Source organism: Nicotiana tabacum, chromosome 5, assembly GCF_000715075.1.
Source record: "Nicotiana tabacum cultivar K326 chromosome 5, ASM71507v2, whole genome shotgun sequence".
In the NCBI taxonomy this organism is placed as follows: Eukaryota; Viridiplantae; Streptophyta; class Magnoliopsida; order Solanales; family Solanaceae; genus Nicotiana; species Nicotiana tabacum.
This window is the reverse complement of record NC_134084.1, coordinates 57989821-58061909: the sequence shown is the minus strand read 5'-3', so window position 1 is coordinate 58061909 and position 72089 is coordinate 57989821.

Here is a 72089-nt window from a genome sequence, read left to right as displayed (position 1 = left end):
GGTGCACTTATGCGATTCATCTTTCCTTTTTCCTTTTTTCTTTTATTTTTTAGTCAATCTGTAGGCCTTACTTTGTATATACAAGGCTTAATAGGATGCCTCTCTAGGCCTCTATAGTTATACTGAAGTCCATTGCTCGATACTTTGTAGAACTTGCAAATATGGCCATATCTTATTTCATTGATCTGGTTATCCATTCATATGACTTTACTGCATTTCCATGGGTTATACTATACCATAATTTTTTTTTACTTCAATCTATCTTTACTGAGGTATGCTTACTAAGCTCTTAGTTACTTTTGTTACCTATCCTTTAGGTATAAATCTCAATCCTTCAATGCTCTTTCATTACCGTTCATCTTAAGAATCATGGCCTAATCTCATGTCATACTTTGTAACTTGTATCTGACCATTGTTGATTCGCCTCAATGTTGATCTATAATCCTATACTTGAAAATTTGAAACTTCTTATGTAATACATTACCGCTAGGGCTTACGTTGTATTGGGGAATATTTGAAGTGATTTCCATAATTATATTTCATAGTGTCTCAATGTGATTCACCTTATGGGGGTATCCTAATTTCGTGCCACCAGCGAAATCTTTTCTCCTTCTCTTCTTCTTTTTTCTTTTTTTTCAATTCATTATTCAAACGAAGGCCCAAACGTTATCCTTTATCTGTCACAATTATAGCCTTATTTTATTACTAGGTCAGCATTTCATTCTTTCTAAATGCTATTAATCTTAGATTCCTTTGAGTTCATTTAGGCTATGCTGAACTTTCAATAACTTAGAGAAACCATTATCTCTCTTGTTTTCATGGGCTTAATCCTAAGGACTTATCCATTCTCGTCACCTTTTCACTTGCCTTTCCTCATCCGTATTCCTGTCTTCCTAAAACCTTGTCGCTTTACCATACTTTAGCTTGTGACCTATACAAATCTATTTATACTACTCGTAATCTTCCTTCAACTTGCTTGAATTTTCTTGTGTTATTTTAGAGCATCAAGCGAGACATCACATTGTCTCCAACTCTTCTCTACTCTCTTAACTAGATCTCTCAGTACTTAGAAACCATAGGTCGGATGACATGCCGCTGACAATGCCGCTATCATTCCCGGTTATTGGATCCCCGTGCTTATAGCCTTCTATCCGAAGTAAGGGCTATTCATGATCTTCTGCCTTTGAGTATCTCGTACGTTGTTCACTTTTACCTTACTTACTTAAAATCTAAAATCATATCTTTTATCTCCTTCATAACCTCCCTTCCACCTAGGTGTAATTAACGTCTATAACTTAAAGCTCTATTATAATACTCGCACCTCTGGTATATACATAATCCGGTAGGAGCTTCGTACTATCTTCTTATGAGGTTGATATTTCTTCTATTTGGCTTCCTTGTAGAGCCATTATAGATTATAGTTGTTGTGTTATTTCTCTTGAACATCTGATATTAAGAGTGATTCTGTAATGTTTTCAAGCACAACTTCTATCATTCTTCTAGGTCCAATAATCAGACTCTTGATTTACTTGGGTGATGTAATTTCTTCAGTTTCCTTTTCCTTCTGATCAACCTTTATGTAGGCTTAACCTATCCTCCGATCTATGGCTCATGGTATCAGTTATTACCTTAGCCTTTCTTGGGTGTTATGGGATATCCATGATACAATCTTCTAACAATTCAGTCCTTTGTTTATGCCTAGGGCTCAATTCTTTCTTTTAACTTATACTGGAGTCTTCTATGGCTGTATGATTGTCAACAAATATGATGCCTGGATAATGCTCCAAAATCTTGAGAGTATCCATAACGTACTAACTCTGGATCATTAATCAAATAATTCTTTTGTTCTATCTTAGCTTTCTTTCAACGTAAGCTATTACTTTTCCCGGTCTTTATGCCCCCTCGTTGCGTCCATACTTAGCTTATCTTAGTGCATACACTTGCCAGAGTTTCCATACAACTCATATGATCTCGAATATTGCTTTTAATTTTTACTTCCCGTTCATTAGCCATGGTAGGTGCCACTTTCCCTTGGAACACTTACAATGTTGTTGCGAGATTGTTGTTACACGGTCATTTCCTCTTTAGGTCATTGTGCTTAGGTTGAAGCCTTCTTTTTTTTATCTCCTTAGCTAGTATTTCATTGTAGTACTTAGGGAGAACCCTTGACTATCGTTTGAATATACCTCAAGTATTAGAATGATATTCTCCGAGGCTGAATTCTCCATGTTGGGTTCTACTATGTTTATCTTACATGATCTGATGACTTGTCTGTAACCTCCTGTTTAGCCATAAGTGAGATCTCCCTTACCAATTTCCCAACTACTCATTGGCCCATTCTCATATCAATATTCCTCGTAATCTTTCTTAGGCTATTTACTTTGTTTTAACTTACGTCTCGCACTGGCTCCTTATTTATTAATAACAACTCGGACAGGAACCTTTACTTCCTCTCCTTGACGTCGTGCTTGTACAATATTCTTGAATCGTAGCGTATCTGTAAGATTTGGATGAGTGCCATCTCATTCCTCTTTCATTTATCACATTCTTCCTTTACCATTCCATAGTCACTAGAACCACTTAATTCTGACTTAATTCCACATTACTCTATATTCCCCCTTTAGGGGTGTACTAAAAGCTGAAGCCACGAGGATTTACCTATAGATGTTTTACCTCTTCATCTCTGGCGTCGTTTCTCAACATCAATGATCCTTACTCACCTTGCGGCCATTCTTCTGTACCAAGGATGATAAATTCCTTTACTCCCGACGGTGACACCTAGCGTAACTGACACATACAGTCTCTTAAGCTTAACTTTGCTCACATTGCTTGTTCTAGGGAAGCATCTCCCTGAATGACTATTCTCTAAATTCATCGTGAATCTTCTTTTGTGGTCCATTCTATTACCGCCGGAAGGAAATATGAAATTCCTATGATGCCGAGTACTTTCCAATCATTCAGTCCCTAATTCATATTTAGTTTATCTTGTTTACTAGCCCATACTGATTTCTATTACTCTGGGGATTAACTCTCTCTTCTGGTAGTCGCGTTGGAGTCACGAACTTATTTCTCGAAATGAGGATATAACCTTATGGCCTATACTCTTTTGTTGTCTTAAGGCCCATCACCTTCCGTCTCTTTCTTCATTTGACTATATGTTTTGTAACACTGTACCGTTTTCATCCATATATCACACCTTATTCATAATGCTTCCTTATCTCTTTTCTCATTACACTGCTAATATTTCTGCATATCCCTTTTCTTGTGAAAACTTCAATACGACATTCTTTCGCTTCTAGCTTCCCTTTGCTCCATCCAATGGCTCTTTGGGTTTCTCAACATCCTCGCTCTACTATGGATGAGAGCCACACTTAAAGTAGTATTTATCCCATCAGGGCTTATAGTGCATGTCTTAGTAGTACTCATATCTGGCTGTACTATTTTAGAGTGCACCATCTAGGTGTCTCACAAAGAGATCGATTAGCACATTTGCAATATCCTTCGGAAATATCAACTGACGCAATCAATTCATCCATCATATCTTCTTATATTACTTTTTTAACCCCTATAGGGCATATTTGGAATGGGTGCGACCAATTGTATATACCTTTGTAACTATTGAATATAACTCAAAAAGCTTATATTCCTCTGCCTCAATTATAAACGATGTTAACCTTCATTAATTGGGTACCTCATACCCTTTTTCACCTTGATCCTTTTACTTGCTGAAACTTATACTTATCTTTTTAATCTCTCATTGTCTTTCACCATAAAGATGGATAGGCATTCTTGCCTTAAGGCTTCTTATCAGGAAGTTTATACCTTTCAGTACACCCATGATCTGCTAAAAGCATCATATTTACTTATCGTAGGCATCATACAAAAATGCAATTCCTCTAACTCAGCTCTTCCACAACTATCTTTCTGTCCAACTTTCTTTCCGGATGTAGGCATCGTCTTATTACAAATAAACCAGATTTTTGGAATTTGAATTCTTATAAGTGAACTCTACCACACGATCTAGAGTAAGAAGAAAGAGTGATAATCCTAAATTCCCTATAGCCTCCTGCTTATAAGTGTGGTGCATGACACACCCATAAACAAGACTCTACTAGACACGGCTTGTAGACTTCCTAGGACAAAACTGCTCTGATATCACTTTTGTCATGACCCAAACCGATGGGCCGCGACGGGCACCCGGTACCTTACTCGACCGAGTACCAATGTAACGTATCTTCCTTATTACATCATTACATACACGTGACATTCAAGCCTAATAGGCCAACATAATCCTTTATAAGGTCAAAACGTAGGCCGACAAGGCCGTACAATCTTTTACGTACACGACATATGTCTACAAGCCTCTAAGAATATATAAATTCAATAAAGGTCGGGACAGAGTCCTGCCATACCAAGAATACACATTTAAATCATACTAACCAAATGAGCAACTCCGAAGCAAATGGAGCGCACCAACATCTTCCGCTGAGCTGATAGCCTACTTGGAGGGCTCTCAACCTGTCTATTGGGACCTATGGGCATGAAACACAACATCCCCAGGCAAAAGGGACGTCAGTACGAATAATGTACCGAGCATATAAGGCACATAAATAAGTACATAAGAAACATGGAAGAAATATAGAGTACATGACTGAACTTGCAAGTCTGAATGACTTTGTAAATCATAAATTACTTTTAGCATCATGTATATGTGTATGAATGCCATGTCGTGCATAGGTTCATGTTTCATAACATTACAAGCTTCTCAGGGCATCCCATCATATCATATCGGCCACTATGGGCAAAATCATCATCGTATACTAGCTGATTAGGAGGTGGTGCATATATAATGCCATAACCTTTCCTATATCCCATACACATATATATACATACATATATACGCATATATAACACCGTTTGAGTACACACACACATATATATATATATATATATATATATATATATGTGTATGTTACGACGTTATATACGCACCACCACCTAATCAGCTAGTATAAGATGATGATTTTGCCCACAGTGGCCGATATGATATGATTGCATGCCCTCAGAGGTTGGTAATGTTATGAAACATGTAACTATGCACGACATGACATTCATATGCATATAAATGATGCTAAAAGTAATTTATGATTTACAAACTTATTTAGACTTGCAGGTTCAGTCATGTACTCTATATTTCTTCCATGTTTCTTATGTACTTATTTATGTGCCTTATATGCTTGGTACATTATTCGTACTGACGTCCCTTTTGCCTGGGGATGTTGTGTTTCATGCCCATAGGTCCCAATAGACAGGTCGAGAGCCCTCCAAGTAGGCTATCAGCTCAGTAGAAGATGTTGGTGCGCTCCATTTGCTTCGGAGTTGCTCATTTGGTTAGTATGATTTAAATGTGTATTGTTGGTTGGCAGGACTCTGTCCAGACCTTTATGGAATTTATGTATTCTTAGAGGCTTGTAGACATATGTCGTGTATGTAAAAGATTGTACGGCCTTGTCGGCCTATGTTTTGACTTTATAAAGGATTATGTTGGCCTATTAGGACTGAATGTCACGTGTAGGTGATGATGTAATAAGGAAGATACGTTACATTGGTACTCGGTCGAGTAAGGTACCAGGTGCCCATCGCGGCCCATCGGTTTCAGTTGTGACAATCATACCACCGCTCCCTGATACGATAAATAAGGAAGACCGAGAAACCACGCAAGCTAGAACCCGACTGGGCTCCGAAAGATCCAATCTCAAAAACTGGATGGCTAAGGGCTGAGCATCCATCGCCATAGGCCTTTCCGATGCTGGTAAATAAGCCAAACTCCCAAACTCTCTGCCCGATGACTCAAAGCATCGGCCATCACATTGGCCTTGCCCGGGTGATACAAAATAGTGATGTCATAGTACTTCAGCAACTCTAACCACCTCCTCTGGTGCAAATTTAGATCCTTTTGCTTGAACAGGTGCTGCAAGCTCCAATGGTCGGTATAAATCTCACAGGGAACCCCATGTAAATAATGGCGCCAAATCTTCGGGGCGTGAACAATGGTAGCTAACTCAAGGTCGTGAATATGGTAGTTCTTCTCATGTATCTTCAACCGTCTGGATTCGTAGACAATCACCCTACCATCATGCATCAACACTGCTTCGAGGCTAATCCTTGAGGTATCACAATAGACCGTATAAGACCCAGAACCTGTAGGCAATATCAAATCTGGGGTTGTAGTCAAAGCGTCTCGAGCTTCTGAAAGCTCGCCTCACACTCTTCCATCCACTGAAACGGAGCACCCATCTAGGTCAGTCTGGTCATAGGGGCTGCAATCAATTAAAACCCCTCAATAAAACGGCAGTAGTAACCCGCCAAGCCAAGAAAACTATAGATCTCTGTAGTTGAGGATGGTCTGGGCCAACTATGCACGGCCTCTATCTTCTTCGGATCCACCTTAATACCCTCACTCGATACAACGTGGCCTAAGAATGCCATTAAATCCAACCAAAACTCACATTTTGAGAACTTAGCATATAACTTCTTCTCTCTAAGAATCTGAAGCACATTGCACAGGTGTTGCTCATGATCTTCCCAACTCTGAGAATTTTCTAAAATATCATCCGTAAAGACAATGATGAACGAGTCAAGATACGGCTGAAACATACTGTGCATCAAATGAAATAAGGTTGCTGAGGCATTGGTCAGCCCAAATGAAATGACAAGGAACTCATAATGACCATACCGAGTCCTGAAAGCAGTCTTCGGGATATCTAGTTCCCGAATCTTCAACTGATGGTAACTTGAGCACAAGTCAATCTTAGAAAACACTCGTGCCCCCTAAAGCTGGTCAAACAGATCATCAATACGAGGAAAAGGATAACAGTTCTTAACTGTAACTTTGTTCAACTAGCGATAATCAATACACATACACATAGAACCATCCTTTTTCTTCACAAACAAGACAGGAGCACCCCCAAGGTGATACACTGGGACGAATAAAACCCTTATCAAGTAATTTCTATAATTGGTCCTTCAAATCCTTCAACTCAGGAGGAGCCATATGATATGGAGGAATAGAAATAGGCCGAGTGCCCGACAACAGATCAATGCAAAAATCAATATCTCTATTAGGAGGCATGCTTGGAAGATCAGCTGGAAACACATCGGGAAAATCCTGTTCTACTGGAACTGAATCAATCGAAGGGGTATCAATACTGACATCTCTCGCATAAGCTAAATATGTGTCACACCCCTTCTCAACCATACGCTGAGGTTTAAGAAAAGAGATAACTCTACTGGGAGTGTGATCTAAAGTAACCCTCCACTCAACACGTGGTACACCTGGCATAGCCAGCGTCACGGTTTTGGCGTGACAATCAAGAATATCATAATGGCGCGACAACCAGTCCATGCCCGAGATAATATCAAAATCTACCATGCTGAGCAACAATAAATCGGCTTTGCTCTCAAAACCACTAAGAGCAACCAAACACGACCGATAAATGCGATACACAACAAGAGAATCTCCCATAGGAGTAGAAACATAAATAGGGGAACTCAAAGAATCCCGAGATACACCCAAATGCGGAGTAAAATAAGAAGACACATAAGAGTAAGTGGATCCTGAATCGAATAAAACCGATGCATCTCTGTGACAGACCAATATAATACCTGTGATGACAGAATCGGAGGCAACAACCTCGGTACGGGCAGGAAGGGCATAGTATCTGGCCTGGCCTCCCCCTTTAGGGCGACCTCTACCTCCCCGACCTCCACCTCTAGCTGGTTGAGCAGGTGGGGTAGCAACTGGAGATGTAACCATAGCCTGAGAAATCTACGGGGCACGTTGTAGCTGAGAAGTCTGTGGAATTGCACTCCTCCCAAGTCTAGGGTAATCCCTCACCACATGGAGTGTGTCACCACACTCAAAACAGCTCTGGACAGACGTGATGGTTGTGACTGGCTCGGGACAGGTCTGCTAGATTGACCTCTGAAAGCACCCCGCACAGGAGGCACGCTAGATACCGAAGGTGCATAATAAGGCTCCTGAGGTCTAGGAGGAGCTGGAATACCACTGGCTGCTGGAAGAGCTGAATGAACATGGCGACTTATATAACCACTACCATAACAACCTGCTGCTGGGTCATGGGCACTAGAGAAATGGCCCGACTCTCGAGACCTCTTGGCCTCCTTCTTCTCTCTATCCCTAGCATGCATACCCTCAATCCTCCTAGCAATGCTCACCACCTGCTGACAAGAAATATCCATCTCTAACTCACGAGCCATGCTAGACCTAACGCTGGGAATAAGGCCCTCATTAAATCGGCGAACTCTCTCGCGAACAGTAGAAAACAAGGTGGTGCATGCCTAGCCAAACCAGTGTAACGGATAACATACTCTGAGACAATCATAGCACCCTGGCACAAATGCTCAAACTCTGCACGCCATGCATCCCAAAGGCTTTGGGGAACATACTCTCTCAGGAACAGAGCTGAAAGCTGAGTCCAAGTCAGTGAAGCAGCCTCGTCCAGACTGTCTAACTCATAGGTGCACCACCACTTATAGGCGGCTCCTCGAAGCTGAAAGATAGTGAAGGAAACCCCGCTCGATCCTGATATACCCATAGTACGGAGAATGCGGTAACTCTCATCTAAAAATCCTAGAGCATCCTTCGATGCTAGACCACTGAATATAGGAGGCTTGTACCGCTTGAACCTCTCAAGCCTCAGCTGCTCCTCCTCGGAAGCCGCTACCCTGCCCTCGGGCTGAACTGGCACTGTAGGTGGTACAAGAATAATCTCAAAGACCTTCTCAATTTGAACTCGCTACTCAAGAGTGCGGGCGGTGGGACTCTGTGCTCCTCCCCCAGCTTGAGATGTAGCTGAAGCAAGGGGAAGCAACCCTGCCTTAGCCAGAGTGGTGTACATGATCATGAACAGTGCTAGAGTCTTCTGAAGAGCTGGAGTAGTAGTAGCAGTAGGCATGTCAGGTGCCTGGACTCCGGTTGGAACTACTGGTGGTACCTCGGCGGCACGTCGCGCATGTGATCTGGCTGCACCATGTGCGCTTCCTCGCCCTCTACCCCGGCCTCGGCCTCTAACGGCTGTAGTAGGGGTGCGGGTGCCTAATCATCTCGGGTAGCACGTATCCTCACCAACTATGAGAGAATAGAAGACAGAAGTTTAGAATTGTGATGTCAAAATATCGCACGACCAAGAAATCAAATAAAGTGGAATTTTCCTAACAATTACATAGCTTCTTGTAGATAAGTACAATGTCTCCGTACCGATCAGCGAGACTCTAATAAACCGGCTTGTGATCCATGACTCCTATGAACCTAGAGCTCTAATACCAACTTTTCACGACCCCAGTTAGCCCTCCGTGAACTGTCGTGACGGCACCTAGTCTCTACGACTAGGTAGGCCTAACAAATGCAGAACATAAACGAAACTTGCGGAATAAATAATCAAAAGCCAAAATAACCGAATGAAAACAATAGTTAAAATGTCGCTCGACATATACAACACAACATTCTCAGAATCAAGTACACTATCCCAAAACCCGTAAACTTACGGAACCACAAGCCTTTGGATATCTACAATGTCTAACTCAAGAATATCTAATAAGGGAAAGAAATACATAAGGGAAAATGTTTAAAATCTAGAATAGGAAGGGAATCCATGGTCTACGGACACGACATATGTACCTCAATGTCTCAAGAGCAGTTGCCTCGCCTCACAGGTGGTATGACTGAGTCACAGTACTGGATCTGCACATGAAAAACATGCGCGGAAGGGGCATGAGTATACCACAACGGTGCTCAGTAAGTGTCGGTCGGGTAGTGACGAGGAAGTTCAGGGCCCTACTGAGATAAAAAAAAGAATATAAGATATGACAGTATAAGATAAGCAGTACAGTCGAAAACTTACGATAAGAATTTAATGCGGGAAAACAAGGAATTCAATAACTGAAAATGGAGGCAAAAACAATCACAAGGAAATAACCGGGGATCTCTCAGTATCCCGAGGATATCTTAGTACCCTCAATATATATGCCAAGGATCTATTGGTATCCCGAGAATCTCTCGGTATCCTCAATATATGCTAGGGATCTCTTGGTATCCCGAAGATCTCTCGGTATCCTCAATATATGCTAGGTATCTCTTGGTATCTCGAGGATCTCTCGGTATCCTCAATATGTGCTAGGGACCTCTTGGTATCCCGGGGATATCTTGGTATCCTCAATATACGTGTCAGGGATCTTTCGGTATCCCGCACATTAGTTCAAATCATAAACACGTACAAGGGATCTCCCGGAAATGTTGTCTCGTAGTCCCTAAGTAAAACACACAGCAACAACACAAGAATACTCAATTAAGCTCAATTTCGTATCAAGTAAACAGGTAATTCTAGTCTAACATGCTTCACATAATTCAGTTAAGGCAGTTTAAGTAAATAAACAGTTAAGTCAATTAGACATGTTTTTTCTAAGCTAACAGCAGGTTTAAAATGGCAAGTGAAATGAAACGGAAAGGAACACAATTGAAATAACTTAAAGAAAACCGGATTTTCAATAATTAGCTCAAGTACGCACTCACCTCACGTACAAGACATTTCAAATATCAAATATATTGAATCCTAAGGGGAAGGTTCCCCACACAAGGTTAGATAAGCCACTTACCTCGAACCGGCTCAAAATCAACCCTAAACCATGCTCTTGCCACGATTACTCGACTCCAAATAGCCCAAATCTATTCAATTCAATTTCATAATGTAAATAACACTTCAAGTAATTGACTCTACAAAGAAATTCTAAGCTAATACGTGAAATTAGGTAAAATGACAAAAATTCCCATCGGGCCCACGTCTCAGAATCGGGTAAAATTTATATTTTCAGAATCATCATACTCTCACGAGTCTAACCATACCAAAATTATCCAAATCCGATGTCAAATCCCCAATCAAAACTCAAATTTTTGGTCTAAGAACTTTCCCCAGTTTTCCATACAAATTCCGAAATTTAATGTAGAATTCATGTTTGGATTAATGGGTTACAAGATAAAAGGAGTTAAGAATCGTTACCCAATTGAAGGTTTTGAAAATCCCACAAAATCTTGCTCAAATCCGAGTTCCTAAGCTTAAGTTTTGATAAAAATGGCTAAGCCCTCGATTTTGAAATTTTATATTCTGCCCAGGTATTTCCTTCTTCGCGAATGCAGAAGGACCCTCGTGATCGTGAAGCCCAACTCTGCTTGGTCCAAATTTCTTCATCGCGAACGCGATACTCTAGTTGTGAACGCGGTGCACAATCTCCTCCTCCTACGCGAACGCGGGAACACCATCGCGAACGCGTAGGTATAAGACCTCTTAGCTTCGCGAATGGGGGAGGAACTTCGCGAATGCAAAGAATTAAACCTCCCCTAGCCCCAGCTCCTCTTCGGAACGTGAGACCCCACTCGCGAACGCGAAGAAGGAAACCAGAACTTGGCTGCTGCAATTTATTTCTGCAATTTCTTTAAGTTCCAAAATGACCCATTGAGCATCTGAAACACATCCAATGCCCCAGGGACCTCAACCAACCTTGCCAAACAATCCTAAAACATCATTCAAACTTGTTACAACCTTCATAATGCTCCAAAAAACATCAAAACACCTATTTTTCATCGATTCAAGCCTAAGAATTCACAAAACTTTAAAAATACGCTTTCGATCAAAAACTCTGCCAAACCTCGTCTGAATGACTTGAAATTTTGCACACACGTCACATTCAACACTACAGAGCTACTACAACTTCTGTAATTCCATTCCGACCCTCGGATCAAAATCTCACTATCGAACCGGAAACTTCAAAAATTTAACTTTCGGCATTTCAAGCCTAAATTAGCTACGGACCTCTAAAACACAATTCGAACACGCTCCTAAACCCGAAATCACCCAATGGAGCTAATGGAACCATCTAAATTCCATTCCAAAGCCGTCTTCACACTGTTCTGATTATGGTCAAATTTCAAAACTAAGGCTCTCCTTTAGGGACTAAGTGTCCCAAAACTCTCCGAAACTTAAAATCGAACAACCTGGCAAATCCAAATAGTAGAAATAAACTTGGAGAAAGCAGTTAATAGTTGATCGGGGCATTAATTCTTAAGACGATCGGCCGGGTCGTCACACATTCGTGACAACTTCATCTAAGACTACACAAAGTCAAGAGATACGAAAGTTATGGCAAATTCTCACCAAAATTTCATGACAAATTGCCATGTCAATTTCTCATCAAGGCCGTATGATATATTGATATTATCTTTCAAATTCTCACTAAGGTCTTGTAGAAATTTTCCTATAAATAGGCATATATTTGTAGAAGAAAGACCATCCCACTTTGTATCAAATTTCCTATTTAGTTTTTTCTAAGTTTCTAAAGAGAAAGAGAAGAGTAATTTTAGTCTCTTCCTCTAGTCTTTCTCTTTGTAGTAAAAATAGTTTTAGTTTTTTGAAAGTATTTTTTAGCTTTTCTTACTTCATAATGGAATAATTTCTTTTTCTTGAGATAGTTGATGAAGCTTGATATAATTATAATACTATCTCAGTTTCAATACATTCTTGGCCTAAAACTCTATTTACATTTCATACTATGCTGGAATGATGAATTTTTAATCATTATTATCACATCTACATATTTTATATCTAAGTTATTCTTATATTAATTTTGTAATTCTCACGGAGCAAAATTAATATATAATAATTGATGAATAGAATATTAGAGTGAAACTAATTTTGTAAGATTATTATTTCCAGTCTGTAATCTTTCTTTCCTCAGTTTTAATTCTCACGGAAGAATTGTTGAAGGCAAGATTATTGGCTTTCTAGTAAAAATACTCTCGCGAAGTTTTAACTACACTTGAGCACAGAATATTAGAGTGAAAGTAATTTTCAGTAAGATTATTATTTCGAGTCTGTAATCTTGCTTTCCTCAGTTTTAATTCTCACGGAGGAATTTGTTGAAAGCAAGATTATGATTTTCTAGTAAAAATATTCTCACAAAGTTTTTACTACGCTTGAGTACATTCAGACAAGATATTTCAGTTTAATCGTCACTAGTTTTAAATCAATTAATTGACATAACCTCACGGAGTGTTAATTATTTATTTATTTCTTAGTGTAAAAATATAATTATATTAGCAATAAGCAATTATTCTTTAGAGAAGTACGTATGAAACATAGATTTTAGTGTAATGATATATCAAGTGAATTCAACGATTCCCATCTCTTTTTAAATATAAACTTTGCGGAAGAAATTTGTCTTAATTTATAATTCCAAACACACTTTTCATCAATTTGGTTCGATCAAATAGTAGTCAAAATATTACAAGTCTGTAGCGTAGATTGTCCAATCTCTGTGGGACGATATCATAAACTATACTAGAATTTGACAGAGTACGAGCAAAAAATCCTATACACACAAGCTTCATCAAATTTTTGGCGCTGTTGCCAGAGATTCGCACACATCTACTTCAAATTAAATATTTTATTGCTAATTTGAGAATTTATTATTATTGTTAATTTTTCCTTCAAAATGTTATCTCCTACATACTACTATCATAATTGTACTATTATTAGGAGCAATTTTGTAAAAAAATATATTAAAAAAAAGAAATCCCTCATAGTTAGTACTTCAACCTACTTTATTTTATATTTTATTATTATATTATTATTGTTAGTACTAACATCTATATAATAGTATAATATATTAGTTTTGTGATTCACAATCTCATTTTTTTATTTGTCATTTTTTTAAAGTATATTTTATTATTTTTATTATTATTATAATTGTAAGTACTTGTTATTATTATTATTATTATTATTATTATTATTATTATTATGGTTGTAAGTACTTGTTTTTACTATTCTAGTGCTAAAAGTATCCTTTGTACTATTCTATATTACTATTCTTATAACTATTACTTTTACTGTATTTTTATAAAATAATATTTTTTTCAACTCTTTAAATTGATAGTACTTCAATTCTTCAGCATACTTGATTTATTATTGAATTTTTTTCATATAATATAATTAGTACACCCTCTATTTTAGTTTATGTGAACCTATTTCCTTTTTGATCCGTTCCAAAAAGAATGACCCCTTTCTAAATTTAGTAACAATTTAGCTTAAACTTACAATTATACCCTTAATGAGAAGTTTTTATAACCACACAAATACTTTGGGCCCCTTTTTGATATGTTACAACTTACTGTTTTAGTTAACTATAATATTACCGTACTATTTTTATTCATTTTTAAAATTATCCATTACTATTTTAGAAACTGTCTTTATTTTACTTTAATTTCAAATAGTTTATGACCCGCTCTTCTACAAAAGAGTTGGCCAATTATGATCCTGAAATTGAAAAAACTTTGCGATTGTGCAGGAAAGGAAAAATATCGTCTCAAAACATAACTTGTAACAGAATGCAGCACAAATTAGAAGATGATAACAATTCACTACAAATTCCACCACCAGCTCATGTAGAGGAGCTGTAACGACCCAACCGGTCGTTTTAAGATCTAGCGCGTCGTTCCGCAGTTTGAGGCCATGATTAGCTTCACTTCAGGTATTATGACTTATGCACACAATCGGAATTAAATTCCGGGAAGTTCGGAGTTGATTTGGAAAGAGAATTCTCATTTCGGAAGCTTTAAGTTGAAAGAATTGACTAAGGTTGGATTTTTGAGTAAACCACCTTGGATTCAGGATTCGAAGGTTCCAGCAGGTTCGTATGATGATTTCGGACTTGGCCTATGTCTGGGTCGGGTTTTGTAAAACCTGGGAGCGTTTCGGCACCTATTGCAGAAGTTAGCCTTTTTTGAAGAATTCCATAAGTTTGGGTTGAAGTGCATTTCAGTGTTATCGATATCCGTTTTAGATTCTGAGTCTGGGAATAGCTCCATATGGTGATTCTAGTATTGGGAGTGTGATTGGAAGTGAATTAGGAGGTCCGTAGGTCATTTTGGAGTCATTTGGCTAAAGTTAGAAATTTGAAGGTTTTTGAGAAGTTTGACTGGAAGTGGACTTTTTGATATCGGGGTCGGAATCTAATTTCGGAAGCTGGAGTAGGTCCGTAATGTCAAATATGACTTGTGTGCAAAATTTGATGTCAATCGGATGTTATTTGATAAGTTTCGTCATCGAATGTAGAAGTTTGAAATTCTAAAGTTCCTTACGCTTGGATTGGGGGTCGATTCATGATTTTAGCGTTGTTTGATAAGATTTGAGGCCTCGAGCAAGTTCGTAATGTGTTTTGGGACTGGTTGGTATGATTGGTTGGGGTTCCGGGTGCCTCGGGTGGATTCCGGATGGTTAACGGATCAATTTTGGAAATTGGAATAGGAAGTGCAGTAGTTGTCTTCTGCTGTAACCGCACCTGCGAGGCTTGGGCCGCACATGCATAGCCGCAAAAGCGGCTAGGAGAGCCGCAGATGCGATTTAGGGATGGAAGTGTAAGGACCGCATATGCGGTCATCTCGCCACAGAAGCGGGACCGCACCTGCGGGAATTGAGGCGCAAAAGAGGAAAGGGGAGCCCGGAGAGAAACTGCATGAGCGGTAGAGGGGCTGCACCTGCGGAACCACTAAAGCGGTTGTGTGACTATAGGTGCGGAATTGCTAAAGGCAATAAGGTTCTTTTAAATCGGGGGTTGGGTTCATTTCAACCCCATTTCTTCCATTGGAGGCGATTTTGGAGCAACTTTGAGGTGCCATTTTTACCACCAAGCATGAGGTAAGTGGTTTGTGCTAGTTTTGAATTAAATACATGATTGTATATGGCTTTGAGCATGAAAAATTGTGGAAAACTTGGGGTTTGAGGGAAAACCTAAAAAATTGGCATTCTTGGATTTTGACCACGATTTTGGGCATGAAATTAAGAGTAAATTACATATTTGAGTTCGTGAGATTATGGGTAAACTTTATCTTCGAAAAATTTCGGAATCTGGGCACGTGGCCCGATGGCAATTTTGTTAACTTTTCGATCGGCATTAGAAATTTTTATAAATCGGATTGTAATGAGTAATTGAACATATACTAATGGATTTGCATAATTATTGGCTAGTTTTGGAGCATTTAACATCGATTCGAGTCTCCGGAAGGGCGTGGAATACTGGTTGTGGATCTTCGGAGCGAAGTGAGTCTCCTTTATAACCTTGTAATAGGGAATTATCCCCATAGGTGAAATAATTAGTTATATGCTTCTATTTGTAGGGACTACGTAAGCACGAGGTGACAAGAGTCTGTGCGTAGTTGCTATTATATGTAAGTCCGGGTAGTCTAGGACCCAAAAGCAGGCTATACTTGGAATATCTGTAATCTTGTTGGCAGTTGAATTGCTTAAATCTTATCGAATTGGTAAATGAATTTCTTAAAGGATTAAACTTCATTTTCCTAAATCGCAAAAAGAGAATAGGCTTTTATTTGGATAAACGATCCCCGATAAATTCTTAATTTGCTATTTTAGCATGTATTTCTATGTGTACTTGCGTCGCATGTATTATTCGCGAGCAGAGTTTTGTTTATTCATGTTGACCGCGTCGCATGTATGATTCGCGAGCGGGGTAATAGATGCATCTATGGTTCGGGCGTTCGACCCACGGCAGTTCACATTTTACATTTATGTTATATCGGGCCGTACGACCTCGGCATGATATGCGCATGCTTGGATTGCTGCTTGAGATTTATAATTGCCCTTCCTGGCCAGTGATAAATTGATAAATATAATGAAAAGTAAATCCTTGAAAATCCTTTATTAGAAGTTGTTTACCTACTATCCGGCTTTATGAGTTTATAATTGCTTTATAAAATCCATGATCACCTCCCATTTTTACAAATATTATTATTGGACCACTACTAAGTGTCGAAGTCGACCGCTCATCTCTACTTCTTCGAGATTCGACGGGATACTCATTGGGTACACGTTGTTTTCGTACTCATACTACACTTACTATGCATTTTTTGTTGCACAGGCACCTATATCTCTAGTGGCCTAGTGGGCGTAGCAGCATTGTTGATACGGAGACTTAGGTGAGTTTCACTTCTCGAGACGACTCACAACCAGCAGAATCACTTTCAGATTATTGTAATTACTTTCTGTCCAGTATTGTATTCCGAACGGTTGTTGTATTACATTATTTCCTAGAAATTGCTCATGTAGTTGTGACGCCGGGTTCTGGGATGATTACGGGGTATTCTATATGTACTTCCAACATTCTTTTATTATTTTTTTTTTGCAAAGATTACCTTTTACTTGCTGAATTGAAGGAAAATTTCAGTTTTCAAAATTATTAAGATAAGTTAAATTAAGCATTTATGGTTGTTTTGCCTGACAGCGGTGTTCAGCGCCATCACGACCCGGATGTTGTAATTTGGGTTGTGACAACATGGTATCAGAGCACTAGGATCTCTTAGGTCTCACGAGTCATGAGCGAGTCTAGTAGAGTCTTGCGGATCGGTACGGCGACATCTGTACTTATTTTCAAGAGGTTACAGGACTGTTAGGAGCATTTCCCTTCTTTATTCCTCATCGTGCGATTTGATTCTTTGAGGCTTATGCCCTTGTTTCCTTCCTACTCAATCTTATGCGACGCAAACCACTTGTTATAAATCGAGAATTGAAGAATTGTAATGATACTACAGATGTGGTGCGGGATGTTTCTCCCGGTAAAGTTGGTTGGGCTATTGTCGTTACCTTGCAGAAGGATATCTTGTCATTTTAGCTCGGTAACGGTATTCCTGAGAGCTTTAAGGCTATGCACAGATTTCTATGATGCTCACGATTGGTTATCGCACAGTATTGACTTGATGGTTGGATACTTACCTATGTGTTGGGGCAGTGAATGATTTGAAAGGAAGTCTACTCAGTGAATGATTCAGACATCTTATAATTCATTTCTGACGGAGGAAAAACAATTGGCATAGGGATGTCCAGATTTGGAGTGATGAAGTAACAAGGCTTGGTGATTTCAAGTGTGATGAGATTTTCATCTGCGACGTGGTGTCGCCGTCCGTGAGTGTCGTCGTCCGTGCGTGTCACCGTCCGTGAGTGAATATGTTAAGTTCGCCGGTGTTATGGTTTTCTTCAACCCGCCTTTGGGGCAGGGTATTATGGAATAATATTGGAGAAATGACTGTCAGAGATCGCGGGGTGCGGTGGTTCAGGATTGAATAGGTGTTTCTAATGTTGACGGCTCGAGAAAGATGATCTTCAGAAAGGTTTAAAGTTAGTAGAGATTTGTGGGTTCAATTGCTACGAAGATAGATTTTATTTAAGGAAACAGTTGAGCAGCAAATGATGAGGAAGGATATGTGGGGAGTGTCAGGTGGTGGTTAAAATTTCTAGAAGGCTAGGTATAAGAAGCGAAGGCTGAGTAGTTGATTAAAGGGGTGAGTTCCGCCAAAGTGGGAGAGTGGCAGAGTTGCATGTGGGTTTTGTGGTAGGATGACTACGCATCTTAAAGAGAGTTTGGAATGATTTGGGAATTTTAGTGATTGGTGATCGGGGTCAACGGATTTAAATTGAAGTATGGGCTATTATGCGGTAGGAGATTTGGTATAACGGAAAGGAGCTGCTCGAAATGAAGAAGGATACAACATAACTTTGAATTGGATGGATGTTTCCGCATATTTAATTGATGACCACGAGGGGTGGATGGACTTGTGCAGCTAGAGAGTGAGCTCAGACTCAGGATGGGTTATTGATGTCGTAGTGATTGTATCTCGTGCAGCAGCGTTGGAATATGTCGGCACGTAAATTCCAAAGTTGGGTTATCTCTAGTGAGCAGATTGGTGGTCGCATGGTTGGCGAAGCTTCTGCGAAGAATTCTATGGGTTATACAACAAAGAGATCAGCCTTGCGAATGTGGTTGATGATTCAAAGTGTAAAAAGGTGTTTTACGGAAAGATTCTGAGAATTTTGGCGGTTGATTGCGCAAGGTTATGTCAATAAGAGATAGAGAATCCTAGTGAATCCCAGAGGTACGTAATAGTGGCTTCAAGCTAAGTGGGAGAGTCCTACCGCCTATGATTGGGTTGCATGGTTAACTACTTACGAGGTTTCTGGTTAGTAGCATATTGATGGGTTATTTCAGCTATGGCAAAGGAACATAAGTGGTAATTTGAGCAAAGGGATTGTTAAAGGTGTGCTATGGTAGGCCTTGTTGGCTCATGTTCAGACTTGGGAAAGGAACCAGGATTTATGCCTTGTATAGATGCGGGTTTCAAGGAAAGTGATTCGGTCGGGTTCTTCATCGAGAGGGTATTCATGTGCTAGAAGATTCATGGAGTTGATTATATTCGGGGCCAAGTTAGAGTGGGTGGCTCTCAACAACGGTCCTAGTAGATTCAAAGGGGTAAAGTATGGTGCCTAATGATTGCGAGCCTATAGGTACTGTTAAGAAGCAATCTTTTGTTGCAGCTTATGAGAAAAGGCCTAGAATATTCTATGATATTTTGACTTGTAGTGCAGCGTTTGGGAGGAAAATAAGAAAAGACTTCGGGTTCGTAGAGATCCAGAATAGGCATGTCAGTTGAAGATGCGAATGTGCGCACAAGGGAGGTATGAAATGGTTCGTGGGATTGGGGGAAGCATGGTCTCGTGTTTCAAGGTCACTTGGGATGAGTATGGATAGAGTGTATTATGTGTCGAATGGAGTTATTATTAGTATTTCTAAGGCAATCAATGATAAATTGGGAGGAGATAGATTGGTTAGCCATAGTTGAATTGGCATATTGTTGTAGTGGTCAGTTCCTGCAGCGTGATCAAGTTATGCAAGTGATTTGTGACGGTACGTGTGAGGCTTGTCAGCCGCCGTAGTTGATGTTATTTAGAAGTATTCTACTGTTATGGCCTGTTATGTGTAGGCGGTTCCTAGAAGGGCTATGGTGGCTTAGACCACTACTTAGAGATTTGCATATTCTACGGTTGTAAGGATTCACCTGTGTGTTGCTATGGTTCTCTTGAATTGAGTTAAGTGAAAAAAATTATATGATTAAGTGTTAATCTGTTAGTGGTTTCGAAGTTATGATGAAAATTGTGTTCTATCGAATATTGGCATGTTGGGTACAGTGGGTGGTATGGAATTTGAAGTGAGTATCAAGGTTGCAGTTCGATGTTGACAAGGATGTCACGAGCTCGGATGAGCAGGAAAGGAGTTTTGATGTCTAAAGTAAGTTGGTATTGTCTTCAGCGTCACCTGAGACCAGTGCTTTGTGAAAAAGGCTTTGCATCTTAGTTAAGGATTCTTGATCGCTTTTCAGCGTTAGTACGGCCGACGGTTTGGATGTACATACCTGTTATCTGTTACGGAAGGTTAGGGGAGCGTGCCTTGCTGGAAGGTTGTATAAGTGTGGCATGTAGTCACGTAATTGATTGAAGAGTTAAACTAAGTGTGAAGATTGTAGTGATGTCGTTAAATTGAGAATTGATGTTAGGAGGGCACTCGGTTTATTGGGTTGTGGAATGTGGAGGATTACTCCGGTTCTGATGGTTGTTCTTGTGTGTTATGAGAAAAAGGGGAGTTATTATGGACCTTCGAAAGGTTATTAGCCTAGCTCAGTGCGATTAGAATCAGCTGGAGGTTTGTGGATGGATTTAAATGAGAATATGGGCTCTATATCAGGCCAGATGTGTTCATTTCAGCAATGCGCTCCTTATGGAAGAGTAGTCGGGGTGTTATTTCGTCGTCAGCTATTTCATGTAATGATATATTGCACCGTGTGAGTTGTGAGACGGCTTGGTGAACTTCTTATGTGTTGAGGTTCCGCGTAGAGATGCTGTTATGTTAGCAGAATGGCTATTGAGATTCATATCGTATATCGAACCTCAGTTGTGCTTGAGTTTGTAGCTTATAACACTATATATCTCCCCATGGATGGTATTATGCACTTAGCATGCTTGTGAGAGACATTAAGTATTTTGTTGTAATGAGCAATCTGGCTCGGTGTGTATATCCTTATATGAATTTTATGGGTGGATCGGGTGGCACGCCGCCACTGGTATGTTGTTTGGATCGGGTTGCGCGCCACAACAGTGTGATGTTGGGTACAGTTCCTTATAGCTGTTTTTATGCGTTTTGTTTCCTAGTTTTCTGAGGAACACTCATAATAGTTGTGTGCCCGCGTCACATGTATGATTCGCTAGCGGGGTGTCTGTTCAATTATGTTGACCGCGTCGCACGTATGATTTTCCAGCAGGGTAATTAGATTTCTTTTCAGAGTTCGTTTCCTTTATGTATCATGTTCGAATTGGTAGCCTATTGGCACATTGTGGCATCATATGAGACTTTTGATCATGTCCGGGGTGGCTTATTACCTGAGCAGATCGCACTGGATGAGACGAGATCATTGGATTTAGGTTCATTGCAATCTGATTATATGAAGTATATTAAGGAGCAAACACCATTATTTGGTTTAGAATGAGGTGATAGTTCCTAACAGGAGTATAGACCCAATGAATTGTTGATTATGCAGTTGGTTATGAATTTCTACACATCTCTTCCATCGTGGTGGTATTGTAAGAGTTAGAGCAAGACTTATATATATCATGAGGTGCATTGGGAGCATCAGATTCATGGAATTTAGACTAATTTGATCATAGAATGATATTGTGGTCCTGTGAGTAAAGTGGTACAACGTCCGAATTCGACTAAGGTGTGCAGTCATGTTTTGGTGTTGAGTGTAGTTATTGATACGATGAGCATATGTTGGAAAAAAGCCTGACATAGAATTCCGGATATTGGAATTGGCTGTAAGGCTTATTTGCTTGAATAAAAGGGAATATCTTCAGAAGTGATCGAGCTAATGTGCTCAACTGAGTTGTGGTAGCAGGGGTAGGTGCACGAGGTGTTAAACAGTGACTTCAGACTACTTCAGTGTAGTTCTTAGCATGTTCGATGATGAATGTATGTTTATTTGGGAGATGATGTAATGACCCGACCGGTCGTTTTGAGCTCTAGCACGTCATTCCGTAGTTTGAGGCCATGAGTAGCTTCACTCAGGTATTATGACTTGTGCGCATGGTCGGAATTGAATTCCGGGAAGTTTGGAGTTTGATTTGGAAAGAGAATTCTCATTTCGGAAGCTTTAAGTTGAAAGAATTGACTAAGGTTGGATTTTTGAGTAAACGACCTTGGATTTGGGATTCGAAGGTTCCAGCACGTTCGTATGATGATTACGGACTTGGGCATACGTCCGGGTCGGGTTTTGGAAGACCCGGGAGCGTTTCGGCACCTATTCAAGAAGTTAGCATATTTGGAAGAATTCCATAAGTTTGGGTTGAAGTGCATTTCAGTGTTATCGATATCCGTTTGAGATTCCGACTCATGAAATAGCTCCGTATGGTGATTCTGGTATTGGGAGCACGATCGAAAGTGAATTCGGATGTCCGTAGGTCATTTTGGAATCATTTAGCTAAAGATAGAAATTTGAAGGTTTTTGAGAAGTTTGACCGGAAGTAGACTTTTCGATATCGGGGTTGGAATCCAATTCTAGAAGTTGGAGTAGGTTTGTAATGTCAAATATGATTTGTATACAAAATTTGAGGTCAAACGGATGTGATTTGATAGGTTTCGTCATCGAATGTAGAAGTTTGAAATTCTAAAGTTCCTTAAGCTTGGATTGAGGGTCGATTCATGATTTTAGCGTTGTTTGATATTATTTGAGGCCTCGAGCAAGTCCGTAATATGTTTTGGGACTGGTTGGTATGATTGGTTGGGGTTCTGCGGGCCTCGGGCAGATTACGGATGGTTAACGGATCAATTTTGGAAATTGGAAGAGGAAGTGCAGCAGTTGTCCTCTAGTGTAACCGCACCTGGGAGGCTTGGGCCGCAGGTGCGGAGCCGCAGAAGCGGCCAGGAAAGCCGCAAATGCAATTTTGGGGTGGAAGTGTAAGGACCGCAGATGCAGTCATCTCGCCGCAGAAGCGGGACCACACCTGTGGGAATTGAGGCACATGAGTGAAAAGGGGAGCACGGAGGGAAACCGCACGAGCGGTAGAGGGGCCTCACCTGCAGAACCATAGAAGCGGTTGTTGACCGCAGGTGCGGAATTGCTGGAGGCAGTAAGGTTCTTTTAAATCGGGGGTTGGGTTCATTTCAACCCCATTTCTTCCATTGGAGCCGATTTTGGAGCAACTTTGAGGTTCCATTATCACCACCAAGCATGAGGTAAGTGGTTTATGCTAGTTTTGAATTAAATACATGATTATATATAGATTTAAGCATGAAATTTGTGAAAAACTTGGGGTTTGAGGGAAAACTTAGAAAATTGGTATTCTTGGATTTTTGCCACGATTTTGGGCATGAAATTAAGAGTAAATTACATATTTGAGTTCGTGAGGTTATGGGTAAACTTTATTTTCGAAAAATTTCGGAATCGAGGCACGTGGGCACGATGGCGATTTTGTCAACTTTTCGATCGGGATTAGGAATTTTTATAAATCGGATTGTAATGAGAAATTGAACATATACTAATGGATTTGCATGATTATTGGCTAGTTTGTGAGCATTTAGCATCGATTCGAGTCTCCGGAAGGGCGTGGAATGCCGGTTGTGGATCTTCGGAGCGAGGAGAGTCTCCTTTCTAACCTTGTAAGAGGGAATTGTCCCCATAGGTGAAATAATTGGTTATGTGCTTCTATTTGTGGGGGCTATGTACGCACGAGGTGATGAAAGTCCATGTGTAGCTACTATTATATGTAAGTCCATGTAGTCTAGGACCCAAAAGCATGCTATACTTGGAATATCTATAATCTTGTTGGCATTTGAATTGCTTAAATCTTATCGAATTGATAAATGAATTTCTAAAAGGATTAAACTTCATTTTCTAAATCCCCAAAAGAGAATAGGCTTTTATTTGGATAAATGTTCCCCGATAAATTCTTAATTTGTTGTTTGAGCTTGTATTTCTATCTGTACCTGCGTAGCATGTATGATTCGCGAGCAGGGTATTTGTTTATTTATGTTGACCGCATCGCATGTATGATTCGCGAGCGGGGTAATAGATGCATCTATGGTTCGGGCGTTCGACCCTCGCCAGTGCACATTTTACATTTATGTTGGATAGGGCCGTATAACCGCAACATGATATGCGCATGCTTGGATTGCTGCTTGAGATTTATAAATGTTGATAATTGCCCTTCCTGGCCAGTGATAAATTGATAAAGATAATGAAAAGTAAATCCTTCGAAATTCTTTATTATTTGAGAAGTTGTTTACCTGCTATCTGGCTTTATGAGTTTATAATTGCTTTATAAAATCCATGATCACCTCCCATTTTTACAAATATTATTATTGGACCACTAGTAAGTGTCGAAGTCGACCGCTCGTCTCTACTTCTTCGAGATTAGACAGGATACTCATTGGGTACATGTTGTTTTCGTACTCATACTACACTTGCTATGAATTTTTGTTACACAGGCGCCTGCATCTCTAGTGGCCTAGTGGGCATAGAAGCATGGTTGATACGGAGACTTAGGTGAGTTTCACTTCTCGAGACGACCCGCAGCCAGCGGAATCTCTTTCAGATTATTGTATTACTTTCTGTCCAGTATCCGAACGGTTGTTGTATTACATTATTTCTTAGCAATTGATCATGCACTTGTGATACCGGGTTCTAGGATGTTTACGGGGTACTCTGTATTTACTTCCATCATTCTTTTATTTATTTTTCTGCAAAGATTATCTTTTACTAGCTGAATTGAAGGAAAATTTTAGTTTTCAAAATTATTAAGATAAAAATTAAATTAAGCATTTATGGTTGTCTTGTCGGAAAGCGGTGTCCGGCGCCATCACGACCCAGATGTTGGAATTTGGGTCGTGACAAGAGTAGTTTGATAAAGTGGCGCCAAGACCAGCAAACAGAATCCGAAGGGAATATGCTAGACTTGATTGCTTTAACTGTGAATCTAGTGTCAGTGAAACCTCCAGTAGAAGCCAATTACTTTGAAATCAGGACATGCCTCATTCAAACAATTCAACAATCTTGCATTTTCACTGGTGATCTAAGTGAATATCCACATAGTTATTTAATTGACTTTTTAGAATTGGTTGAAACTGCAAAGTATAATGGAGTACCTCATGAAGCAATTAAGTTAGGGCTATTTCCTTTTTCATTGAAAGGAGAGGCCAAAACTTTGTTACGAAGTTTGCCGCAAGGGTCTATTACCACATGGGACCAAATGGCTCAAAAAAAATTAAATAAATATTTTTCCCCTGCTAAAACAACAAAGTTAAGATAGGATATATCTAACTTCTTGCAGGGTGACACTGAGTCAGTTTATCAAGCTTGGGAAAGATTGAAAACAATGTTAAGGAAATGTCCACACCATGACATTCCTGAACGTATGCAGTTGTACATTTTTTATCATGGGTTAAAACCTTCTTCTAGAAATGTAATAGATGCAGCTGTAGGAAGTTCCATAATGGGAAAAACTACAGAAGAAGCATTGCAATTGCTTAATGAAATTTCTGAAAATGCCATACAGTGGCCATCTGAGCGTGTAATCATTAAGAAAGTTGCTACAGTAAATCAGGTGGATGCTTTAAATACACTAACACAACAGATTGTTTCTTTGGCACAAATATTTTAATCTATTCAGGTAAATACACAACAACCAACCAGTTTGAGGCTCGTGACTTGTGTGTAGGAAACCATCTAAACCACGAATGTCAAGCAACCAATAAATATGATGAACATGTCAATGTCATCGGATACAATCCGTATCCTTTTAGAAGTCCATTAGCACAAAAACATCCAGGATTTCAATGGAGCAATGCAAATGGTGCTGAAAACTCTCAAAACTACCAAAGGCAACAAGTATATAGTCCACCTGGATATCAAAATCAAAATCGTGGGCAACAAAATTTCAAGCCTATCAGGAAGCATCTCCATATCAGCAAAGGCCTCAACAAGGCCATCCAAGTCTTGATGACCTTTTGTACAAGTACATTAAGGTTACTGATAAAAAAATGGAAAGTTAAAATTCCGCTCTAAAAAATCATGAAATTCAGTTAAGCCAATTGGAAACTCTTGTGTCTAAAAAGATTCAAGGTCCTTTACCAAGCAATACAGAGAAAAATCCAAAAGAAAACCTTAAGGCCATTGCCTTACGGCCAGGTACGACTCTTGATGAACCCTATACAAACAAACAAGAAAAGAATCAATCAGAAGAACAGGTGGACAAGGGTGAAATGGTTTAGACACCCTCTCAACCATCAGAAGAGAAAGAAGCCAAGAAAAAAGAAGAAAAAAATACTAAAAATTTGACTTCGTTCCCAGTTACAATTCCTAATTTTCCACAAAAGATGAAAAGGGAAAAGTTGGATAATCAATTTGCAAAGTTTTTGGTGATTTCAAAACAAACTCACATTAACATTCCTTTTACTGATGCTTTAATGCAAATGCCTTCATATGCCAAATTTTTGAAAGAAATTTTATCAATCAAAAGGAAATTGGAAGAAGTTTCTATGGTAATGCTTACTAAAAAATGTAGTGATATACTTCAAAATAAGCTACCACAAGAACTCGGTGACCCAGGTAGTTTCACCATTCCATGTACTTTGGGAGGAGTATACATTGAAAAGGCACTTTGTGATTCTGGAGCTACAATAATTTTGATGCCATTTTCTTTTTTTTAAAAATTAGATCATGGTGAAATGAAAGACATAGGTGTTTCACTTCAATTTGCTGATCAAAGTACTAAGAGACCAAAGGGAATAATTGAAAATGTGCTTGTAAGAGTAGATAAATTTGTTTTGCTATAGATTTCATAGTAGTTGAAATGAAAGAGTGTCCTGATGAACCAATTATTTTTGGTAGACCATTTCTTGCAACAGGCAGGGAAATCATAGATGTCCATCAAGGACAACTAATTTTAAGAGTTGATGAAGAAAGAGTTATTTTTGATATGCCAAAGATACTAAGATTCCCAAAAGATGATACATCATCTTCATACTTTTCAATTGACATGATTAATAATCTTATAGATGAATTCAAAGATGATCAATTAATTTCTAACTCAATGGAAAGATGTTTGGCCAAATCTGGCACCACACAGGATGAAGATACGACTATCAGAAATGATGCAAAATTATTGGAAAAAGATTACGAGGAAGGAGGCATGCAATAGAAGAAGTTCAACAAAAAATTGAACTCAAAACTCTCCCTTCTCATTTGAAATATGTCTATCTTAACCATGAGTTATTCCCTATAATTATTTATCTTTTCTAACTATAGAACATGAAGAAACATTGATTGAAGTATTGAAAGCACACAAAGGAGCCTTGGGATGGACTTGTCACGACCCGGATTTTCCACCCTTGGGAGTCGTGATGGAGCTTACTCGTGGAAGCTAGGCAAGCCGCGTATTATAGATTCACTAACTTTTTTATTTAGCCCTTTTTAACAATTTATATCAACATGCGATCAATAGTGAAATACCAACTATAAATAAATACATGCGGAAGACTTAATCTGATAATTTATCCAAAAACAAGTACGACAATACCAACATACACCTCTACCCGGAACGGGTGTTACGATATCACAGACTATCTACGAATACTACATACAAATATGTGCAAAGAAAGGTACAATCTATCTCTGAAGTAAATAAAAATAGAATAAATATAAAGATAGAAGAGAACGTCGGGCCTGCAGACTCCTGCACGACTACCTCGGGATCTCTAACTAGACTGAAGGTAGCCACCCAAAGCTATAATCCAAAAGTTGCCGCTCCGAGATCTGCACACAGTGCAGAGTGTAGTATCAGCACAACCGACCCTATGTGCTAGTAAGTGCCTGGCCTAACCCCGGCGAAGTAGTGACGATGCTAGGACCAGACTACCAAACAAACCTGTGCAATTATATAATATACAGCGGGAAAATAAAACAGAAAAAACAAGAAAAGCTGGGAGGGGAACATGCTGCGGGGGAATATCATTACCAACAGTAATTTAAGGGAAAGGCATGAGGACAACTTAGAATTCATAGCAAAAAAATAAGGAACTCGTCACCAATATATAAGCACTTCGTATTATCTATTGTTGCGGCGCACAACCCGATCCAAAACATAATAACACTATTGTGGAATGCAACATAATCCATCTCATTTATCACTGTTGCGGCGTGCAACCAGATCCAATTACATCATTGTTGTGGCGTGCAACCCAATCCAAACATAATATTATTGCGGCGTCCAACCCGATCCACATATAATATTGTTGCAGTGTGCAACCCAATCTAAATATAATATTGTTGCGGCGCACAACCCGATTATCGCGTCCCTTTTTTCTCGCGAAATCGAGTTTATGACATTTGGTATGGGACAACTCGTTCCTTTTGGGAATTGGGTTTGCATTTGAAGAGTCGCCACCTAATGATTTAAGGTGCATTAGGACACCTATAGGGTTCAATTCTAAGTTATTTGAACAACCAGAGATAGGGTAAGGGCTTGAAATTATCTTAAGGGGAAGGTATTAGGCACCCCTCAGGATCCACTAGTGTGGTTCCCGGCCAGACAGTTAATTGTGAATTTGTGCAATTTAACAAATAGAAAAGTATGGGCTCAAATATTAGTGGATTTAAATTTAAACGCATAAGAGAAAGAACAATTAAAAGCAGAGTTTTTTAAAAGAAGTTTGCAAATAAAAGGAAAGGGGGTCCTAGGTTTATTTTTAATATGGATCGCATCAATGCGATACCTGGTATGACACTCCTCAAAAGAGGGGATACACGTAGTATTAGCGCACAGGTCATTATATCCATATCTACCCTTCCCACCCCGTTAAGGTATTAAAGCGCGGATTGGTCTCGATCACTATTGTATGTTATTACCCGTCCAATTACTATCAGTCCCGGATGAGTTTAGGACTACTATTCCTAAAAAGGAGGGATATTAGGCTGCTTTTGGTTTCAAAAGGTATAAATCTAAGGCGACATACAAAACATATAATACTGCATGTTGGGGGAAGCATGTAAACAGATAAAGGCTCATGCACACCTCCTCAAACAAAACACATAAATAGCATGACCTACACATACTTTTAAGGTCTGATTAAAATACTAAAGACGAGGAGAGTTAATTATTGAAGTAGATTAGTTTATTACATAACTCAGATAAGAATTCTGAATCAGGTCTGCCTACTGGTTGTAGCAATTAACAAAAGCGGATTTAATTTTTATTGTTATCATCACCTAAGGCTTGCCTAAGCGTTTGGGTGAAATGATATCTATTACTTATTCAGAAAATGGAAAAATAGTAACAGTTTTAAAACGATTGATTGAGATCCTATAGACATGCTTTCTAAACCTCGTTAGAAAAGAAGGAAGGTTGTTTAAAACTGGTTCAGAATAGACTAAATTTTAAATTGATTACAGATCCTATAGGCAGGATGTCTAATATTGCTCATTTTATTTCTATAGACATGATTTCTAAAAGCGGTATTGATTCATAACCTTATGAACACGATATCTAATTTTAACCATTTAGATCTTAGGGACATGGTATCTAAATATGACCATAATATGCAGAATTTAAGCAAGTCCTATAGGCATACTCTCTAGATGCAGAACATGCAGAAATTTAATAAAAGCAGGTCTTATAGACATGGTATCTAACGTGCAGAATTACAAATGCATAATTTAAACAAACGGATATTATAGGCTTGACTAAAATGCAAACCTAAAAACATGTAGAATTTAAATAGCAGATCCTATAGGCATGATTTCTACCGTCAAGCATGCATAATTACCTAACCCTTTTACTTGCCAACCCCAATGTTTAATACAAATTATTACATATTGGATAATGAATTAGATCGGAAAAGTACAAATGAAAGTTACAACCAGAGGAAGCCTGATTCTTGACTTCCTCTCTGAGTTATGGAATAAACCACCTCAAATGTCATTGATTCAAAGCCTTTCTCAGACCTAGATGTGCCAGAGTTCCCTAAGGGTCTCAAAAGACCCCGGGCAGTGCTTACACCTAGGTTCATGGAATCAGATTGGAACGAGTGTTGTGTGGAAGTGTCAGCCCTTATGCGTCCATATTCAGAGGGAGCTCATGTGTCCCAAGGCAAGGCTCACACAAGAGGGGAAGAACCTAAGTCTAAGAAGATAGGGAAAGTGCAGGAAAAGAGTCTTAAAACTGAGGGGATAAAGGAGAGAGGTAAAGGATGATAGGGAGACAGTAATTAGTAATATACAGAGTTAATAACTTCATACAAATGGGGTCAGGTGTTTGGAAATCCATTGCAAGGAGCCCATGTACTTAGGCATAGATCAGCTTGGGTCATGCACACCAATAGAAGGTGCTGACATGCCTATAAACCAATCAAAACACACACCATCTAGAGGAGACATGGAGGTTATGATCCCAGGGGGATCAGGTTTGGGTCATGCACAGCAATATCTAATATTGTCATGCCCCAAACCAACCACATATACTAAACACCTTGGGGATGGGGATTTAGGATTCACAAGTCATAATAAGTAATAGGCAGAAGCATTAACTCTGAAAAGGAAGGGGCAGATTACAGCATGTTTAATAATGGAACTTGGTTTAATACAAACATGAGACAAATAAGGATGGAAGAGACAGTAAAGAAACATGTTATTGTTAGTGCAGAAGCTTAATTAGAACATACCAGTAAGATGCAAATGCAGAGAAAAATAAGCAAGCTTCCCACAACCTAGCCTTGGATTTTAGCCGGCTAGGTAAGGCAGCAATACAAGTAGCAACAGAGAAAAGAGAGAGATTTTAGTGGAGTGTGTGTTTGAACTCAAGTGTTTTATGCCTTATGTTCGTGTGTTTGAAAGAAGAGAAGGTGGGTATTTATAGTTTTGAAAGCATGTAAGAAATAAGCCAATAAATGAACATATGGAAGTAATCAACAATCAAAATCAATAAACCAAGTGATTCCCCTTTAATTGAGGAATCACTTTTTAACGGGGCTAACAGGTTTAAAAGAAAAAAAGAAAATCAATTTGTAGGCCAACTGGTTATTACCATAAAAGGAAGTAGTAAAACATTGAGTACACAATAGAGTCCAAGTACAGAGATACACTTGTTATGGGGAAAAGATTCAGCAAGGCAATAAATAAGGAAAGGGATCAATCACTTTAACAGGCAAGTAAAACTAGAGTTCACAAAACGAGAAGTTTTGAAATCAATACCAAAATTGAGAATCAATCAAAGAAGGGGCCTCTGCATATAAATAGAATGCACAAATGATGGACATGCGAGGTCAAACTATTGGCAAATGAAACAGCATGCAATAGTAGCACAAAGTTAGTAGACAACAAACATTCGAAGCATGATAGTCATGTAGGTGAAGTTTCATTGAATCAGTAGTATAGAGAAAAGAAAAAAAAGGATAGAGTATCAGAAGCATGCAAAGGGTCAAGTGCGAAAACCCTTCTGAAAAGCATAGTCGAGTTTCAAAGCTAGTAAGAACCCAGAATCAAAGGAATCACATAAAGAAAAGAGATGTTGAAACAAAGGAACATCAAATCAAGTCAGGTATTCCAACGAGCAATTTCAAACCCAAAGACATAGGTTTTAACTTAATAACATTCAAGCTTAGAAGATGATAAACAAATAAATCGCACAAGCAGTTTCAGAAACTCGAATAGACCCCAAAAGAAATTAGGGTTTTCAACATCGATAGAGTTTAAAGATGATGAACAAATAAATCAGACAATATTTAGCAAATAGTCTCTGAAACTCGAACGAACCTAAAGAAATTAGGATTTTTATCACCCATCGAGTCTAGAGATGATAAACAAGTAAACAAACAAACACTTAACAAATAGTATAAGAAACTCCAAAAGAAATTAAGGTTTTTATCATTCTATACTCGGAAAAGATTTTGAAAAGAAGAACATGAAGGAAAACCCTAATCGGAAAAAGATGAAGAGTCTTTTTTTCTGAAAGCAAAATTAAAGAAGCTCCGAGAACGCATTTAAAAACTCATAGAAATCATAGATAAAAAGTGAACTTGAAAGAAGTTGAGAAGCTCTTAGAGATTAGGGTTTCAGAAGAACCCCAAGTGACGAGAAAGGCCTTGAAAACCATCGATCTAAACAAGAGAATCAAGGGTCTGACTCAAATGGCCATGGCTGGAAGGGGAAAGGTCAGAGGCGACCGGAGAATAGTCATCGATAAAAGATTGGACCAAGCCCCTTCAGAATCTTGTCATGAGACCACAAAAACGAACACGTAGAAGCCGTGGGAGGCTGATACAGGTCTTGGATGAACTTGGAGAGCCATGGATTAGGGTAGATTAAGGGGTCGTTTGGGTTAAAAAAGGAAGGGAGTAATGGGAGCCGTTGATCTACACGATCAACGGTTGGGATTAGGTGGGAGTCTAGGTGGGTCATTTAAATGGGTAAAGGGTCGGATTGGAAGGGAATTGGGTTGGGGAAAAATTGGGTTCCAATTGAGGTTCAAATTAGGCTATAATTGAAAGGTAATTGGGCTAGTTTCTAAATAGCCAATTTTTGCTATCTATTTTATAAAAATAGAAAATTAAATTCTGAAAATAAATTAAAAGTACTAAAATGATTTATAACATATAATTATTAAATTAAAAATACTGGACTTAATTTTTATAGATATGAACGTAATTAAATCTAAAAGAGGCTAATATTGTAATTATATGCAATTTAGCTTTAAAAATACTATATAAATTTGTAAAAATGTACAAAAATTATTTTAGCTATATTTTGCCATAAATATGAGAATCCAATAAATGAATTACCAAAATGATGATTTTGGAAATATTATTGGGATTTTCTGAATAAAATAGGGCAATAAATTAGTTTAAAAATTAAGAAAAAGAATAAAAATAATAAAACAATTGGACATACTTATATACGCATACATATGCTATTTTGAAAGTATTTTGCATATTAAAAAATATACAGGGAAAAATTGGGTATCAACAGTTGCCCCTCTTTACCCGGGAAGGATGAAAGAGTTGTCAGGTAAAGATGTGATGGCCAATTTTGACCAAGCGGAACGGTTCGAAGAGGTTTTGGTCGCGCCCTGGCTTCTGAGCTGTCTAAATATCCCTGGTCTTACAAGAATCAGGCCATATGTAGTTTGGGATCCGGCAACGGAGTATGCCGATGGAGACTTTTCAAGAATAGACGCAATGTGTGGTAGTTCTTAGCACGTTCGATGATGAACGTATGTTTATGTGGGAGACAATGTAATGACCCGACCGGTCGTTTTGAGCTCTAGCACGTCGTTCCGCAGTTTGAGGCCATGAGTAGCTTCACTCAGGTATTATGACTTGTGCGCATGGTCGGAATTGAATTACGGGAAGTTTGGAGTTTGATTTGGAAAGAGAATTCTCATTTCGAAGGTTCCAGCACGTTCGTATGATGATTACGGACTTGGGCATACGTCCGGGTCAGGTTTTGGAAGACCCGGGAGCGTTTCGGCACCTATTCAAGAAGTTAGCATTTTTGTAAGAATTCCATAAGTTTGGGTTGAAGTGAATTTCAGTGTTATCGATATCCGTTTGAGATTCTGAGTCATGAAATAGCTCCGTATGGTGATTCTGGTATTGGGAGCGCGATCGGAAGTGAATTCGGATGTCCGTAGGTCATTTTGGAGTCATTTAGCTAAATATAGAAATTTGAAGGTTTTTGAGAAGTTTGACCGGAAGTAGACTTTTTGATATTGGGGTTGGAATCCAATTCTAGAAGTTGGAGTAGGTCTGTAGTGTCAAATATGTTTTGTATACAATATTTGAGGTCAATCGGATGTGATTTGATAGGTTTCGTCATCGAATGTAGAAGTTTGAAATTCTAAAGTTCCTTAAGCTTGGATTGAGGGTCGATTCATGATTTTAGCGTTGTTTGATATTATTTGAGGCCTCGAGCAAGTCCGTAATATGTTTTGGGACTGGTTAGTATGATTGGTTGGGGTTCTTGGGGCCTAGGGTGGATTCCGGATGGTTAACGGATCAATTTTGGAAATTGGAAGAGGAAGTGCAGCAGTTGTCCTCTAGTGTAACCGCACCTGGGAGGCTTGGACCGTAGGTGTGGAGCCGCAAAAGCGGCCAGGAAAGCCGCAAATGCAATTTTGAGGTGGAAGTGTAAGGACCGCAGATGTAGTCATCTCGCCGCAGAAGCGGGACCACACCTGCGGGAATTGAGGCACATGAGCGGAAAGGGGAGCACGGAGAGAAACCGCACGAGCGGTAGAGGGGCCTCACCTACAGAACCATAGAAGCGGTTGTTGACCGCAGGTGCAGAATTGCTGGAGGCAGTAAGGTTCTTTTAAATCGGGGGTTGGGTTCATTTCAACCCCATTACTTCCATTGGAGCCGATTTTGGAGCAACTTTGAGGTTCCATTATTACCACCAAGCATGAGGTAAGTGGTTTATGCTAGTTTTGAATTAAATACATGATTGTATATGGATTTAAGCATGAAATTTGTGAAAAACTTAGGGTTTGAGGGAAAACATAGAAAATTGGTATTCTTGGATTTTTGCCACGATTTTGGGCATGAAATTAAGAGTAAATTACATATTTGAGTTCGTGAGGTTATGGGTAAACTTTATTTTCGAAAAATTTAGGAATCGGGGCACGTGGGAATGATGGAGATTTTGTCAACTTTTCGATCGGGATTAGGAATTTTTATAATTCGGATTGTAATGAGAAATTGAACATATACTAATGGATTTGCATGATTATTGGCTAGTTTGTGAGCATTTAGCATCGATTCGAGTCTCCGGAAGGGCGTGGAATCTCGGTTGTGGATCTTCGGAGCGAGGAGAGTCTCCTTTCTAACCTTGTAAGAGGGAATTGTCCCCATAGGTGAAATAATTGGTTATGTGCTTCTATTTGTGGGGGCTATGTACGCACTAGGTGACGAAAGTACATGTGTAGCTACTATTATATGTAAGTTCAGGTAGTCTAGGACCCAAAAGCATGCTATACTTGGAATATCTATAATCTTGTTGGCATTTGAATTGCTTAAATCTTATCGAATTGGTAAATGAATTTCTAAAAGGATTAAACTTCATTTTCTAAATCTCCAAAAGAGAATAGGCTTTTATTTGGATAAATGTTCCCCGATAAATTCTTAATTTGCTGTTTGAGCATGTATTTCTATCTGTACCTACGTAGCATGTATGATTCGCGAGCAGGGTATTTGTTTATTTATGTTGACCGCATCGCATGTATGATTCGCGAGAGGGGTAATAGATGCATCTATGGTTCAGGCGTTCGACCCTCGCCAGTGGACATTTTACATTTATGTTGGATCGGACCGTATGACCGCGACATTATATGCGCATGCTTGGATTGCTGCTTGAGATTTATAAATGTTCATAATTGCCCTTCCTGGCCAGTGATAAATTGATAAAGATAATGAAAAGTAAATCCTTCGAAATTCTTTATTATTTGAGAAGTTGTTTACCTGCTATCTGGCTTTATGAGTTTATAATTGCTTTATAAAATCCATGATCACCTCCCATTTTTACAAATATTATTATTGGACCACTAGTAAGTGTCGAAGTCGACCGCTCGTCTCTACTTCTTCGAGATTAGACGGGATACTCATTGGGTACATGTTGTTTTCGTACTCATACTACACTTGCTATGAATTTTTGTTACACAGGCACCTGCATCTCTAGTGGCTTAGTGGGCGTTGCAGCATGGTTGATACGGAGACTTAGGTGAATTGCACTTCTCTAGACGACCCGCAGCCAGCAGAGTCTCTTTCAGATTATTGTAATTACTTTCTGTCCAGTATTGTATTCCGAACGGTTGTTGTATTACATTATTTCTTAGCAATTGATCATGCACTTGTGATACCGGGTTCTAGGATGTTTACGGGGTATTCTGTATTTATTTCCATCATTCTTTTATTTATTTTTCTGCAAAGATTATCTTTTACTAGCTGAATTGAAGGAAAATTTTAGTTTTCAAAATTTTTAAGATAAGAATTAAATTAAGCATTTATGGTTGGCTTGTCGGAAAGCGGTGTCCGGCGCCATCACGACCCAGATGTTGGAATTTGGGTCGTGACAAGAGTAGTTTGATGATGTGGCGCCAAGACCAGCAAACAGAATCCGAAGGGATTATGCTAGACTTAATCGCTTTAACTGTGAATCTAGTGTCAATGAAACCTCCAGTAGAAGCCTATTACTTTGAAATCAGGACATGCCTCATTAAAACAATTCAACAATCTTGCATTTTCACTGGTGATCTAAGTGAATATCCACATAGTTATTTAATTGACTTTTTAGAATTGGTTGAAACTGCTAAGTATAATGGAGTACCTCATGAAGCAATTAAGTTAAGGCTATTACCTTTTTCTTTGAAAGGAGAGGCCAAAACTTTGTTACGAAGTTTGCCGCAAGGGTCTATTACCACATGGGACCAAATGGCTCAAAAAATTTTAAATAAATATTTTTCCCCTGCTAACACAACAAAGTTAAGATGGGATATATCTAACTTCTTGCCGGGTGACACTGAGTCAGTTTATAAAGCTTGGAAAAGATTGAAAACAATGTTAAGGAAATGTCCACACCATGACATTCCTGAACGTATGCAGTTGTACATTTTTTATCATGGGTTAAAACCTTCTTCTAGGAATGTAATAGATGCAGCTGTAGGAAGTTCCATAATGGGAAAAACTACAGAAGAAGCATTGCAATTGCTTAATGAAATTTCTGAAAATGCCATATAGTGGCCATCTGAGCGTGTAATCATTAAGAAAGTTGCTACAGTAAATCAGGTGGATGCTTTAAATACACTAACACAACAAATTATTTCTTTGGCACAAATATTTTAATCTATTCAGGTAAATACACAACAACCAACCAGTTTGAGGCTCGTGACTTGTGTGTAGGAAACCATCTAAACCACGAATGTCAAGCAACCAATCAATATGATGAACATGTCAATGTCATCGGATACAAGCCGTATCCTTTTAGAAGTCCATTAGCACAAAAACATCCAGGATTTCAATGGAGCAATGCAAATGGTGCTGAAAACTCTCAAAACTACCAAAGGCAACAAGTATATAGTCCACCTGGATATCAAAATCAAAATCGTGGGCAACAAAATTTCAAGCCTATCAGCAAGCATCTCCATATCAGCAAAGGCCTCAACAAGGCCATCCAAGTCTTGATGACCTTTTGTACAAGTACATTAAGGTTACTGATAAAAAAATGGAAAGTCAAAATTCCGCTCTAAAAAATCATGAAATTCAGTTAAGCCAATTGGAAACTCTTGTGTCTAAAAAGATTCAAGGTCCTTTACCAAGCAATACAGAGAAAAATCCAAAAGAAAACCTTAAGGCCATTGCCTTACGGCCAGGTACGACTCTTGATGAACCCTATACAAACAAACAAGAAAAGAATCAATCAGAAGAACAGGTGGACAAGGGTGAAATGGTTTAGACACCCTCTCAACCATCAGAAGAGAAAGAAGCCAAGAAAAAGAAGAAAAAAATACTAAAAATTTGACTTCGTTCCCTGTTATAATTCCTAATTTTCCACAAAAGATGAAAAGAGAAAAGCTGGATAATCAATTTGCAAAGTTTTTGGAGATTTCAAAACAAACTCACATTAACATTCCTTTTACTGATGCTTTATTGCAAATGCCTTCATATGCCAAATTTTTGAAAGAAATTTTTTCAAGCAAAAGGAAATTGGAAGAAGTTTCTATGGTAATGCTTACTAAAAAATGTAGTGATATACTTCAAAATAAGCTACCACAAGAACTCGGTGACCCAGGTAGTTTCACCATTCCATGTACTTTGGGAGGAGTATACATTGAAAAGGCACTTTGTGATTCTGGAGCTTCAATAAATTTGATGCCATTTTCTTTTTTTAAAAAATTAGATCATGGTGAAATGAAATACATAGGTGTTTCACTTCAATTTGCTGATCAAAGTACTAAGAGACCAAAGGGAATAATTGAAAATGTGCTTGTAAGAGTAGATAAATTTGTTTTTCTATAGATTTCATAGTAGTTGAAATGAAAGAGTGTCCTGATAAACCAATTATTTTTGGTAAACCATTTCTTGCAACAGGCAGGGAAATCATAGATGTCCATCAAGGACAACTAATTTTAAGAGTTGATGAAGAAAGAGTTATTTTTGATATGCCAAAGATACTAAGATTCCCAGAAGATGATACATCATCTTCATGCTTTTCAATTGACATGATTAATAATCTTATAGATGAATTCAAAAATGATCAATTAATTTCTAACTCAATGGAAAGATGTTTGGCCAAATCTGGCACCACACAGGATGAAGATCCGACTATCAGAAATGATGCAAAATTATTGGAAAAAGATTACGAGGAAGGAGGCATGCAATAGAAGAAGTTCAACAAAAAATTGAACTCAAAACAATTCCTTCTCATTTGAAATATGTCTATCTTAACCATGAGTTATTCCCTATAATTATTTATCTTTTCTAACTATAGAACATGAAGAAAAATTGATTGAAGTATTGAAAACACACAAAGGAGCCTTGGGATGGACTTGTCACGACCCGGATTTTCCACCCTCGGGAGTCGTGATGGAGCTTACTCGTGGAAGCTAGGCAAGCCGCGTATTATAGATTCACTAACTCTTTTATTTAGCCCTTTTTAACAATTTATATCAACATGCGATCAATAGTGAAATACCAACGATAAATAAATACATGCAGAAGACTTAATCTGATAATTTATCCAAAAACAAGTACGACAATACCAACATACACCTCTACCCGGAACGGGTGTTACGATATCACAGACTATCTACGAATACTACATACAAATATATGGAAAGAAAGGTACAATCTGTCTCTGAAGTAAATAAAAATAGAATACATATAAAGATAGAAGAGAACGTTGGGCCTGCAGACTCCTGCACGACTACCTCGGGATCTCTAACTAGACTGAAGGTAGCCACCCAAAGCTATGGTCCAAAAGCTGCCACTCCGAGATCTGCACACAGTGCAGAGTGTAGTATCAGCACAACCGACCCTATATGCTAGTAAGTGTCTGGCCTAACCCCGGCGAAGTAGTGACGATGCTAGGACCAGACTACCACACAAACCTGTGCAATTATATAATATACAGCAGGAAAATAAAACAGAAAAAACAAGTAAAGCTGGGAGGGGAACATGCTGCGGGGGAATATCATTACCAACAGTAATTTAAGTGAAAGACATGAGGACAACTTAGAATTCATAGCAAAAAAATAAGGAACTCGTCACCAATATATAAGCACTTAGTATTATCTATTGTTGCGGCGCACAACCCGATCCAAAACATAATAACACTATTGTGGAATGCAACATAATCCATCTCATTTATCACTGTTGCGGCGTGCAACCAGATCCAATTACATCATTGTTGTGGCGTGCAACCCAATCCAAACATAATATTATTGCGGCGTCCAACCCGATCCACATATAATATTGTTGCAGTGTGCAACCCAATCTAAATATAATATTGTTGCGGCGCACAACCCGATTGTCGCGTCCCCTTTTTCTCGCGAAATCGAGTTTATGACATTTGGTATGGGAAAACTCGTTCCTTTTGGGAACTGGGTTTGCATTTGAAGAGTCGCCACCTAATGATTTAAGGTGCATTAGGAGACCTATAGGGTTCAATTCTAAGTTATTTGAACAACCAGAGATAGGGTAAGGGCTTGAAATTATCTTAAGGGGAAGGTATTAGGCACCCCTCAGGATCCACTAGTGTGGTTCCCAGCCAGACAGTTGATTGTGAATTTGTGCAATTTAACAAATAGAAAAGTATGGGCTCAAATATTAGTGGATTTAAATTTAAACGCATAAGAGAAAGAACAATTAAAAGCAGAGTTTTTGAAAAGAAGTTTGCAAATAAAAGGAAAGGGGGTCCTAGGTTTATTTTTAATATGGATCGCATCAATGCGATACCTGGTATGACACTCCTCAAAAGAGGGGATACACGTAGTATTAGCGCACCGGTCATTATATCCATATCTACCCTTCCCACCCCGTTAAGGTATTAAAGCGCGGATTGGTATCGATCACTATTGTATGTTATTACCCGTCCCATTACTATCAGTCCAGGAGGAGTTTAGGACTACTATTCCTAAAGAGGAGGGATATTAGGCTGCTTTTGGTTTCAAAAGGTATAAATCTAAGGCGACATACAAAACATATAATACTGCATGTTGGGGGAAGCATGTAAATAGATAAAGGCTCATGCATACCTCCTCAAACAAAACACATAAATAGCATGACCTGCACATACTTCTAAGGTCTGATTAAAATACTAAAGACGAGGAGAGTTAATTATTGAAGTAGATTAGTTTATTACATAACTCAGATAAGAATTATGAATCAGGCCTGCCTACTGGTTGTAGCAATTAACAAAAGCGGATTTAATTTTTATTGTTATCATCACCTAAGGCTTGCCTAAGCGTTTGGGTGAAATGATATCTATTACTTATTCAGAAAATGGAAAAATAGTAACAGTTTTAAAACGAACGATTGAGATCCTATAGACATGCTTTCTAAACCTCGTTAGATAAAGAAAGAATGTTGTTTAAAACTGGTTCAGAATAGATTGAATTTTAAATTGATTACAGATCCTATTGGCAGAATGTCTAATATTGCTCATTTTATTTCTATAGACATGATTTCTAAAAGGGGTACTGATTCATAACCTTGTGAACACGATATGTAATTTTAACCATTTAGATCCTAGGAACATAGTATCTGAATGTGACCATAATATGCAGAATTTAAGCAAGTCCTATAGGCATACTCTCTAGATGCAGAATATGCAGAAATTTAATGAAAGCAAGTCTTATAGATATGGTATCTAACGTGCAGAATTACAAATGCATAATTTAAACAAACAGATCATATAGGCATGATTTCTAAAATGCAGAACTCAAAACATGTAGAATTTAAACAGCAGATCCTATAGGCATGATTTCTACCGTCAAGCATGCATAATTACCCAACCCTTTTACTAGCCAACCCCAATGTTTAATACAAATTATTACAGATTGGATAATGAATTAGATCGGAAAAGTACAAAAGAAAGTTACAACCAGAGGAAGCCTGATTCTTGACTTCCTCTCTGAGTTATGGTATAAACCACCTCAAATGTCATTGATTCAAAGACTTTCTCAGACCTAGATGTGCCAGAGTTCCCTAAGGGTCTCAAAAGACCCCAGGCAGTGCAAACACCTATGTTCATGGAATCGGATTGGGATGAGTGCTGTGTGGAAGTGTCAGCCCTTATGCGTCCATATTCAGAGGGAGCTCATGTGTCCCAAGGCAAGGCTCGCACAAGAGGGGCAGAACCTAAGTCTAAGAAGATAGTGAAAGTGCAGGAAAAGTGTCTTAAAACTGAGGGGATAAAGGAGAGAGGTAAAGGGTGATAGGGAGACAGTAATTAGCAACATACAGAGTTAATAACTTCATACAAATGGGGTCAGGGGTTTGGAAATCCATTGCAAGGAGCCAATGTACTTAGGCATTGATCAGCTTGGGTCATGCACACCAATAGAAGGTGCTGACATGCCTATAAACCTATCAAAACACACAACATCTAGAGGAGACATGGAGGTTATGATCCCAGGGGGATCAGGTTTGGGTCATGCACAGCAATGTCCAATACTGTCATGCCCCAAACCAACCACATATACTAAACACCTTGGGGATGGGGATTTAGGATTCAAAAGTCATAATAAGTAATAGACAGAAGCATTAACTCTGAAAAGGAAGGGGCAGATTACAGCATGTTTAATAATGGAACTTGGTTAAATACAAACATGAGACAAATAAGTATGGAAGAGATAGTAAAAAAACATGTTATTGTTAGTGCAGAAGCTTAATTAGAACATACCAGTAAGATGCAAATGCAGAGAAAAATAAGCAAGCTTCCCACAGCCTAGCCTTGGATTTCAGCCGGCTAGGTAAGGCAGCAATACAAGTAGCAACAGAGAAAAGAGAGAGATTTTAGTGGAGTGTGTGTTTGAACTCAAGTGTTTTATGCCTTATGTTCGTGTGTTTGAAAGATGAGAAGGTGGGTATTTATAGTTTTGATAGCATGTAAGAAATAAGCCAATAAATGAACATATGGAAGTAATTAACAATCAAAATCAATCAACCAAGTGATTCCCCTTTAATTGAGGAATCACTTTTTAACGGGGCTAACAGGTTTAAAAGAAGGAAAGAAAATCAATTTGTAGGCAAACTGGTTATTACCATAAAAGGAAGTAGTAAAACATTGAGTACACAATAGAGTCCAAGTACAGAAATACACTTGTTATGGGGAAAAGATTTAGCAAGGCAATAAGTAAGGAAAGGGATCAATCACTTTAACAGGCAAGTAAAACTAGAGTTCACAAAACGAGAAGTTTTGAAATCAATACCAAAATTGAGAATCAATCAAAGAAGGGGCCTCTGCATATAAATAGAATGCACAAATGATGGACATGCGAGGTCAAACTATTGGCTAATGAAACAGCATGCAATAGTAGCACAAAGTTAGTAGACAACAAACATTCGAAGCATGATAGTCACGTAGGTCAAGTTTCATTGAATCAGTAGTATAGAGAAAATAAAAAAAAGGATAGAGTATCAGAAGCATGCAAAGGGTCAAGTGCGAAAACCCTTCTGAAAAGCATAGTCGAGTTTCAAAGCTAGTAAGAACCCAGAATCAAAAGAATCACATAAAGAAAAGAGATGTTGAAACAAAGGAACATCAAATCAAGTCAGGTATTCCAACGAGCAATTTCAAACCCAACGACATAGGTTTTAACTTAATAACATTCAAGCTTAGAAGATGATAAACAAATAAATCGCACAAGCAGTTTTAGAAACTCGAATAGACCCCAAAAGAAATTAGGGTTTTCAACATCAATAGAGTTTAAAGATGACGAACAAATAAATCAGACAATATTTAGCAAATAGTCTCTGAAACTCGAACGAACCCAAAGAAATTAGGATTTTTATCACCCATCGAGTCTAGAGATGATAAACAAGTAAATCAAACAAACACTTAACAAATAGTATAAGAAACTCCAAAAGAAATTAAGGTTTTTATCATGCTAAACTCGGAAAAGATTTTGAAAGAAGAACTTGAAGGAAAACCCTAATCGGAAAAAGATGAAGAGTCTTTTTTTCTGAAAGCAAAATTAAAGAAGCTTCGAGAACGCATTTAAAAACTCATAGCAAGCATAGATCAAAAGTGAACTTGAAAGAAGTTGAGAAGCTCTTAGAGATTAGGGTTTCAGAAGAACCCCAAGTGACGAGAAAGGCCTTGAAAACCATCGATCTAAACAGGAGAATCAAGGGTCTGACTCAAATGGCCATGGCTGGCTAGAGAAAGGTCAGAGGCGACCGGAGAATAGTCATCGAGAAAAGATTGGACCAAGCCCCTTCAGAATCTATTCATGAGACCACAGAAACGAACACGTAGAAGCCGTGGGAGGCTGATACAGGTCTTGGATGATCTTGGAGAGCCATGGATTAGGGTAGATTAAGGTGGCGGAGGGCAGGGTTTGATGTTGTTGTAGAGAGGATTTGAGAGAGGAGGGGGATTCAGAGGCGGCATATTGTGAGAAATGGATTAGGGTGAAGGGGCCGTTTGGGTTAAAAAAGGAAGGGAGTAATGGGAGCCGTTGATCTACACGATCAACGGTTGGGATTAGGTGGGAGTCTAAGTGGGTCATTTAAATGGGTAAAGGGTCGGATTAGAAGGGAATTGGGTTGGGGAAAAATTGGGTTCCAATTGGGGTTCAAATTAGGCTATAACTGAAAGGTAATTGGGCTAGTTTCTAAATAGCCAATTTTTGCTATCTATTTTATAAAAATAGAAAATTAAATTCTGAAAATAAATTAAAAGTAATAAAATGATTTATAACATATAATTATTAAATTAAAAATACTGGACTTAATTTTTATAGATATAAACGTAATTAAATCTAAAAGAGGCTAATATTGCAACTATATGCAATTTAGCTTTAAAAATACTATATAAATTTGTAAAAATGTACAAACATTATTTTAGCTATATTTTTCCATTAATATGAGAATCCAATAAATGAATTAGCAAAATGATGATTTTGGAAATATTATTGGGATTTTCTGAATAAAATAGGGCAATAAATTAGTTTAAAAATCTTTAAAAATTAAGAAAAAGAAAAAAAATAATAAAACAATTGGACATACTTATATATGCATAGATATGCTATTTTAAAAGTATTTTGCATATTAAAAAATATGCAGGGAAAAATTGGGTATCAACAGTTGCCCCTCTTTACCCGGGAAGGATGAAAGAGTTGTCGGGTAAAGATGTGATGGCCAATTTTGACCAAGCGGAACGGTTCGAAGAGGTTTAGGTCGCGCCATGGCTTTTGAGCTGTCTAAATATCCCTGGTCTTACAAGAATCAGGCCATATGTAGTTTGGGATCCGGTAGTGGAGTATGCCGATGGAGACTTTTCAAGAATAGACGCAATGTGTGGTAGGTTTGCGGGAATGTTTAGGTTTGGTAGGGCTGCGAAAACTGGAGTGGAATCACTCCTACCGAGATGGTCGTTTCTCACCAGTTTACCTGCAAATAAGCAATACAAGCATATATTGTGCGTAAATTTAAACATGATGCAAATTCTCGTCGGAATATGAAGGTTGTCTTTGGACGGTTAGAATGACGTCCTTAATCCATGTTGTCCTAGGACATGAAGCGTATAATAAAGGATTCGCAGGCCATGAAATGATGCTCTCAGGCTATGTGGATGATGCCTCAGAACCATGATGCCTTTGAATAATGATATGTAAAAGATTAAAAGGGATCCTCAGGCCATGACATGGTGTTCGGGCTATGAAAATGGTGCCTCCGAATGATGATGCCTTTGGATAACTTGGCGATATGGTGCCTCCGAATGATGATGCCTTTGGATAACTTGGCGATCTTTCAGCCTATGAAATGCAGTGTGTGGCGATATTTTAGCCAAGCATCATGGTAGGTGGCAATCTTTCAGTCCAGGAGATGTAGATGTGGCGATCTTTCAGCCATGCAACACAGTAGGTTGCGATCTTTCAGCCATGTAGATGCAGATGGAGGTAGAGCTTAACCTCGGAAAGCAGAATAGTAGCCTTATGCAATGCGGAAATGCATATGGAGACAACGTTTAGTATCGAAAGGCAGAATAGTAGCCTTAGGCAATGCGGAAATGCAGATGGAGATAGCGTTTAGTCTTGAAAGGTAGAATAGTAGCCTTATGCAATGCGAAAATGCAGATGGAGACAGTGTTTGGTCTCGGAAGGAAGAATAGTAGTCTTATACAATGCGGAAATACAGAATGGAGATAGAATTTAGTCTCGGAAGGCAGGATAGTAGCCTTATGCAATGCGAAAATGTGGATGGAGACACCGTTTAGTTTCGGAAGGCAGAATAGTAGCCTTTTTTAAGAAATAAAATGGCAAATGGTAATAAGCTTTCTTAGCTGATAGCAGATTACGATATTGTGACTGCTGGGGACACTGTTGTGTGTGGATAGCAAATGTGAATAAATGCAGCAGTTCTGAGAGTTGTATTCCTGAACAATGTTTATCCCGTGAGTGTATAGTATGTTTGATGGTTTTGCAATCCAAGTGTCTGCATCAAAAGAAAAATCGTGAGTTTTCCAAAAAGGGCGGAGGTTAGTTCAAATCCCTGCTGGCTCTGCTTGACCTGCTCGGCTTTGATCTGGTGATACTGCATGTATCGTTGGGGTAGCATTGCTAAACAAAGCTATTTCAATAATAAACAGGCATGATTTTGTGAAAGTATGACATAAGTGTATCATTAAAATAATTTTTAGATGAACCGACAGTTGCGACGTAGTTCAGGACATTGCAACCTCTCATGCTACGGAATTTTGAGGGTCCTCCTCAAAATTCTACCCCAGTTGGATGTGTTGACGCTTTTGACGGTTGCTTGTGGCAATTGGTTGAAATTACTTCGGAATTTTGAGGGTCCCCCTCAAAATTCTGCCCTAGGTTCCAATTGCGGGAGAAATGAAAATTTTATTGAATTGTGATCGAACCCATAGGGCTGCCCACGTATCCCCTCTTAAACGGGAATCAGGTCAGGCGTAGTTCAAATTACATCATATAAGGGAAACATAAGGATTACACATAGTAGCGCTTGAATGCATCTGAGTTGATTGATTTTGGACAGACTTCTCCGTCCATTTCTGCAAGTATGAGGGCTCCTCCTGTCAAAACCCGGTTAACCATGTATGGACCCTTCCTATTGGGAGAGAACTTTCTTTTGTCTTCATCTTGATGCGGGAAAGTTTTCTTTAACACCAGTTGCCCCGGTGTGAACCGTCTCAGCTTGACTCTTTTGTTGAAGGCTTTGGACATTCTGTTTTGATAAAGTTGACCATGGCAAACTGCATTCATTCTTTTTTCGTCTATAAGGGTTAATTGCACAAAACGACTTTTCACCAACTCTGCGTCGTCAAGCTCAGCTTCCTGCATGATCCTTAGGGAGGAAATTTCTACCTCAGCGGGAATGACTGCCTCTGTACCGTAAACCATCATATAGGGGGTTGCCCCTGTTGATGTGCGTACGGTGGTGCAATACCCTAATAAAGCAAATGATAACTTCTCGTGCAACTGCTTATGCTTCTCTATCATTTTCCTCAATATCTTCTTGTTATTCTTGTTGTCGGCTTCTACAACTCCATTCATCTGCGGCCTATATGTTATGGAATTCTTGTGTTTGATCTTGAAGGTTTCACACATAGCTTACATCAAGTCACTATTTAGATTGTAGCCATTATCAGTAATGATCGACTCTGGAACCCCGAATCAACAAATAATGCGGTCGCGGACAAAATCTGCCATGACTTTCTTAGTTACTGCTCTGTAAGATGTTTCTTCGACCCATTTGGTAAAATAATCGATTGCTATTAGTATAAACATGTGCCCATTGGAAGCGGAAAGCTCAATTGGTCCGATAACATCCATTAACCAGGCGTAATGAAAGCCGTTTTCTCAGCATCTTCTTCATCCATCCAGATCTGATGATAACCCGTGAAACAATCTAGAAATGACTGCAACTCATTCTTGGTGCAATTGTCAATCAGGATGTGTATATTCGGCAAAAGGAAGTTGTTTTTAGACTTGCCCGATTGAGATCCCGGTAGTCGACACAGACTCTGACGTTCCCATACTTCTTTGGCACTAGCACGATGTTGGCTAACCATGTCGGGTATTCTACTACCCTGAGAACCTTAGTGTTGACTTGCTTAGTGACTTCTTCCTTGATTTTCAAACTCATATCAGACTTGAAATTTCTCAGCTTTTGCTTTACCGGCAGACATGTCGGATCGGTTGGTAATTTGTGAGCCACAATAGGCGTACTTAGACCGGTCATGTCATCATACGAGCAGGCGAATATGTCTTCGTATTCCCTTAGAAATTTTGTGTATTCCTTCTTTTCTGACGGCGATAAGTGAACACTAATTCACCTTTCTTTGACATTCTTTGCATCTCCCAGGTTAACAATTTTTGTCTCATCTAGGTTGGACGTAGGTCTATTCTCAAAGTTCTCAACTTCTTTGACAACCTCCTCTGGCATGTCATCTTCCTATGAATCAATGACCGTTTGTTGCGTTTTCTTATTACGTGTCACAGTCATTGGTTCATCAAGATAAGTAATAGTAATGTTGTATAAGTACAGTAATGAGAGAAATAATAATGAGTGTTGATTCACAAGAAGAGTCATAAAAAATTGATAAATTGCATAATTGTTTTGAACATTGAAGATCTTATTGCGGGAATTAAAAATGCAAGAAGAAAATCATTTAGTAAATAAAATAGTGCATGATGCTTGTTTTTGCCTTGCTACCCTGAGGCTCGTCGGGCTCTGGCTGTCCTGATGGTCCAGTTATTGAGGCGTGCCCCTCTACTTACGGCCTGTATGGAAGGGCCTTCCTCCCCCTCCTCCTCGAGAACAACACAACAATCCATATTATTGTCTTCCAGGAACAAGTTCTTCACCACGGCCAGTGCATCTTCTTCGTCTGACCCATAAATAATGTCGGCCGATTGGAAGGTCTGCTCCAGATGTGGTATTGGCTGCTCCAGTGGATAGTAAGGATCGTGCCATGGTGGTGACCAGTTGTTGAATTCTTCCCATGTGTACTCATATCCTAGACCGAAAGTAGTGCCATGTTTTTTGAGCTTTATGGGCTTAGTGATTCCTTGGGGGTTCTTCTCGAGCCCCTTGCCAGGTTCATATCCACTCTAATTCAGTATACTCTCGATCTTGTTATCCCACCACTTGTCTTTGTCAACAGCATTTACCCGTTCAATGTGATGGTAAGTCTCTCCTCCTAGCTTCCTTTTCCCTAGGATTGTCGGAATGGTCAGGTGACTATATATAGGGTTGCTCCCGTCACCATGAATGATCACCTCTTGATGATTCCATTCGATTTTTACTGCCTGATGTAGTGTCGATGCTACGGCCCCAACGGCATGGATCCATGACCGACCCAATAGCAGATTGTAAGATGCTGGCACGTCTATCACCTGGAAATCAATGTCGAACCATGTTGGCCCCATTTGTACATATAGACTAATCTTCACAATGGTGGACCTTTGAGAACCATCGAAAGTTTTCACATTGATGGCTCCGTCCTTTATCTCGTGCAGTCCCTTAACAAACTTCTTGAGTGTTACTAGTGGATAAATGTTGAGACTGGAACCCCCGTCGATCAGGATCTTGGTGATGAAGTAGTACTCGAATTGCACAATGATGTGTAGTGCTTTGTTGTGTCCTAACCCTTCAGGTGGTAGCTCGTCCTCATGAAAAGTGATCTTAAGGCTCTCCAACACTTGTCCTACCATGTTAGCCATTTCTCCACCAGTGATGTTGCTTGGTACGTATGCCTCACTTAGGACCTTTAGTAGAGCACTTTTGTGTGCCTCAGTGTTTTGTAATAAAGTAAGAAAAGAGATTTGCGCCTGCGTTTTGTTGAATTGGTCGATGACCGAGTATTCCTTGGCTTGTATCTTTCTCCAAAGATTCGTCTAGAATTATCTCAATAATGGGTGGCCGGTTGGAGGCCTGCTTTCTTGACTCAGCTAGGTGTTCTGGGGTATAAACCCTACCAGTTCTCGTCATACCCTATGCGGCAACAGTCTCTTCGAATCTGACCTTGCCTTTTCTCCTTGCCTCGGCTGTATAATCCCAAGGTACAGCCTTTGTATGGAATGGTGTCATGGTCGACATTGACACTGGAATCGGCGTGGCTATCCTTACTACGAACGGAGCATGTGCCTTGGGCGGCAAGACTGCAACTTCAAATGGTGTGGGTGCATTTGCCGGAGACATGAATTCAACCTCAATTGGCACTGGTGTCTTTGTGGATGATGTTGCTTCAAACTCAAGTGGCACAGACACATTTACCTCAGTGTCCCTACATGGCTGAATCTAGACTATGATCGGATTAAGAGTAACTATCGGCTTCTTTGGGTCATCAGCTTTCGCGATCAACCTGATTAATCCCTCGGGATCCCAATCATCCTCTATTTCAATCATGTGAATGCCTCCACCTTTATAGTCTGGCAGGGGTTATTGTGGACATTCAGAGCAGGTTCTTTTGCAATAATAATCTTGTTATCGATCAAAGACTGGATCTTATCTTTCAAAGAACGGCATTCATCGATGGTGTGCCCCTTCATGCTAGAGTGGTAGGCATGGGATTTGTTTGGTTTAACCCACTAGGAAGGGTTCTCAGAGGTTACAGCAGGGATTAGGGTAACATAACCAGCAACTTTGAGTCTCTCATACAACTGGTCAATAGGTTCAGCAATGGTTATATATTGTTTTGGGGGTCTGCGATCAAAATTTTATCGAGGTTTAGGGATATTTTGGCCTGCAAGAGGTGATTGATAGTGGGATGGCTGAGTATTATAGGTTTGGTAGACATGTGCGAGTTGGGAATATCTGGGCGAAGTGGGCTGGTATGTGGGAGGCGGAGGTGATTGATAAGTGGGTGGTGGAGCTTGGTATGCGGGTGATGGTGCCTAGTAGTTTAGAGTTGGTTGATATATGAGTGGAGGTATTGGGTAAGTTTGGTATTTGATAGGAGATTTGGTTCTCTGTGCAACCATTACGGACCCCATGTCCCTTTTCTTGGACACACTGGACTGTAAGGCCTTATTTGTAGCTTGTAAGGCCTAGAAGTTTGTAACCATACCACGTTTGATTCCCTCTTCAATACTTTCACCCAGCTTGATAATATCGGAAAATTTGTGGCTCTCAATCATCATTAATCTTTCATAATACTGCGGGTCCTCAGCCCGAACAAAGAATTTGTTCATCTGTTCCTCTTCTAAGGCAGGTCTGACCTTAGCAGCTTTGGACCTCCAGCGAGTAGCATACTCGCGAAATGTTTCTATGGGCTTCTTTTTTAGATTCTGAATATAGAATACGTCCGGAGCATTCTCTATGTTAAACCTGAACATGTCCATAAATTCGGACGCCATGCCTACCTAATTTGACCACTTCTTTGGATCTTGGCTAATGTACCAAGACAAAGCATCTCCCTTCAAACTCCTCATGAAAAGCTTCATGCGGATTTGCTCGTCTTTCCCTACTCCAACCAGCTTGTCACAGTACGTTCTCAAATGGACCCTTGGATCCCCTGTACCATCGAACATTTTGAACTTCGGAGGTTTGTACCCCTCGGGAAGTTCGACGTCGGGCTATATGCAAAGATCTTAATAGTTCATCCCTTCAAGTCCCTTACTTCCTTCGACGCCTGGAATCCGGCTAGTCAATTTCTTAAGTTCTTCGTCTAGGTTCCTGATGATCATGTCCTTATCATCAGACTCGGGTGTGCTTGAGATAGGTTGGGTGGAGTATGGCACGGTCTCCATGAAGATAGGGGTGTTATGGTGGGTGTGAAAGTGGTCATTTGTGGAGTTTTGGAGTTCTGGGATGAGTAACGGGGTGTTGTTTGAGGTATAGCAGGTGTTGCAGTGATGGTGAGGAAGAGATGGTTCTGTTGCTTTCGGATATTCTGTGGAGATATAGGGTTCTGAGCATTTGGGAAATTGATATCTGGAGTGGTGAGGGAAAATGACAGACTTGCCAGATTCCGAACCTGATCAAGTTCTTCTTGGAATTTCAACAGTTTTTGTTCAAGTTGGGATGCATTTTCCTTAGGAACCTGAGTACCATGACCATGAGTGAACTCTACCCGTTTAGTTGAGTTCTCTTTTCTGATGTTGTTCAAATCTTCCATCTTCCCTTTGTTCTTGTTTTTGACAGGACTAAGAGGAAGAGAGTGTGGAGGGCCCTTGGATCTCGTGGAATAGGATGATGTTGCCAGAGTGCACGAACTAACCTTTGGGAAGGGGAATAAAACAAAAAGTAAAAACAAAAAGGTAACCAAGTTAGTGAGGGTTATAAAAATCGTTGCAATATTTAAACATATGGTGCAGAATGTAAAACGTGTCCTAATTTGGAATCTCTCTGTGCCCGAGGTAGTCCTAACAACAAATTGACTTGGAGAACTTAGAATGTTAAATGCCTCATTTTATAAAAACAGATGAATCCCAAATTGACACTTAAATAAGCAAGAAATAAAAGTCACTAATGGTCATTGGCCTTATTACATTTATAAAGTGAAAAAGATGAACTCCTATCTACTTGGTCCCAGAAGGACCTTCCTCAGGTTGAATGCTCTCGTTGATCAGATCCTCCAGTTCGTGTAGGTTCACTAGTAAAAATGTCTTTACCAGGTGTTCTCCTTCGTTTCCCTCAGCGTTTTGGCAGTTGGTGACTCTTTTTCTCAATTTTCCTTCCAGTTCCACCAGACTGTATTCCAGATATTCCAACTTTTTGCTAGCTTTGGCAGCCCTCTCTTTCCACTCATTGATTTGTTTATTTGATGGAACACTCCTCCACCAGTCTAGCAAGAGTGAGGGTATGCTAACCATACCAAACTGACCCGGCTAGGTTTGACCATGATGCATGCACATTTTAACAGAGTAAGGTTTCTATAGGGTTTTAAACTGGTACCCTTGAGCGGACAACTCAAGGGGGAAAGGCACGGAACCGTCGACTGCACCGTTGATCGACTGGTTTTACTACAAATATGCCTTTTCCGGATTTAGGGGGTAATAATATAGGAAGAGCGCAACCACTCATTATAAGCGTTATTATGGTATTTTGTTTGGCACGAGTGGAGTATGATGTTGAGCATGGTTATACAATAATTAAAAGCATGTTGACATGTATTTGCACATTAAGAAATAGTAAATACAACATTTTCATAGTTTAAAGCAATGGTAAAGGAAAGAAACAAAGAAAACAAGTCAGTTTTGCAGTTGAAAAGGAAAATGAATGTTTAGAGGAATTAAACAAGTAATTGCACATAAAGAGGTATAAATTCACAATAACATTCTGAAATGGTAAAAGCCTAAATATCCCCAGCAGAGTCGCCATGCTGTCAGGCCCCCTTTTCTCTCAAAATTGGGTTTATGACATTTGGTATGGGACAATTCGTTCCTTTTGGGAACTGAGTTTGCATTTGAAGAGTCACCATCTAATCATTTAAGGGGTATTAGGACACCTATAGGGTTCAATTATAAGTTATCTGAACAACCAGAGATAGGGTAAGGGCTTGAAATTATCATAAGGGGAAGGTGTTAGGCACCCCTCAGGATCCACAAGTGTGGTTCCCGGCCAAACATTTGATTGTGAATTTGTGCAATTTAGAAAATAGACAAGTATGGGCTCAAATATTAGGGGACTTAAATTTAAACACATAAGAGAAAGAACAATTAAAAGAAGAGTTTTTGAAAAGAAGTTTGCAAATAAAGGGAAAGGGGGTCCTAGATTTATATTTAATATGGATCATATCAATGCGATACCCGGTATGACATTCCTCAAAAAAGGGGATACACGTGGTATTAGTACACCGGTCATCATATCCATATCTACCCTTCCCACCCCGTTAAGGTATTAAAGCGCAGATTGGTCTCTATCACTACTGCATGCTATTACCCGTCCCATTCTTATCAGTCTCGGAGGAGTTTAGGACCACTATTCCTAAAGGGGAGTGATATTAGGCTGATTTTAGTTTCAAAAGGTAAAAATCTAAGGCGACATACAAAACATATAATACTGCATGTTGGGGGAAGCATGTAAACAGATAAAGGCTCATGCATACCTCCTCAAAAAAACACATAAATAGCATGACTTGCACATACTTTTAAGGTCTGATTAAAATACTAAAGACGAGGGGAGTTAATTATTGAAGCAGATTAGTTTATTACATAACTTAGATAAGAAGTACATATAATGCCTGCCTGCTGGTTGTAGCAACTAACAAAAGCGGATTCAATTTTTATTGTTATCATCACCTAAGGCTTGCCTAAGCATTTGGGTGAAATGATATCTATTACAGATTCAGAAAGTGGAAAAATAGTAACAGTTTTAAAACGAACGATTGAGATACTATAGACAGGCTTTCTAAACCTCGTTAGATAAAGAAAGAATGTTGTTTAAAACTGGTTCAGAATAGATTGAATTTTAAATTGATTACAGATCCTATTGGCAGAATGTCTAATATTGCTCATTTTATTTCTATAGACATGATTTCTAAAAGGGGTACTGATTCATAACCTTGTGAACACGATATGTAATTTTAACCATTTAGATCCTAGGAACATAGTATCTGAATGTGACCATAATATGCAGAATTTAAGCAAGTCCTATAGGCATACTCTCTAGATGCAGAATATGCAGAAATTTAATGAAAGCAAGTCTTATAGATATGGTATCTAACGTGCAGAATTACAAATGCATAATTTAAACAAACAGATCATATAGGCATGATTTCTAAAATGCAGAACTCAAAACATGTAGAATTTAAACAGCAGATCCTATAGGCATGATTTCTACCCTCAAGCATGCATAATTACCCAACCCTTTCACTAGCCAACCCCAATGTTTATTACAAAATATTACAGACTGGAAAATGAATTACATCAAAAAAGTACAAAAGAAAGTTACTACAAGAGGAAGCCTGATTCTTGTCTTCCTCTCTGAGTTATGGAATAAACCACCTCAAATGCCATTAATTCAAATCCTTTCAGACCTGGGTATGTCAGAGTTCCCTAAGGGTCTCAAAAGACCCTGGGCAGTGCTTACACCCAGGTTCATGGAACCAGATTGGGATGAGTACAATATGGAAGTGTCAGCCTTTATGTTTAAGTTCAGAGGGAGCTCATGGGTCCCAAGGAAAGGCTCACACAAGAGGGGCAAGACCTAAGTCTAAGAAGATAGTGAAACTGTAGGAACAAAGTCTTAAAACTGAGAGGATAAAGGAGAGGGGTAAAGGGTGATAGGGAGACAGTAATTAGTAACACACAGAGTTAATAACTTCATACAAAGGAGCCCATATACTTAGGCATGGATCAACTTTGGGCATGCACAACAATAGAAGGTGCTGACATGCCTATAAACCAATCAGAACACACAACATCTGGAGGTCATGTACAGTAATGTCCAATGATGTCATGTCCCAAACCAACCACAGATACTAAACATCTTGGGGATGGGGATTTAGGATTCACAAGTCATAATAAGTAATGGACAGAAGCATTAACTCAGAACAGGAAGGGGTAGATTATAGCATGTTTAATAATGGAACTTGGTTAAATACAAACAGGAGACAAACAAGGATGGAAGAGACATGAAAGAAACATGTGTTTGTGAGTTTGAAAGAAGAGAAGGTGGGTATTTATAGTTTTTAAAGCATGTAAGAAATAAGGCAATAAATGCACATATGGAAGAAATCAGCAATCTGAATCAATCAACCAAGTGATTCCCCTTTAATTGAGGAATCACTTTTTTAACGGGGCTTATAGGTTTAAAAGAAGGAAAGAAAATCAGTTTGTGGGCCGACTAGTTATTACCATAAAAGGAAGTAGTAAAACATTGAGTACACAATAGAGTCCAAGTACAGAGATACACTTGTTTTGGGGAAAAGATTCAGCAAGGCAATAAGTAAGGAAAGGGATCAATCACATTAACAGGCGAGTAAAACTAGAGTTCACAAAAAGAGAAGTTTTGAAATCAGTCCCAAAATTGAGAATCAATCAAAGAAAGGGCCTTTGCATATAAATAGACTGCACTAATGATGGACATGCGAGGTTAAACTATTGGCAAAAGAAACAGCATGCAATAGTAGCACAAAGTTAGTAGACAACAAACACTCAAAGCATGATAGTCACGTAGGTCAAGTTTCATTGAATCAGTAGTATAGAGAAAAGAAAAAAAAGGATAGAGTATCAGAAGCATGCAAAGGGTCAAGTGACAATATTTAGGGTTTTCAACATCGATAGAGTTTAAAGATGATGAACAAATAAATCAGACAATATTTAGCTAATAGTCTCTGAAACGCGAACGAACCCAAAGAAATTAGGATTTTTATCACCCATCGAGTCTAGAGATGATAAACAAGTAAATCAAACAAACACTTAACAACTAGTATAAGAAACTCCAAAAGAAATTAAGGTTTTTATCATGCTAAACTCGTAAAAGATTTTGAAAAGAAGAACTTGAAGGAAAACCCTAATCGGAAAAAGATGAAGAGGTTTTTTCTGAAAGCAAAATTAAAGAAGCGTCGAGAACGCATTTAAAAACTCATAGCCAGCATAGATCAAAAGTGAAATTGAAAGAAGTCGAGAAGCTCTTATAGATTATGGTTTCAGAAGAACCCCAAGTGACGAGAAAGGCCTTGAAAGCCATCGATCAAAATAGGAGAGTCAAGGGTCCGACTCGAATGGCCATGGCTAGACGAAGAAAGGTAAGAGACGACTGGAGAACAATCATCAAGCAAAGACTAGACCAATCCCCTTTAGAATCTGGTCATGAAACCACATAAACTAACACATAAAAGTTGTGGGAGGCTAATACAGGTCTTAGATGATCTTGGAGAGCCATGAATTAGGGTAGATTAAGGTGGCGGCAGCTAGGGTTTGATGTTGTTGTAGAGAGGATTTAAGAGAGGAGGGGGATTTAGAGGCGGCGTATTGTGAGAAATGGATTAGGGTGAAGGGGTCATTTCGATTAAAAAAGAAAGGGAGTAATGGGAGTCGTTGATCTACACAATCAACGGTTTGGATTAGGTGGGAGTCTAGGTAGGCCATTTAAATGGGTAAAGGGTCGGATTTGATGGGAATTGGGTTGGGGTAAAATTGGGTTCCAATTGGGGTTCAAATTAGGCTATAATTGAAAGGTAATTGGGCTATAATTGAGAATCCAATAAATGAATTACCAAAATGATAATTTTTGAAATATTATTGGGTTTTTCAGAATAAAATAGGGGAAAAAATTAGTTTAAAAATCTTTAAAAATTAAGAAACAAAATAATAAAACAATTGGACATACTTATATATGCATACATATACTATTTTGAAAGTATTTTGCATATTAAAAAATATACAAGGAAAAATTGGGTATCAACAGTTGCCTCTCTTTACCCGAGAAGGATGAAAGATTTGTCGGGTAAAGATATGATGGCCAATTTTAACCAAGCGGAACGGTTCGAAGAGGTTTAGGTCGCGCCCTGGCTTTTGAGCTGCCTACATATCCCTGGTCTTATAAGAATCAGACCATATGTAGTTTGGGATCCGTCAGCGGAGTATGTTGATGGAGACTTTTCAAGAATAGATGAAATGTGTGGTAGGTTTGTGGGAATGTTTTAGGTTTGGTAAGGCTATGAAAACTGGAGTGGGATCACTCCTACCAAGATGGCCATTGCTGGCCAGTTTACCTGCAAATAAGCAATACAAGCATATATTGTGTGTATATTTAAACATGATGCAAATTCTCGTCGGACTATGAAGGTTGTCTTTGGACGGTTAGAATGACGTCCTTAAACCATGTTGTCCTAGGCCATGAAGCGTATAATAAAGGATTCGCAGGCCATGAAATGATGCTCTCGGTCTATGAGGATGATACGTCCGAACCATGATGCCTTTGAATAATGATATGCAAAAGATTAAAAGGGATCCTCAGGCCATGACAAGATGTTCGGGCTATGAAAATGGTGCCTTCGAACGATGATGCCTTTGGATAATTTGGCGATCTTTCACCCTATGAAATGCAGTGTGTGGTGATCTTTTTGCCATGCAATGTGGTAGGTGACGATCTTTCAGTCCAAGAGATGTAGATATGGCTATCTTTCAGCATTGCAACACAGTAGGTGGCGATCTTTCAGCCATGTAGATGTAGATGGAGGTAGAGCTTAACCTCAGAAGGTAGAATAGTAGCCTTATGCAATGCAAAAATGCAGATGGAGACAGCGTTTAGTCTCGGAAGGCAGAATAGTAGCCTTAGGCAATGCGGAAATGCACATGGAGACAACGTTTAGTCTCGGAAGGCAGAATAGTAGCCTTAGGCAATGCGGAAATGCACATGGAGATAGCGTTTAGTCTCGGAAGGTAGAATAGTCGCCTTAGGCAATGCGGAAATGCAGATGGAGACAGCGTTTAGTCTCGGAAGGTAGAATAGTAGCCTTAAGCAATGCGGAAGTGCAGATGGAGACATGTTTGGTCTCGAAAGGCATAATAGTAGCTTTATACAATGCGAAAATGCAGATGGAGACACCGTTTAGTCTCGGAAGGTAGAATAATAGCCTTATGTAAGAAATAAAATGGTAAATGGTAATAAGCTTTCTTACCTAATAGCAAATTACGATATTGTGACTGTTGGGGACATTGTGCCTGCTGGGGACACTGTTGTGTGTGGATAGCAAATGTGAATAAATGCAACAGTTCTGAGAGTTGTATTCCTGAACAACGTTTATCTCGTGAGTGTATAGTATGTTTGATAGTTCTGCAATCCAAGTGCCTGCATCTAAAGAAAAATCGTGAGTTTTTGCAAAAAGGGGGGGAGGTTAGTTCACATCCCTGTAGTCTCTACTTCACCTGCTCAGCTTTGATCTGGTTATACTACATGTATCGTTGGGGTAGCATTGCTAAACAAAGCTATTTCAATAATAAACAGGCATGATTTTGTGAAAGTATGACATAAGTGTATAATTAAAATAATTTTTTTATGAACCGACGGCTGTGATGTAGTTCAGGACATTGCAACTTCTCATGCTACGGAATTTTGAGGGTCCTCCTAAAAATTCTGCCCCAGTTTGATTAGTTGACGCTTCTGACGGTTTCTTGTGGCTATTGGTTGAAATTACTTCGGAATTTTGAGGGTCCCCCTAAAAAATCTGCCCCTATTTCCAATTGCGGGAGAAATGAAAATTTTATTGAATTGTGACTAAACCCATAGGGCTGCCAACGTATCCCCTCTTAAACGGGAATCAGGTCAGGTGTAGTTCAAATTACATCATATAAGGGAAGTATAAGGATTACACATAGTAGCGCTTGACTGCATCTGAGCTGATTGGTTTTGACCAGACTTCTACATCCATTTCTGCAAGTATGAGGGATCCTCCTGTCAAAACTCGGTGAACCATGTATGGACCTTGCCAATTTGGGAGAGAACTTCCCTTTGGCTTCATCTTGATGCGGGAAAATTTTCTTTAACACCAGTTGCCCCGGTGCGAACCGTCTCGGTTTGACTCTTTTGTTGAAGGCTCTGGACATTCTGTTATGATAAAGTTGACCATGGCAAACTGCTTTCATTCTTTTTTCCTCTACAATGGCTAGTTGCATATTTCACCCACTCTGCATCGTCGAGCTCATCTTCCTACATGATCCTTAGGGAGGAAATTTCTACCTCAATAGGAATGACTACCTCTGTATCGTAAACCAGCATATAGGGGATTGCCCCGATTGATGTGCGGAAGGTGGTGCGATACCCTAATAAAGCAAATGATAACTTTTTGTGCCACTGCTTAAGCTTCTCTATCATTTTCCTTAATATCTTCTTGATATTCTTGTTGGCGGCTTCTACAACTCCATTCATCTGCGGCCTATAGGTTGTGGAATTCTTGTGTTTGATCTTGAAGGTTTCACACATAGCTTTCATCAAGTCACTATTGAGGTTGGAGCCATTATCAGTAATGATCGACTCTGGAACCCCGAATTGACAAATAATGCGGTCGCGGACAAAGTCTACCACGACTTTCTTAGTTACTACTCAGTAAGATGCTGCTTCAACCCATTTGGTAAAATAATCGATTGCTACTAGAATAAACATGTGCCTGTTGGAAGAGGAAGTCTCAATTGGTCCAATAACATCCATTACCCAGGTTTAATGAAAGCCGTTTTCTCAGCATCTTCTTCATCCATCCAGATCTGATGATAACCCGTGAAACAATCTACAAATGACTGCAACTCGTGCTTGGCGTAATTTTCAATCAGAATGTGTATATTCGGGAAAGGGAAGTTGTCTTTCTGACTGGCCCGGTTGAGATCCCGGTAGTCGACACAGACTCTGACCTTCCCATCCTTCTTTGGCACTGGCACGATGTTGGCTAATCATGTCGGGTATTCTACTACCCTGAGAACCTTAGCTTTGACTTGCTTTACCTGAGGACATGTCGGATTGGTTGGCTGTTTGTGAGCCACAATAGATGTACTTAGACAGGTCATTTCATCATACGACCAAGCGAATATATCCTCGTATTCCCTTAGAAATTTTGTGTATTCCCTCTTTTCTGACGGCGATAAGTGAACACTAATTCACCTTTCTTTGACGTTCTCTGCATCTCCCAGGTTAACAATTTCTGTCTCATCTAGGTTGGACATAGGTCTATTCTCAAAGTTCTCAACTTCTTTGACAACCTCCTCTGGCATGTCATCTTCCTCTGAATCAATGTCCATTTGTTGTGTTGTCTCATTGCGTGTCATAGTCATTGGTTCATCAAGATAAGTAATAGTAATATTGTATAAGTAAAGTAATGAGATAAATAATAATGAGTGATGATTCATAAGAAAAGTCAAAATGTTTTGATAAATTGCATAATTGTTTTGAACATTGAAGATCTTATTGCGGGAATTAAAAATGCTAGAAGAAAATCATTTAGTAAATAAAAAAGTGCATGACGCTTGTTTTTGCCTTGCTATCCTGAGGCTCGTTGGGCTCTGGTTGTCCTGATGGTCCAGTTATTGAGGCGTGCCCCTCTGCTTACGGCATGTATGGAAGGGACTTCCTCCTCCTCCTCCTCGAGAACAACACAACAATCCATATTATTGTCTTTTAGGAAAAAGTTCTTCACCGCGGCCAGTGCTTCTTCTTCGTCTGACCCATAAATAATGTCGGTCGGTTGGAATGTCTGCTCCAGATGTGATATTGGCTACTCCAGTGGATAGTAAGGACCGCGCCATGGTGGTGACTAGTTGTTGAATTCTTCCCAGGTGAACTCATATCCCAGACCGAAAGTAGTTCCATGTTTTTTGAGCTTATGGGCTTAGCGATTCTTTAGAGGTTCTTGCCGAGCCCCTTGACAGGTTCGTATCCACTCCAATTCAGTATACTCTCGATCTTGTTATCCCGCCACTTGTGTTTGTCAACAACATTTACCCGTTCAATGTGATGGTAAGTCTCTCCGCCTAGCTTCCTTCTCCTTTGGATTGCCGGAATGGTCTGGCGACTGTATATAGGGTTGCTCCTGTCGCCATGAATGATCACCTTTTGATGATTCCATTCAAATTTTACTACCTGATGCAGTGTCGATGTTACGGACCCAGCGGCATGGATCCATGGCCGACCCAATAGAAGATTGTAAGATGCCGGCACATCTATCACCTAGAAATCAACGTCGAACCATGTTGGCCCCATTTGCATGCATAGACTAATCTCCCCAATGGTGGACCTTTGAGAACCATCGAAAGCTTTCACATTGATGGCTCTGTCATTTATCTCGTGCAGTCCCTTACCAAACTTCTTGAGTGTTACTAGTGGACAAATGTTGAGACTAGAAATCCCGTCGATCAACATCTTGGTGATAAAGTAGTCCTCGCATTGCACAATGATGTGCAGTGCTTTGTTGTTTCCTAACCCTTCAGGTGGTAGCTCGTCCTCATTAAAAGTTATCTTATGGTTCTCCAACACTTGTCCTACCATGTTAGCCATTTCTCTGCCAGTGATGTTGCTTGGTACGTATGCCTCACTTAGTACCTTTAGTAGAGCATTTTTGTGTGCCTCGGAGTTTTGTAGTAAAGCAAGAATAGAGATTTGCGCCGGCGTTTTGTTGAATTGATCGATGACCGAGTATTCCTTGGCTTGTATCTTTCTCCAAAGATTGTCTGGACCTATCTCAATAATGGGTGGCTGGTTGGAGTCTTGCTTGATTGACTCGGCTAGGTGTTACAGGGTGTAAACCCTACAAGTTCTCGTCATACCCTGTGCGGCAACAGTCTCTTCGAATCTAACCTTGCCTTTCCTCCTTGCCTCGGCTGAATAGTCACAGGGTACAGCCTTTGTATGGAATGGTGTCATGGTCAACATTGACATTGGAATCGGCGTGGCTATCCTTACTACGAATGGAGCATGTGCCTTGGGCGGCAAGACTGCAACTTCAAACGGTGTGGGTGCATTTGCCGGAGACATGAATTCAACCTCAATTGGTGCTGGTGTCTTTGAGGATGATGTTGTTTCAAACTCAAGCAACACAAACATATTTACCTCAGCATCCCTAGATGGCTAAATCTAGACTATGATCGGATTAAGAGTAACTATCGGCTTCTTTGGGTCATCAGCTTTCGCGATCAACCTGATTAATCCCTCGGGATCCCAATCATCCTCTATTTCAATCATGTGAATACCTCCACCCTTATGGTTTGGCAGGGGGTTATTGCGGACATTCAGAGCGGGTTCTTTTTCCACAATAATCTTGTTATCGATCAAAGACTGAATCTTATCTTTCAAAGAACGACATTCATCGATGGTGTGCCCCTTCATGCTGGAGTGGTAGGCGTAGGATTTGTTTGGGTTAACCCAATAGGAAGGGTTCTCAGGGATTGCAGCAGGGATGGGGGTAACATAACCAGCAGCTTTCAGTCTCTCGTACAAAAGGTCAATAGGTTCAGCAATGGTTGTATATTGTTTTGGGGGTCTGCGGTCAAAATTTGGTCGAGGTTTAGGGAAATTATGGCATGCAAGAGATGATTGATAGTGTGATGGTTGAGTATTGTAGGTTTGGTAGACATGTGCGAGTTGGGAATATCTGGGCGAAGTGGGCTGGTATGTGGGAGGCGGAGGTGATTGATAAGTGGGTGCTGGAGCTTGGTATATGGGTGATGGTGCTTAGTAGTTCAGAGTTGGTTGATATATGAGTGGAGGTATTGGGTAAGTTTGGTATTTGATAGGAGATTTGGTTCTCTGTGCAATAATTACGGCCCCCATGTCCCTATTCTTAGACACACCAGACTGTAAGGCCTTATTTGTAGCTTGCAAGGCCTAGAAGTTTGTAACCATACCACTTTTGATTCCCTCTTCAATCCTTACACACAGCTTGATAATATTGGAAAATTTGTGGCTCTCAATCATCATTAATCTTTCATAATACTGCGGGTCCTCAGCCCGGACAAAGAATTTGTTCATCTGTTCCTCTTCTAAGGCAGGTCTGACCTTAGCAGCTTCTGACCTCCAGCGAGTAGCATACTCGCGAAATGTTTCTATGGGCTTCTTCTTTAGATTCTGAATATAAAACACCTCCGGAGCATTCTCTATGTTAAACCTGAACATGTCCATAAAGTCGGACACCATACCTACCTAATTTAACCACTTCTTTGGATCTTGGCTAATGTACCAAAACAAAGCATCTCCCTTCAAACTCCTCATAAAAATCTTCATGCAGATTCGCTCGTCTTTCCCTACTCCAACCAGCTTGTCACAGTACGTCCTCAAATGGACCCTTGGATTCCCTGTACCATCGAACATTTCGAACTTCGGAGGTTTGTACCCCTCAGGCAATTCGACGTCGGGCTGTATGCAAAGATCTTCATAGTTCAGCCCTTCAATTCCCTTACTTCCTTCGACGCCTTGAATCCGGCTAGTCAATTTCTTAAGTTCTTTCTCTAGGTTCCTGATGAGCAAGGCCTTATCATCAAACTCGGGTGTGCTTGAGATGGGTTGGGTGGAGTGTGGCACGGTTTCCATGTAGATAGGGGTGTTAAGGTGGTTGTGAAAATGGTCATTTGTGGAGTTTTAGAGTTCTGGGATGAGTAACGGGGTGTTGTTTGAGGTATGGCAGGTGTTGTAGTGATGGTGAGGAGCGAGATGGTTCTGTTGCTTTGGGATATTCCATGGAGGTATAGAGTTCTGAGCATTTGGGAAATTGATATCTAGAGTGGTGAGGGAAAATGACAGACTTGCCAGATTCCGAACCTGATCCAGTTCTTCTTGGAATTTCAACAGTTTTTGTTCAAGTTGGGATGCATTTTCCTTAGGAACCTGAGTACCATGACCATGAGTGAACTCTACCCGTTCAGTTGAGTTCTCCTTTCTGATGTTGTTCAAATCTTCCATCTTCCCTTTGTTCTTGTTTTTGACAGGACTAAGAGGAGGAGTGGGTGGAGGGCCCTTGGATCTCATGGAGTAGGATGATGTTGCTAGAGTGCACGAACTAACCTTTGGGGATGGGAATAAAACAAAAAGGTAACCAAGTTAGTGAGGGTTATAAAAAGCGTTGCAATATTTAAACACATGTTGCGGAATGTAAAATGTGTCCTGATTTGGAACCTCTTTGTGCCCGAGGTAGGCCTAGCGACAAATTGACTTGGAGAACTTAGAATGCTAAATGCCTCATTTTATTGATAAAAAATGATGAATCCCAAATTGACACTTAAATAAGCAAGAAATAAAAGTCACTAATGGCCACTGGCCTTATTACATTTATAAAGTGAAAAAGATGAACTCCTATCTACTTGGTCCCAAAAGTACCTTCCTCAGGTTTAATGCTCTTGTTGATCAGATACTCCAGTTCGTGTAGGTTCACTAGTAAAAATGCCTTTACCAGGTGTTCTCCTTCATTTCCCTCAGCATTTTGGCAGTTGGTGACTCTTTTCATCACTTTTCCTTCCAATTCTAGTAGACTGTATTCCAGATATTCCAAATTTTTGCTAGCTTTGGCGGCCCTCTCTTTCCACTCATTGATTTAGTCATTTGATGGAAGACTCCTCCACCAGTCTAGTAAGAGTGAGGGTATGCTAACCATACCAAATTTGGGGACCTCGTTCTTTATTTTCTACAAAACCAAAGAGTTAAGACCCTACCCCAAACTCGATTATTTAACATCAACAATTAGCATGAAGCATTTAGTTCTCCAAAGAAATGCACAGAACATGGTGGTGTCTGTTTAGGTTCAGGGAAACCCGGTGGACTTTGGACAATTCTATCTTAAAGGATCATTATGTGGACAACATAACTGACCCGGCTAGGTTTGACCATGATGCATGCACATTTTAATAGAGTAAGGTTTCTATGGGGTTTTAGACTGGTACCCTTGAGCAAACAACTCAAGGAGGAAAGGCACGGAACCGTAGACTGCACCGCTGATCGACTGGTTTTACTACAAATATGCCTTTTCTGGATTTAGGGGTAATAATATAGGAAGAGCGCAACCACTCATTATAAGCGTTTCTATGGTATTTTGTTTGGCACGAGTGGAGTATGATGTTGAGCATGGTTATACAATAATTAAAAGCATGTTGACATGTATTTGCACATTAAGAAAACAGTAAATACAGCAGTTTCATAGTTTAAAGCAATGGTAAAGGAAAGAAACAAAGAAAACAAGTCAGTTTTGCATTTGAAAAGGAAATTGAATGCTTAGAGGAATTAAACAAGTAATTGCACATAAAGAGGTATAAATTCACAATAACAGTCTAAAATGGTAAAAGCCTAAATATCCCCAGCAGAGTCGCCATGATGTCGCGCCCCCTTTTTCTCGCGAAATCGGGTTTATGACATTTGGTATGGGACAACTCGTTCCTTTTGGGAACTAGGTTTTCATTTGAAGAGTCACCATCTAATCATTTAAGGGGCATTAGGACACCTATAGGGTTCAATTACAAGTTATTTGAACAACTAGTGATAGGGTAAGGACTTGAAATTATCCTAAGGGGAAGGTGTTAGACACCCCTCAGGATCCACTATTATGGTTCCCGGCCAGACAGTTGAATGTGAATTTGTGCAATTTAGCAAATAGACAAGTATGGGCTCAAATATTAGGGGACTTAAATTTAAACACATAAGAGAAAGAATAATTAAAAGAAGAGTTTTTGAAAAGAAGTTTGCAAATAAAGGGAAAGGGGGTCCTAGATTTATATTTAATATGGATCATATCAATGCGATACCCGGTATGACACTCCTCAAAAGAGGGGATACACGTGGTATTAGCGCACCAGTCATCTTATCCATATCTACCCTTCCCGCCCCGTTAAGGTATTAAAGCGCGAATTAGTCTCGATCAATACTGCATGCTATTACCCGTCCCATTCTTATCAGTCTCGGAGGAGTTTAGGACCACTATTCCTAAAGGGGAGGGATATTAGGCTAATTTTGGTTTCAAAAGGTAAAAATAGGCGATATACAAAACATATTATACTGCATGTTGGGGGAAGCATGTAAACAGATAAAGGCTCATGCATAACTCCTCAAACAAAACACATAAATAGCATGACTTGCACATACTTTTAAGGTCTAATTAAAATACTAAAGACGAGGGCAGTTAATTATTGAAGCAGATTAGCTTACTACATAACTCAGATAAGAAGTCTGTATCAGGCATGTCTGCTGGTTGTAGCAATTAACAAAAGCGGATTCAATTTTTATTGTTATCATCACCTAATGCTTGCCTAAGCGTTTGGGTGAAATGATATCTATTACTGATTCAGAAAGTGAAAAAGTAGTAACAGTTTTAAAACAAACGATTGAGATACTATAGACATGCTTTCTAAACCTCGTTAGATAAAGAAGGAAGGTTGTTTAAAACTGGTTCAGAATAGACTGAATTTTAAATTGATTGCAGAACCTATAGGCAAGATGTCTAATATTGCTCATTTTATTTCTATAGACATGATTTCTAAAAGGGGTACTGATTCATAACCTTATGAACATGATATATAATTTTAACCATTTAGATCCTAGGAACATGGTATCTAAATGTGACCATAATATGCAGAATTTAAGCAAGTCCTATAGGCATACTCTCTAGATGCAGAACATGCAGAAATTTAATGAAAGCAGGTCTTATAGACATGGTATCTAACGTGCAGAATTACAAATGCATAATTTAAACAAACAGATCATATAGGCATGGTTTCTAAAATGCACAACTCAAAACATGTAGAATTTAAACAGCAGATCCTATAGGCATGATATCTACCCTCAAGCATGCATAATTACCCAACCCTTTCACTAGCCAACCCCAATGTTTATTGCAAAATATTACAGACTGTATAATGAATTACATCAAAAAAGTACAAAAGAAAGTTATAACAAGAGGAAGCATGATTCTTGTCTTCCTCTCAAAGTTATGGAATAAACCACCTCAAATGCCATTGATTCAAAGCCTTTCTTAGATCTAGGTGTGTCAGAGTTCCCTAAGGGTCTCAAAAGACCCCACGTAGTGCTTACACCCAGGTTCATGGAACCAGATTGGGATGAGTACAGTGTGGAAGTGGCAGCCCTTATGTGTCCAAGTTCAGATGAAGCTCATGGGTCCCAAGGCAAGGCTCATACAAGAGGGGCAGAACCTAAGTCTAAGAAGATAGTGAAACTGCAAGAATAGAGTCTTAAAACTGAGGGTATAAAGGAGAGGGGTAAAGGGTGATAGGGAGACAGTAACTAGTAACACACAGAGTTAATAACTTAATATAAAGGGGGTCAGGGGTTGGGAAATTCATTGCAAGGAAACCATGTACTTAGGCATGGATCAACTTTGGGCATGCACAGCAATAGAAGGTGCTGACATACCTATAAACCAATCAGAACACCCAACATCTAGAGGGGATATGGAAGTTATGATCCCGGGGGGATCAAGTTTGGGTCTTGTACAGCAATGTCCAATATTGTCATACCCCAAACCAACCATAGATACTAAACACTTTGGGGATGGGGATTTAGGATTCACAAGTCATAATAAGTAATGGACAGAAGCATTAACTCAGAACAGGAAGGGGTAGATTATATCATGTTTAATAATGGAACTTGGTTAAATACAAACAGGGGACAAACAAGGATGGAAGAGACAATAAAGAAACATGTTGTTGGTGCAGAAGCCTAATTAGAACATACCAGTAAGATGCAAATGCAGTGAAAAATAAACAAGCTTCCCACAGCCTAGCCTTGGCTTTCAGCCGGCTAGGTAAGGCAGCAATACAAGTATCAATAGAGAAAAGAGAGAGATTTTAGTAGAGTGTGTGTTTGAACTCAAGGGTTTTATGCCTTGTGTTCGTGAGTTTGAAAGAAGAGAAGGTGGGTATTTATAGTTTTTAAAGCATGTAAGAAATAAGGCAATAAATGCACATATGGAAGTAATCAGCAATCAGAATCAATCAACCAAGTGATTCCCCTTTATTTGAGGAATCACTTTTTTAACGGGGCTTATAGGTTTAAAAGAAGGAAAGAAAATCAGTTTGTAGGCCGACTAGTTATTAACATAAAAGGAAATAGTAAAACATTGAGTACACAATAGAGTCCAACTATAGAGATACATTTGTTTTAGGGAAAAGATTCAGCAAGGCAATAAGTAAGGAAAGGGATCAATCACTTAACAGGCGAGTAAAATTAGAGTTCACAAAAAGAGAAGTTTTGAAATCAGTCCCAAAATTGAGAATCAATCAAAGAAAGGGTCTTTGCATATAAATAGAATGCACAAACGATGGACATGTGAGGCCAAACTATTGGAAAAAGAAACAGCATGCAATAGTAGCACTAAGTTAGTATAGAGAAAAGAAAAAAAAGGATAGAGTATCAGAAGCATGCAAAGGGTCAAGTGAGAAAACCCTTCTGAAAAGCATAGTCGAGTTTCAAAGATAGTAAGATCCCAGAATCAAAGGAATCACATAAAGAAAAGAGATGCTGAAACAAAGGAACATCAAATCAAGTCAGGTATTCCAACGAGCAATTTCAAACCCAAAGACATAGGTTTTTCCTTAATAACATTCAAGCTTATAAGATGATAAACAAATAAATCACACAAGCAGTTTTAGAAACTCGAATAGACCCCAAAAGAAATTAGGGTTTTCAACATCGATCGAGTTTAAAGATGATGAACAAATAAATCAGACAATATTTAGTAAATAGTCTCAGAAACTCGAACGAACCCAATGAAATTAGGGTTTTTATAACCCATCGAGTCTAGAGATGATAAAAAAGTAAATCAAACAAAAACTTAACAAATAGTATAAGAAACCCCAAAAGAAATTAAGGTTTTTATCATGCTAAACTCAGAAAAGATTTTGGAAAGAAGAACTTGAAGGAAAACCCTAATCGAAAAAAGATGAAGAGTCTTTTTTCTGAAAGCAAAATTAAAGAAGCTTCGAGAACGCATTTAAAACTCATAGCAAGCATAGATCTAAATTGAACTTGAAAGAAGTCGAGAAGCTCTTAGAGATTAGGGTTTCAGAAGAACCCCAAGTGATGAGAAAGGCCTTGAAAGCCATCGATCTAAACAGGAGAGTCAAGGGTCCGACTCGAATGGTCATGGCTAGCCGAAGAAAGGTCAAAGATGACCAGAGAACAGTTATCAAGCAAAGACTGGACCATGCCCCTTCAGAATCTGGTCATGAAACCACAGAAACGAACACGTAGAAGTCGTGGGAGGCTAATACAGGTCTTAGATGATCTTGGAGAGCCATGGATTAGGGTAGATTATGGTGGCGGCAGCTAGGGTTTGATGTTGTTGTAGAGAGGATTTAAGAGAGGAGGGGGATTTAGAGGTGGCATATTGTGAGAAATGGATTAGGGTGAAGGGGTCGTTTTGGTTAGAAAAGGAAGGGAGTAATGTGAGTCGTTGATCTACACGATCAACGTTTGGGATTAGGTGGGAGTCTAGGTGGGTCATTTAAATGGGTAAAGGGTCGGATTTGAAGGGAATTGGGTTGGGGCAAAATTGGGTTCCCATTGGGGTTCAAATTAGGCTATAATTGAAAGGTAATTGGGCTAGTTTCTAAATAGCCAATTTTCGCCATCTATTTTATAAAAATAGTAAATTAAATTCTGAACATAAATTAAAAGTACTAAAATGATTTATAACATATAATTATCAAATTAAAAATACTGGGCTTAATTGTTATAGATACAAACGCAATTAAATCTAAAAGAGGCTAATATTGCAATTATATGTAATTTAGCTTTAAAAATACTAAATAAATTAGTAAACATGTACAAAAATTATTTTAGGTATATTTTGGCATACCCAATTTGGAAATATTATTGGGTTTTTCAGAATAAAATTGGGGAACAAATTAGTTTAAAAATCTTTAAAAATTAAGAAAAAAAATAATAAAATAATTTGACATGCTTATATATGCATACATATGCTATTTTGAAAGTATTTTGCATATTGAAAAATATACAGGGAAAAATTGCGTATCAACAACTGCTTCTCTTTACCCGGGAAGGATGAAAGAGTTGTCGGGTAAAGATATGATGGCCAATTTTGACCAAACGGAACAGTTCGAAGAGGTTTAGGTCATGCCCTGGCTTCTGAGCTGCCTACATATCCCTTGTCTTACATGAATCAGGCCATATATAGTTTGGGATCCGTCTGCGGAGTATGCCGATGGAGACTTTTCAAGAACAGACGCAATGTGTGGTAGGTTTGCGGGAATGTTTTAGGTTTGGTAGGGCTGCGAAAGCTGGAGTGGGATCACTCCTACCGAGATGGTCATTGCTCGCCAGTTTACCTGCAAATAAGAAATACAAGCATATGTTGTGCGTAAATTTAAACATGATGCAAATTCTCGTCGGACTATGAAGGTTGTCTTTGGACGGTTAGAATGACGTCCTTAAACCATGTTGTCCTAGGCCATGAAGCGTATAATAAAGGATTCACAGGACATTAAATGATGCTCTCGGGCTGTGAGGATGATGTCTCCAAACCATGATGCCTTTGAATAATGATATGCAAAAGATTAAAAGGGATCCTCAGGCCATGACATGGTGTTCGGGCTATGAAAATGGTGCCTCCGAACGATGATGCCTTTGGATTATTTGGCGATCTTTCAGCCTATGAAATGCAGTGTGTGGCAATCTTTTAGCCATGCAATGCGGTAGGTGGCGTTCTTTCAGTCCAAGAGATGTAGATGTGGCGACCTTTCAGCTATGCAACACAATAGGTGGCGATCTTTCAGCCATGTAGATGCAGATGGAGGTATAGCTTAACCTCAAAAGGCAGAATAGTAGCCATATGCAATGCATAAATGCAGATGGAGACAACGTTTAGTCTCGAAAGGAAGAATAGTAGCCTTAGGCAATGCGAAAATGCATATGGAGACAGTGTTTAGTCTCGGAAGGTAGAATAGTAGCCTTATGCAATGCGGAAATGCAGATGGAGACATCGTTTGGTCTCGGAAGGCAGAATAGTAGCTTTTTATGTAATGCAGAAATGCAGAATGGAGACAGCATTTAGTCTCGGAAGGCAGGATAGTAGCCTTATGCAATGCAAAAATGCGGATGGAGACACCGTTTAGTCTTAGAAGGTAGAATAATAGCCTTATGTAACAAATAAAATGGCAAATGGTAATAAGCTTTTTTACTTGATAGTAGATTACGATATTGTGACTGCTGGGGAAATTGTGCCTGCTGGGGACACTGTTGTGTGTGGATAGCAAATGTGAATAAATGCAACGGTTCTGAGAGTTGTATTCCTGAACAACGTTTATCTCGTGAATGTATAGTATGTTTTATGGTTTTGCAATCCAAGTGCCTGCATCCAAAGAAAAATCGTGAGTTTTGCAAAAAGGGGGGAGGTTAGTTTATATCCATGCTGGCTCTACTTCACCTGCCCGACTTTGATCTGGTGATACTGCATGTATCGTTGGGGTAGCATTGCTAAACAAACCTATTTCAATAATAAACAGGCATGATTTTGTGAAAGTATGACATAAGTGTATAAGTAACATAATTTTTAGATGAACCGACGGTTGTGACGTACTTCGGGACATTGCAACCTCTTATGCTACGGAATTTTGAGGATCCTCCTCAAAATTCTGCCCTAGTTTGATGAGTTGACGCTTCTAACAGTTGCTTGTGGCGATTGGTTGAAATTACTTCGGAATTTTAAGGGTCCCCCTCAAAATTCTGCCCCAGTTTCCAATTGCGGGAGAAATGAAAATTTTATTGAATTGTGACTGAACCCATAGGGCTACCTACGTATCCCCTCTTAAACGGGAATCAGGTCATGCGTAGTTCAAATTACATTATATAAGGGAAGCATAAGGATTACACATAGTAGCGCTTGACTGCATCTGAGTTGATTGGTTTTGGCCAGACTTCTCCGTCCATTTCTGCAAGTATGAGGGCTCCTCCTATCCAAACCCGGTGGACCATGTATGGACCCGGCCAATTGGAAGAGAACTACCCTTTGGCTTCATCTTGAAGCAGGAAAATTTTCTTTAACACCAGTTGCCCTGGTGCGAACCGTCTCGGGTTGACTCTTTTGTTGAATGCTCTGGACATTCTGTTATGATAAAGTTGACCATGGAAAACTGCATTCATTCTTTTTTCCTCTACAAGGGCTAGTTGCACATTTCACCCACTCTGCATCGTCGAGCTCAGCTTCCTACATGATCTTTAGGGAGGAAATTTCTACTTCGGCGGGAATGACTGCCTATGCACCGTAAACCAGCATATAGGGGGTTGCCCCGGTTGATGTGCGGACGGTGGTGCGATACCCTAATAAAGCAAATGATAACTTCTTGTGCCACTGCTTATGCTTCTCTATCATTTTCCTTAATATCTTCTTGATATTCTTGTTGGCGGCTTCTACACCTCTATTCATCTACAGCCTATAGACTGTAGAATTCTTGTGTTTGATCTTGAAGGTTTCACACATAGCTTTCATCAAGTCACTATTGAGTTTGGAG